Source organism: Catharus ustulatus, chromosome 3 (assembly GCF_009819885.2).
Source record: "Catharus ustulatus isolate bCatUst1 chromosome 3, bCatUst1.pri.v2, whole genome shotgun sequence".
In the NCBI taxonomy this organism is placed as follows: Eukaryota; Metazoa; Chordata; class Aves; order Passeriformes; family Turdidae; genus Catharus; species Catharus ustulatus.
Genome location: NC_046223.1, coordinates 8,728,724 through 8,785,542, shown reverse-complemented (window position 1 = coordinate 8,785,542; position 56,819 = coordinate 8,728,724). Strand labels below are relative to the sequence as shown.

Below are 56,819 nucleotides of genomic sequence, written 5' to 3'. Positions count from 1 at the left end.
ACTATAGTGCATGAACTGAAAATCTATCACACAGGACTTAGCTTGGGCTCCTTACCTTACTCCCTTTTCCCTCTGAACTCAGCTCCTGCTTCTTGTTGCTTATATCTTTGTATTCAGGGATTTTATTCCCTTTCCCTTCCTCTCCAGTGCACATTGTGCTTGGCTTGGTGAAAGGAGAGTTTGTCGGAATGGGAGGCAAGGGCTTCGATGTTAGGAGCGTAGAGGGAGGTGATCGGGAAAGATTCTTGTCCATATTGGATTCAGTCATGCCTGCAAAGTGAAGACACAAAATGCAACAGAGGTCGCAATGTAAATCTAAAGCATCTAAAGCTCCATGGTTCAAGGTACAGACTTCCTGGAAGCTTCTCAATAGCTGCACAGGGAAACGTGCTCCTGCCAGCAGCCCCTTGAGGCAGCCCAGGGGCACACCCTGACGTGGGAATACAACTGGAGAGCAGAACTGCCAGCACTGCTCAGCTTGTCACTGCCCATGGGGATCTGCTGGCTGTAGTAGGCCGCAGGCCTTGGCAGGAGTGAGTAGGCCCAAGCCTTGGCAGAAGAAAGCGGGATTTTGGAGAAGGAATGTAAAAGATACGAAGGCACTTGGCACAGAGTGCTTAGCCTGCAGTTTCTATGGGGATTTGAGGGAAATATTGTATCTACCCGGCTAGCTTCAAGAGGGCCTAGATTGAGCAATGTTATCTAGTTACAAAGAAGCAATATAGCTTAGTTACATGAATATTATTGGTGTTCTATTTTTAGTAACAGTAGAAAAAGCATATAAACTTTGCTTTGGGGATCAATAAATGTCTTCATGGCTCCTTGCAAATCATCAAGACCCCGTCCCTTCTTTTCCACCGCCGTCACCCTGACCCCTTGCACAGAGCTCCCAGGGAACACCCTGGCCTCTGGGCTGTCCTGGGACAGCAGGGAGCCCAGAGCCCTGTGCTCTCCAGCAATGGCTCAGCTGCACATGCAGCCTCCTGCTCCTCTCCCTGCCCCACACCTCAGCAGCCCTACAGCTCCATGGGGAACTGCCAGCAGCACAGCTCATAGCAGGGGGCACCTGCATGGCAGAGCTGTTCCCTGTCAATGTGCACAGGCTCTCCAGGCTGCCACAAGACCCTTTCACCCTCCAGAGAGCGGCCCAGCTCCCACCTTCCCTCTGTGTGAGGCTGAGCCCTGCTCACAAGGGAACAAGGGACTTAGGTGATCTCCCACCTTTATCGTCAACACACCCAGTGGATGAGGCAGCCAAGGGAGTTTTAAATTATAAAGAAGATCGCTTTCTTTCCCTTGATCATTAAACTAACATCACTACACTTTCTTTGTACTGTATGGAGTAGGCAAGCCAGGAGAGAGAGATTCTACTCTTTTGCTTTTGTGTTGTTCAGTTCCCATCCAATACTTTGGGAACTCTTTCCTTCCAAATAGTTGGTAAACCACAGTGGTCTCCAGAATTTGACAATTACACCTAGGAAGCAATTGCTTTCCAATGCTACTTGTCATGGCTAGTTTTGTTTCTGTAACTCCTACTTTGTTGGGTTTAGTTGGTTGCTTTTATTTCCCTTCACAACCAAGGAAATGCTATCACATGGACAATGGCACACCATGTTAGAAGGAAATGAAACTTTGTGCTGCCCATTACGTGTCCCCAGTATTCAAGGAGCCCAAATCTGCAGCAAACCAATTGGCCATGCTATTGCAAACTACCACTTTTGCTCTGCTTCATTCTTCCTTTGGTTTACTCCCTGCTTTTACTTTTCTACACAGACATCCAAACCCAAAATAAACACCACCGGCCTCAAAATATTCCTGATCTTGGCTAATACCTAAAATACAAAATGTCCTTAATGGAAATAGCAGAGGGCAAGTCATTTGACATACTCTCCCAGTAACCTGTTAAAATACAGAGAACTAATCAATCTCTCCATGGCTTGACACCGTATAAAATCGGAGGGCAGTCAAGCAGTGGCAGAGGAATAATTATCTTAAAACTGGGTTCTTTCCTCCTGTAGAATGTTCCAGTCAAAAACAGAGACAGGAAAGGTCTAATGGGATAGAACATTTCTAGTCCAGAATGACTCTCGCAAAAACGCCACCTTCCTGACTGAACAATATTTCTCCCTAACTGCATTGAGAATTCCACCTGCATATCAGCAATTAAGGAGTCAAGCAAAATGGCCTGCACCCAGGATTTTGCTAAACAAACCCTGAGCCATGAGACCACTGGATCTGATCCCTTTCTCTGCATCAGGAAAAGTATTTCTTTAAATTTAATCTCTCCTATCTGTTCATACCCAGGGATGGAAACGGAACAACAGCAGACTTTCACTGAGGCTTTCAACTTGAAAGCACTGGCTGACACACATGCACCAGAGACCACATTTTGTCTGACACAATTCTACTTGTCAGGGATCAGGCAAGGCAGGGATGGGGGGACAAGGCAGAAGGCATCTCCTCCCCCAGCCTCAGCCTGCAGCACTGACAAAGACACACAGAGAGCCAGGGAAGAGATTTGTCATTGTGATCCTGCCATAGGTGGCTTTGGGCTGTGCTGTCAGAGGATGACAAACTCAGACCCTGCACAGGCTGCATCCATTTGGAAGTCTCTTTCTCCCTTACTGGAAAATTGAGAAGGACTTTCTGTCACAGGAGATTTCCCTATTTCTCCCTGTGCAAAACCAGACAATATCCATAAATCTTGTTCAGATCTCAAAGTGTTCCGCTCAGACACTCTCCCAAGGAAAGGTTTTCTCTCTCAAGGGCAGGAGGAAGGAGTGGGAACATTTCTCAATTCATGCTCAAAAACTTCTTTTTCTCTAATAATTGCAACACTAGAAAGACTATATGGGCATAAAAGGCTTGTGCAGGAGGGAGAGGAATGTTTCCTTTTCCTGTGCTGCATTTCCAAGGTCCCAAGGTCCCACTCCAATTCCTGCCACTCAACACTTCTCACTGGAGGAATTTTCACTGCACCACCAGAACACACTCCCAGAGACTGTGCTCTGGGAGAGTCCACTGAGCCCATCAAGACATTGCAATAAATTTACAGAAATTTTAGAAAGAATAGTTTTTAACCAAGCTTTCAAAATGTCTCCTCTGAGTCAAGATTCCAATGGTAATTTCAGGACAGACATGCCCTGTACCTACCTGCAGGTTCACAGTTCTCTCTGCGACTCCTTCTTGATCTTGGCCTTGAAAAAATGAATGAAAAAAACCATATCAGGAGCACGAAAGAGAAGGGAGGGAAGAAGTGCAGCATGAAAGGAGGCAAACTTTCCTATCTTGATCGATCTGATGAAGGACGAAATGCAACACATCAACCCAACAAGAGGCAAAGCTCATTAATTGTTCTTGAACTCTTCCCAAGCACCTCTCCATCTTTGATTTTAAACCCCACTGGATTTTACATCTATACCTCAAAACTTATCTGAGATCTCCTTTGACAGTGGAGGATCAGGCACAGAGAAGTTACACCTGAAATTTACTTTGGGATCTCTTTCCTTCTAAACGGTTGGCAACCCACAGTGGTCTCCAGGATTTGACAACTACACCCAGGAAGTAATTGTTTTCCAAACCTAGTTTTGCTTCTCTAACACCCACTCTTTTATGGGTTGGGTTTTGTTACTTGTTTATATTTCTCCTTATGACAAAGGAAGTGCTGGCACATGAACAACAGTACCCCACAGTAAAACCAATAGAAGCAGCACCGGAATTTGCAGACACCTCTTCAGCTACCAGTATTTGTCCAAACAAGTTCTTGTGGGTGCTGAAGTAGGAACTCAAGGATCAGAGTATTCAAAGATCTGCAGAACTCAGACCTATGCAATACAGTTCCCAAATGACACCACAAACATTACTGAGAGAATCAACAGCCAAAACCCAGCAGAGGAACCATCTTTAGGTGCATTTAAGCCCTGCCTCCTCTTCCCCACCACAACCTCTGCTCTTGGGACATACGGTGTGGAGACTGACATTGAGCTGGATCATCAGAGATGGTAAAAATAATGAATACACAGAGGTGTGCCTAAATACACGGGAGAGCCGATTGTGCAAAAGAACCTCAAGAGACAACAGAACACACAGTGGAGCAGCAGACACCTTGGCTTACCACATCTCCTCGAAGTCTTCATCATCCAGCTGCACAGCATCGAGGAGAGACCGTGTAGCACGGTCAACACTGGTAGTTCTTCCCTTCCATATAGGGGGGATTAATGGCAGTCCCAATGACTTCTTCCTCATATTTCCCCGGCAAGAAGGCAGCAGGGAAGCCTGTAAAAATTAGAACACAGTGCTCAGATTAAGCATTGAGCCTTGCCCCCATTCATGGCTCAAGACATTTATCCATGCTTTTAACTGTGACCTGGTAGGAAAATAAAAGTTGTTTCTAACAGAAGGTGGAGCTTGGCCTAGGATGGGGAAAGGTGGCCGAGGAAAGGGAAGTGGTTAAGGAGAGACCATGTCCCAGATTTGCAATCTCTTCCCTAATATTAATGATTTTGGGATTGTGGCTACATTCCCAACTGGAATCCATGTGTTTACCGTCAATATGTTCAGGAGCACCACTGCCTCCACTGGCCTTTTGGATGGTGTGGGAATGGGTTTAGATCACTGCTCTCTCCCTGCCCATTAGGCACTAAACAGCTGCTGATGATCTCCTGCCAAGTCCCCACAAACCCATTCCGCAGGATGTCTAAATCTGCTTTTCTCAAGCCCTCATTTCTTCTGCTGCCGTCTTTCCCTCTTACAGTTCCCCAGCAGTTTTCAGCCCAGAAGCTGTTGAGCTCTCAGGACGCTCGGTGCTCTCCAGCTCCCACACCTCCATCATCTCAGGATCACTGGCATTTAGGAAGTTCAGCAGAACTCCCTGCCCTGCTGCTCTCTGGAAGCTCTCTGCCTGCCCAAGTTGCTCCAGGGCCCCCATGCCATGGCCAGGATGGGGAGTGGTGGCAGTGGGATAGATGCACACCCTTCCTTAGTATCCCAGCATTTCTGGCACAGCTCAAGGGCCAAATGAGGGCCTGTCCAAACTCCAGGGAAAGGATCAGATCCTGTCAGGGATACATTGGGCCCTTTGTCAGCAAGGTTGAAATCAAGTACACAAGCCTTTGATGGGACATTCTGTGTACCAAAGCTGTTGTTCATCTGCCTCCTCCTGCACCCCACGGCACACCCAAAACAACTGCAGTTGCTGGCCCAGCTGCAAAGGCAATCGTGTGGCTGGGCTCTGGGCTGCTCTCCCCATGGCCACCTCCCATCCCTTCCCTCTGGACAAAGCCATGCCAGAGCACACAGCTGCCCACAAGCTGAGGAGCTCTAGAAATAGCATCAGAGGCAACTGTGTAGAAGGCCATGGCTGTACAACTCAAGAACTGAGACAATCTGGACCTAACCTTGCAGGACTGCCTGTTCCAGCAAACACTTTTTTCCTTCCCAACCAAAGCTGACAGAAAACACCACTAAGACATAGACATGGTTCACTGATACCTGTAGGTTACTAAATGTAGAAGGATTGCTTGACCAGATTGGACAACTTTAGCTGCTCTGACTGCTTCTTGGGGCTTTCAGACCCATAAGACAGAGCAGGAACCACGACAGTGCCCAGAAACTATTCAAACACCTCCCCTGCTCTTCATACGCTCAGAGGATGTGAAGTCTGCACTACACACCCAGTGCAAACACAGCCTGAAGTGCAGTGTCCAGCTGAGCTCTTCCTTGGCTCAGCTGCTTCCCAGGCTTCACACTACAGGAAAAGCTCTCAGACTTCTTCTTACTGATCCCTTAAATTTTAGCTTTCACATTTCTCAGATTCTCTTCTGACTTGGTTTACAACTCTAAACTTCATATTACATGTTGGTAGGTTCCCTTCACAGGGAAGATAGACAAATCAATTCTTTTCCAGCTTGAGAATTGAGGACAACGGCTACCCTAAAAGCATAAACAGTGGCAATATCAAGGGATTGGACCAGGAGGGTGGAACTTCATGACCAGAAGTTGTAATATGATAATTTACCCCCAAAATGTAAATGGATGTAAACTTTTAAAGATGTAAAATCCCATGACCGGCATCTATTTTGGATCCATCCTGGGTGTCGCCCTGGTCAGGCTCTTGTAATGCCCAAGGTGTATCCTCTAAAGGCCTATTAATAAATGCCTACTGGATTCTTTCAACTCTGTCTAGTCTCTATTCCAGACCAGCCTCTCTAGGAATCACTATAGTGCGTGAACTGAAAATCTATCACACAGGACTTAGCTTGGTCTCCTTACCTTACTCCCTTTTCCCTCTGAACTCAGCTCCTGATTCTTTTTGGTGATATCTTTGTATTCAGGGATTTTATTCCCTTTCCCTTCCTTCCCACTGCACATCGTGCTTGGCTTGGTGAAAGGAGAGCTCGTCGGAATGGGAGGCAAGGGCTTCGATGTTACGAGCAGAAAGGGAGGTGACCTGGAAAGATTTTTGTCCATATTGGATTCAGTCATGCCTGCAAAGTGAAGATACAAAATGTAACAGAGGCCGCAATGTAAATCTAAAGCATCTAAAGCTCCACGTTTCATGGGACAGACTTCCTGGAAGTTTCTCAATAGCTGCACAAGGAAACGTGCTCCTGCCAGCAGCCCCTTGAGGCAGCCCAGGGGCACACCCTGATGTGGGAATACAACTGGAGAGCAGAACTGCCAGCACTGCTCAGCTTGTCACTGCCCATGGGGATCTGCTGGCTGTAGTAGGCCGCCGGCCTTGGCAGGAGTGAGTAGGCCCAAGCCTTGGCAGAAGAAAGCGGGATTTTGGAGAAGGAATGTAAAAGACATGAAGGCACTTGGCACAGAGCGCTTAGCCTGCAGTTTCTATGGGGATTTGAGGGAAATATTGTATCTACCTGGCTAGCTTAAAGAGGGCCTAGATTGAGCAACGTTATCTAGTTACAATAAAGCAATATAGCTTAGTTACATGAATATTATTGGTGTTCTATTTTTAGTAACAAGAGAAAAAGCATATAAACTTTGCTTTGGGGATCAATAAATGTCTTCATGGTTCCTTGCAAATCATCAAGACCCCGTCCCTTCTTTTCCACCGCCGTCACCCTGCCCCTTGCACAGAGCTCCCAGGGAACAGCCTGGCCTCTGGGTTGTCCTGGGACAGCAGGGAGCCCAGAGCCCTGTGCTCTCCAGCAATGGCTCAGCTGCACATGCAGCCTCCTGCTCCTCTCCCTGCCCCACAGCTCAGCAGCCCTACAGCTCCATGGGGCACTGGCAGCAGCACAGCTCATGGCAGGGGCACCTGCAGGGCAGAGCTGTTCCCAGCCAATGTGCACAGGCTCTCCAGGCTGCCATAAGACCCTTCCTATCCCTCCAGAGAGCGGCCCAGCTCCCACCTTCCCTCTGTGTGAGGCTGAGCCCTGCTCACAAGGGAACAAGGGACTTTGGTGATCTCCCACCTTTATCGTCAACACATCCAGTGGATGAGGCAGCCAAGGGAGATTTGAATTATAAAGAAGATCGCTTTCTTTCTATTTTTCATTACACTAACATCACCACACTTTCTTTGAACTGTATGGAGTAGGCAAGCCAGCAGAGAGAGCTTCTGCTCTTTTGCTTTTGTGATGCTCAGTGCCCATCCAATACTTTGGGAACCCTTTCCTTCCAAATAGTTGGTGAAACACAGTGGTCTCCAGAATTTGACAATTACACCTAGGAAGCAATTGCTTTCCAACGCTACTTGTCATGGCTAGTTTTGTTTCTGTAACTCCTACTTTGTTGGGTTTAGTTGGTTGCTTTTATTTCTCTTCACAACCAAGGAGGTGCTGACACATGCACAATGGTACACCATGTTAGAAGGAAATGAAACTTTGTGCTGCCCATTACATGTCCCCATTATTCAAGGAGCCCAAATCTGCAGCGAACCAATTGGCCATGCTATTGCAAACTACCACTTTTGCTCTGCTTCATTCTTCCTTTGGTTTACTCCCTGCTTTTACTTTTCTACACAGACATCCAAACCCAAAATAAACACCACCGGCCTCAAAATATTCCTGATCTTGGCTAATACCTAAAATACAAAATGTCCTTAATGGAAATAGCAGAGGTCATGTCATTTTGACATACTCTCCCAGTAACCTGTTAAAATACAGAGAACTAATCAATCTCTCCATGGCTTGACACCGTATAAAATCGGAGGGCAGCCAAGCAGTGGCAGAGGAATAATTATCTTAAAACTGGGTTCTTTCCTCCTGTAGAATGTTCCAGTCAAAAATAAAACAGAGACAGGAAAGGTCTAATGGGATAGAACATTTCTAGTCCAGAATGACTCTCGCAAAAATGCCACCTTCCTGACTGAACAATATTTCTCCCTAACTGCATTGAGAATTCCACCTGCATATCAGCAATTAAGGAGTCAAGCAAAACGGCCTGCACCCAGGATTTTGCTAAACAAACCCTGAGCCATGAGACCACTGGATCTGATCCCTTTCTCTGCATCAGGAAAAGTATTTCTTTAAATTTATTCTCGCCTATAAGTACATGCCCAGGGATGGAAACGGAACAACAGCAGACTTTCACTGAGGCTTTCAACTTGAAAGCACTGGCTGACACACATGCACCAGAGACCACATTTTGTCTGACACAATTCTACTTGTCAGGGATCAGGAAAGGCAGGGATGGGGGGACAAGGCAGAAGGCATCTCCTCCCCCAGCCTCAGCCTGCAGCACTGACAAAGACACACAGAGAGCCAGGGAAGAGATTTGTCATTGTGATCCTGCCATAGGTGGCTTTGGGCTGTGCTGTCAGAGGATGACTAACTCAGACCCTGCACAGGCTGCATCCATTTGGAAGTCTCTTTCTCCCTTACTGGAAAATTGAGAAGGACTTTCTGTCACAGGAGATTTCCCTATTTCTCCCTGTGCAAAACCAGACAATATCCATAAATCTTGTTCAGATCTCAAAGTGTTCCGCTCAGACACTCTCCCAAGGAAAGGTTTTCTCTCTCAAGGGCAGGAGGAAGGAGTGGGAACATTTCTCAATTCATGCTCAAAAACTTCTTTTTCTCTAATAATTACAACACTAGAAAGACTGTACGGACATAAAAGGCTTGTGCAGGAGGGAGAGGAATGTTTCCTTTTCCTGTGCTGCATTTCCAAGGTCCCAAGGTCCCACTCCAGTTCCTGCCACTCAACACTTCTCACTGGAGGAATTTTCACTGCACCACCAGAACACACTCCCAGAGACTGTGCTCTGGGAGAGTCCACTGAGCCCATCAAGACATTGCAACAAATTTACAGAAACTTTAGAAAGAATAGTTTTTAACCAAGCTTTCAAAATGTCTCCTCTGAGTCAAGATTCCAATGGTAATTTCAGGACAGACATGCCCTGTACCTACCTGCAGGTTCACAGTTCTCTCTGCGACTGCTGCTGGATCTTGGCCTAGAGAAAATGAATGGAAAAAAAAAACATATGAGGAGAACGAAAGAGGAGGGAGGCAAGAAGTGCAGCATGAAAGGAGGCAAACTTCCCTATCTTGATCGATCTGATGAAGGACAAAATGCAACACATCAAACCAACAAGAGGCAAAGCTCATTAATTGTTCTTGAACTCTTCCCAAGCACCTCTCCATCTTTGATTTCAAGCCCTGACCTACATATTAAACATTGACTGGATTTTACATCTATACCTCAAAACTTATCTAGGATCTCCTTTGACAGTGGAGGATCAGGCACAGAGAAGTTACACCTGACATTTACTTTGGGATCTCTTTCCTTCTAAACGGTTGGCAACCCACAGTGGTCCCCAGGATTTGACAATTACACCCAGGAAGTAATTGTTTTCCAAACCTAGTTTTGCTTCTCTAACACCCACTCTTTTTTGGGTTGGGTTTTGTTGCTTGTTTATATTTCTCCTTATGACAAAGGAAGTGCTGGCACATGAACAATGGTACCCCACATTAAAATCAATAGAAGCAGCACCACAATTCGCAGACACCTTTTCAGCTGCCAGTATTTGTCCAAACAAGTTCTTGTGGGTGCTGAAGCCGGAACTCAAGGATCAGAGTATTCAAAGATCTGCAGGATTCAGACCTATGCAATACAGTTCCCAAATGACACCACAAACATTACTGAGAGAATCAACAGCCAAAACCCAGCAGAGGAGCTGTCTTTAGGTGCATTTAAGCCCTGCTTCCTCTTCCCCACCACCTCTGCTCTTGGGACATACAGTGTGGAGACTGACATTGAGCTGGATCATCAGAGATGGTAAAAATGATGAATACACAGAGGTGTGCCTAAATACACAGGAGTGCCGATTGTGCAAAAGAACCTCAAGAGACAACAGAACACACAGTGGAGCAGCAGACACCTTGGCTTACCACATCTCCTCGAATTCTTCATCATTCTCCTGCACAGTGCCCAGCACTGACCCTGCAGCACGGCCAACACTGGTAGTTCTTGCTGTGCGTATAGGGGGAATCAAAGGCAGTCCCAAAGACCCCTTCTTCATATTCCCCCGGCAAGAAGGCAGCAGGGAAGCCTGTAAAAATTAGAACACAGTGCTCAGATTAAGCATTGAGCCTTGCCCCCATTCATGGTTCAAGACATTTAGCCATGCTTTTAACTGTGACCTGGCAGGAAAAGAAAAGTTGTTTTAAATGGAAGGTGAAGCTTGGCTTAGGACGGGGAAAGGTGGCCTGGGAAAGGGAACTGGTTAAGGAGAGACCATGTCCCAGATTTGCAACCTCTTCCCTTATGCTAATGATTTTGGGATTGTGGCTACATTCCCAGCTGGAATCCATGTGTTTGCCCTCAGTATGTTCAGGAGCACCACTGCCTCCACTGGCCTTTTGGATGGTGTGGGAATGGGTTTAGATCACTGTTCTCTCCCTGCCCATTAGACACTAAACAGCTGCTGCTGATCTCCTGCCAAGTCCCCACAAACCCATTCCGCAGGATGTCTAAACCTGCATTTCTCTAGCCCCTCACAACTTCGGCTGCTGCCTTTCCCTCTTACAGTTCCCCAGCAGCTTTCAGCCTAGAAGCTGCTGAGCTCTCAGGATGCTCGGTGCTCTACAGCTCCCACACCTCCATCATCTCAGGCTCACAAGCATTTAGGAAGTTCAGCAGAACTCCCTGCCCTGCTGCTCTCTGGAAGCTCTCTGCCTGCCCAAGTTGCTCCAGGGCCCCCACGCCATGACCAGGAAGGGGAGTGGTGGCAGTGGGGGTAGATGCACACCCTTCCTTAGTATCCCAGCATTTCTGGCACAGCTCAAGAGCCAAATGATGACCTGTTCAAACTCCAGGGAAAGGATCAGATCCTGTCAGGGATAAATTGGGCCCTTTGTCAGCAAGGCTGAAATCAAGTACACAAGCCTTTGATGGGACATTCTGTGTACCAAAGCTGTTGTTCATCTGCCTCCTCCTGCACCCCACGGCACACCCAAAACAACTGCAGTTGCTGGCCCAGCTGCAAAGGCAATCGTGTGGCTGGGCTCTGGGCTGCTCTCCCCATGGCCACCTCCCATCCCTTCCCTCTGGACAAAGCCATGCCAGAGCACACAGCTGCCCACAAGCTGAGCAACTCTAGAAATAGCATCACAGACAACTGTGCAGAAGGCCATGGCTGTACAACTCAAGAACTGAGACAACCTGGACCTTGCAGGACTGCCTGTTCCAACCAGACAAAGTTGACAGAAAACACCACCAAGACATAGACATGGTTCACTGATACCCATAGGTTAATAAATGTAGAAGGATTGCTTGACCAGATTGGACAACTTTAGCTGCTCTGACTGCTTCTTGAGTTTTTCTCATCCATAAGGGAGAGGAGGAGACACACTCGAGTCCAGAAACCATTCAAAGACCTCTCCTCCTATTTATTCAGACTTAGGGCGTGAAATCTGCACTACAAACCCATTGCAAAGACAACCTGAAGTGCAGTGTCCAGCTGAGCTCTTCCTTGGTTCAGCTGCTTCCCTGGCTCACACCACAGAAAAGATCTCACAGATGTTCCTATAGCACATAAACTAAAAATCTACCGCACACGACATAGCTTGGTCTTCTTACCTTAATCCCTTTTCCCTCTAATATCAGCTCCATGGTGTTTTTTCCGTCTTCCTCAGAGGTGTTGCCATTTTTCCTCTTCTCCTGCTCTCCACTGCACATCTTGTATGGCTTGGTGGGAGCAGAGTTCTTCTGGATGGGAGGCAATGGTTTGGAGGGAAGGAGCATTGAGGGATTTGCCTGGGAAAACCTCTTGATAAGAGGGTATCCAGTCAGGCCTGCAAAGCAATGACACAGAATATAACATAAAATAATGCAAACCTAAAGCACCTGAAGCTCCCCATTCAGTGGGACACGTTCCCTTAAAACTTCTCAATAGTTCCACAGAGAAACATGCTCCTGCCAGCAGCCCCTTGAGGCAGCCCAGGGGCACACCCTGACCCCCTTGCACAGAGCTCCCAGGGAACACCCTGGCCTCTGGGCTGTCCTGGGACAGCAGGGAGCCCAGAGCCCTGTGCTCTCCAGCAATGGCTCAGCTGCACATGCAGCCTCCTGCTCCTCTCCCTGCCCCACAGCTCAGCAGCCCCACAGCTCCACGGGGCACTGGCAGCAGCACAGCTCATGGCAGGGGCACCTGCAGGGCAGAGCTGTTCCCTGCCAATGTGCACAGGCTCTCCAGGCTGCCATAAGACCCTTCCACCCTCCAGAGAGTGACCCAGCTCCCACCTTCCCTCTGTGTGTGCCTGAGCCCTGCTCACATGGGAACAAGGCACTTTGGTGAACTCCCACCTTTATCATCAACACATCTAATGGGTGAGGCACTAGAGCAATTTTTGAATTTTTGGTTTTATTTTCTTTGGTTTTATTTTCATGGAACTAGCCTGTATTTACGTCCTCTGAACACTATTGAGTTATCAAGTCAGAAGGGAAAGGTGGAATTCTACAATGATAAAAGGGGGAAAGGATTCTTTCTTGACATTGGCCTTTTGTGAATACCCAGCAAAGACCCACACAGCTGTGACTGCTATTTCTGCAAACCACCAAAAGTGCTGTCAGCAAGCAGGCAGGCCATGCTGGTGTTTTTATAGCATTGGAATATCATCCTCAGTGTTGGAATCAATCAGCAAGCAGAGCAAGAACAGGAAATTTATCTGTAGTGAGACCCAACAAGAAAGAAACAGGACTTGCATCTCAAGACCATGTCCAATATGTGGTCAGCTGTGGCCACAGTCCCTGTCCTGGTTGACAGTATGAGTGATTTGGCCAGTGTCAAAAAGAACAAAGTAAAATACTGAGAGAATGTTGTGACACCATGGGTGTCCTTGCAGGATCCCCTGTAGCTGTCACCCACCAACTCTGACACAGAGCCAGCACTGACCACTATGGACCAATTTTCCCTGAAAGCTGGTGGGATTTTTTTGCATTTGGCTCAGGTCTTTCAGCTCCTTTCTGTGCTCACCTTTCCCCGCTGTGATCTTTCCTTTTCTAGTAGAATCCATGTTTGAACCCCTGCTTCTGTCTCGCAGAAGTATCTGGGGTTCAATTATGGAACTCTGTTGCAGTAGACAGCGATAGGAGCTTGGTCCCCAGCCCTAGAACAAGGTGGGTGACTCCAATCGCCAGCAGTCGGCACAGACAGGCAGAGCCAGCCGCGTCTCCTGCTGCTGTGTCCGTGTCACCCACAACCTTCACAGCCCCAGCACGGGGCTGCCCCTTTGTGACGCGCCACCCGTGGTTCTCTCGTTTCCATGGCCACAGAACCCCACCCCAACTCCATCCCTTTCCCTTCCCTTCCCAAGGGCAGCCAGCCTTGGGCCTGGGCAGGCCAGGCCTGAGGGTTTGATGCTGCCTAGGAAGTAGCTGCTTTCCAAAGCTACTTTTCAAGGCCTTTATTTCTGTAATTCCCACTCAGTTCTGGGCTCCAGTTTGTTGGTTGGGGATTTTGCTTATTTCTCTTCACAACAAATAAAGTGGTGGGACACAAACAATGGCAGCAGGCACTGGAAGTAAAAGAGGCTTTGAACTCCCCAAAAGATGACCCCTGAATTCACTTGGCCGATATCTGTAGGGAAAAATTAATCACCCAAATGTTCCATGTTTGCTCTGCTTCATTGCTTCAGGGGTTTATTCCCAGATTTCTTTATTGTAGGCACACCCAAAGCCAACATAAACACAATTTGCCTCAAAATATTTCTGGTCTTGGCAGTTCCTGACAATTCCTAATTTTCTCAATGGAAATAGCATGGGGCAGGTCCTTCTGAAATAATCTCCAACATAAGGGTTAAAACTAATCATGCTTGATTTGGCAGAACTGAGCATGAGCTACAGGACCAGTGGGTCTGATCCCTTTTCCTGCATCAGCAAAATTATTTCTTCATGTTACATCTCTCCTATGTATTCAAAGAAACTTTTAACACTGCATTAGATGCCCCCAGTATTCAGTGGCCCAATATGATCAGTGTATCTGTAGGGTGTAAATTGACCATGCAAAGATTCTCCTTCCTTCTGGCAGGAGTTTATTCCTGCTTTCTTTCCTGCAGACACACCCATACCCAATACTGCAACACTTGCCTCAAAAGGATTCTCATTTTGACTGTCCCTGAAAATTCAGAACCATATGCAGAGTGTTTCCCTGTTCCCAGGCACAGGCTCCAGGGCTAGGCTCTCACTTGCATGGAATGAAGAAGAGTTGTTGCACTTGCCAGCGGCTCCAGGAGTTTGTGATCAGTGCTTTGAATGCAGCTTTTGTCCACACTCTGCCTCCCTGAGCTGAGCAGCATTCCTGGGCATGGACACCCCTGCTGCAGCCAACATCCTCCCAGCACAGCTACAGGAACGAGATTGCAGCAAGTCCTGGCTGAAGGAGTCTCCAGTCTGCTGCAGCCTTTCACCTGCACTGGAATCATCTTGCGCTGCCATGGGGGAGCAAAGGGGTGACGGGCTCTTTGCAGATGAGGGTCTCCTCAATGTGCTGCAGCTGCTCCCTGGGCCTGACTGAGCTGCTGGTGCCTTCCCCCACAGCTGTATCACGAGCCTGCCTGGAAAAATGACACTGCCAGTGCAAGTGACGACTAGTGACCAGGTACCAACTGGATTTAAATCCATTGAGTTCCACCACTCCCTGGGCCTGCCCATCCTGACAGCTTTTCCCCGAGGAAGAGTGCATGAAGTACGTCCGTATTTTCCTCATTTTTGTTCTGTTTCCCCCCACATCTGATAAAAGACAGAGATTGTCCTTAACCCTGCTTTTGTTGCTGATGTATTTACAGAAATACTTTTACTCTCTTTTGCAAGTTTCTAGGAAGAAATTCCTTACTGTGAGGCTGATGAGGCACTGGGAACAGGTTACCCACAGAAGCTGTGGATGCCCCAGGACTGGAAGTGTTCAAGGCCAGATTGGATGGGGCCCTGAGCACCCTGGTCTAGTGGAAGGTGTCCCTGCCCACAGCCAGGGCTTTGGAAGTAGACAATCTCTCAGGTCCATTCCAATCTCAATCATTCCAGGATTCTGTGATTTCACTGCAGTAGCCAGATGAAACTTGGGTTTTGTCCCTTCTAATTTTGTCCCTGCATAATCTCACAACAGCCTTAGAGTCCTCCTGCATTGCCTGCCCCTTTCCCCAAAGATGATAAACTCTCCCGTTCCCCTGCGTTCCAGCCAGAGCTCTCTGTGGGACCCATTGGGAGTGGGACCAGTACAGAAAGCAGGGAGTCAGGTATATCTGCCTAGGTCTCATTTCATAGGAATAATACCCAGGAAATATGCCACTGGCAATTCTTGGCTGGCTAAGATCACCTCCTAAATGTAGAGGATCATGCCCCATTGCCTAAGGTATTAAAAATGGTCAAGTGAAAGTTAAATACCAGAAATTAATGCATCCTGCAGCTGCCTCTGCCACTGGCTTACCTGTAACACAAAGCCAGCTTCCACATGCCTCTGGTTTTTCCCTCTCCCAAACAGTTCTACCTCCAAAGTAGCCTGCTACACAGCATCACCAGGAAGGGCATTACTTATGGCACCTCCCTTCATGGTGCCCAAAGGCTTCATTGTACACAGAACCTAATGGAGGCCAGCGAAATGATATGAAAAACACTAAAAATAAAGCTGTGTGGAACCACCCCTTTCTCATTTGCAGCTGGAATGACCATGGCAAAGCAATATTCCTGCAGTCTGGGGGAGCCCTGGATGTGCAGGATTCACCTTCTGCCTTGGAGTGCTGGAGCATGGAAAAAGAGCTGGGGCTGACCTTGGCACAGAGGAGGCCAGCGGCAGTGATTCACTGCTGAGTGCAAAGAGGTGTTTCAAAATGACTTTGTGAAGAGGGAAAGCCAAGACAGCTGCACTTGAACACCTCCAGGCCCTGGTGATGTTTCAGTAGACAGGACCTGAACTCCTTGCCACCCTTCTGCTGGTTTCATCAAAATGAAATGAATCCTCCGGAATTCCCAGCTCCCTAGGATTATTAGCACCCAGAAAATCAAAATAGAGACTCAGCCCTGTGCGTGAATCACAATGCAGATCCTTTTACTACTGATTCCACCTCTCCTCACTTTTCTAAGTTCTTGGTGGCAAGTTCCCTCAGGTAAGACAGCTCACAAGCAGTGCTCCTCTATTTTTCTGCACAATAAATAAAATTGAGATTACTTATCCTATATCTGTGTTCCCCTGTTGTCAAACTGACTGAATTAAGGAATTTCTGTAGCACAAAACTTGCTTCCTCAAATATTACTGTGCGAGGCAAGGAGCTCAGAGAAAAGATTTAATGATAAAAGCACCTTTAGTTATAACTATGAGAATCATCTCAGCCATGCACCGGGCTTTGAGGTGCCTGAACATGCCATAAGCTTAAAAATCTAAATCCACAACCAAGATTAAGAACTCAATGGATTAATGGAATGTGAGAAACCCTGAACAGCCTCCACAGTTCCTTCTGAGCAAACAACACAAACCCAGACGCAAAGTGCAAGGAGACCTTGTGTAGGGGGGACTTGTGCAGCCTCCCCATCCAGGGGGCTTCCCTCCCCTGCCTGGCTGCACGGCTGATGTGCAGAACCCCAGCCTGGGGAATGGAGGTCTGAGCTCCCAGCCAGCTCAGGGGCCTTGGCCCAGGAGCCCCGGCAGAGGCAGCTGAGCAGCGCTGCCCCCAGGGTCACTGCCAGGGACGAGGACAAGGGGAAGGCCCAGCAAGGCTCAGCCTCACACAGAGCTAAGGTGGGACCTGGGCCACTGTCCAGTGGGAACCCTTTAGATGGGTTGATTGTAAAGGTCTGCATTCAGCTCACTCACTTTGTCCCTTTAACCTGATCTGTAACTTCTGATTCCCTATCAACAACTCAGAAGAAGGCAAGGAGTTCATTGAGTGTGCCATGCTCTGTGAAGACTCTGCAACTTCATCTGACTCTACAACAACAACCCGGAGCAAGATGATAAGAGCTTCAGGGCATGCAACCAGCTCTGAGCAGCCTCTACACCTTCCTCTGCATCCATATCAACATTATGGGTGCCCTGAGAATTTCTGAGAGCCACAAGAAAGCAAAGCAGAAGGTGCTGGCAGAAATCATAGCTCTTCTGAATGATGCCATGAATCACGAGATCATCTGTTTCTTCAAAGGAATTAAAACCTGAACTCAAAGGACCCCGGGGTTCATGCCACAGCTGTGAACACTCTAGAACAATCCATTGCTCATTTAGGTAAGGCTGACCCCTGACATGAACTCTCCTCAGCTGTGTCTCTGCCTCTCTGACACAAGAGAACACTGAGTGCCTTGAGAGCTCTTGTTGCCTGTGGAACGCTCCAGCTGCCATCCACCAGAAGCTGTGCAGGTGCAGTCCTTACACACCAGTCCCCCAACAGGCTTCAATGTGCATCAGCATTTCCCAAAAGTGCCAGGAGCCCTTGGCTCTGCGCTGCTTGTCTGGAGAGGAGGTCCTGCACTAGAGCTTTGCTACAATTCAGAGGTAAAGGAGTTTTTGGAATTTGCTTGGACCAAATTTGATTTCCGAAATGAATAGTTTTGCTTTTGCCATGAAGGGACACTGGGCCATGAGAGCTTCTGCAGAGCAGTGCCCTGGAAGGCTCTACAGTATAGGCATTAGCTGCCTATTTTCCACCTTTCTTCTTTCTCTTCTTTTTTCAAAGGAATGGTTATGACTCACCAAGTATCCTGGTTTAGGGGACAGTATTGCCAGAAAAGAAAAAGGCAAGAGATTTTTTCCCAAAAAGGAGAGTGAAATTCCCCTTCCAGTTTACTATAATTTGGAAATTAAGGGGTTCTCAAGGAAAAAGTATGGGTTTAGGAATAACAGTTCTTTACTGATATATCTACAAGACAAACAAGAACAACATCAGCTACGAAAAGATCAGTGACAAACAGAACGAAACTCAGTCTCAGTCGTTTTTCCAGTCAGACGCTCTTCTCCTCCTCACAGTCCCAGTGGAGTGGGGCGGCCTCAACCGCAGCAACTGCAGGAGCAGGCAGGCGGCAGCGGCAGGAGGGTCCCAGGTGGGAGAAGGGTGAAGGAAAAGAAACCTCCGCTCACCGTTTGCGTCCCGGTTCTCAGCGCTGTTCTCAGAGCAGGAAGCTGTAGCAGTGTCGGAGTGCAGGGCCTGGTCTCACCACGGAGAAAAAGAACCTCTCTTCTCCACGTTTGGGCCAGCGAGCGCGAGTGGCCCCTCGCAAGGACAAAGCAACTTACAGGTATTCATCCCCACCCCTCTGTTTTGTCTTGAGTAATTAGAAGCCAGGGAGTTGCCTGGTCAGGTTCCTTTAACATGCTAATGGGAAAAATTTTCTCCACCGAGGGAAAGAATAAAAATTGCCCCAACCCCCAACATTATCCACCCCAAAATTTTTTCCATGCTAACATACTACATTAAATTAGAACCTTTAAATTACATACATACATGCGGTTACAGACACAGTATCATACATAGTTCACCCTAGAACAAGGTCTCCTTGGGGTATGCATCGGGTTTCTCCATCCTTTTGCATCACCCACCAGGTGCAACCTGGTCCTTGAGCAAAAACCACCCCACGGACAGGATTGTCTTTGCTGGAGGCAGAGTTCACCCAAACAGTTTTCCCTAGCATACCTCTCATGTGTACCACTGGAACCTTATCCCCATCTGGTGTTCCCAAGAGCTCAGATTGGGCAGGGCCTGCTCGGTTAGTGGAACCTCGGGTATTCACTAACCACGTGGCCTTTGGTAGATTACTCTCCCAGTTCTTGAAAGTCTCCTCACCAAGTACTTTCAAGGAGGTTTTAAGCAGGCCATTGCACCGTTCGACCTTCCCAGATGCAGGTGCATGGTAGGGGATGTGGTACACCCACTCAATGCCGTGTTCCCTAGCCCAGCTGTTTATGAGGCGGTTCTTGAAATGAGTCCCGTTGTCTGACTCAATTCTCTCAGAGGTGCCATGCCTCCAAAGGACCTGTTTCTCAAGGCCCAGGATGGTGTTCCGAGCAGTGGCATGAGGCACAGGGTAGGTCTCCAACCATCCCGTGGTGGCTTCCACCATGGTCAGCACGTAGCGCTTGCCTTGGCGGGTCTGAGGCAGTGTGATATAGTCAATCTTCCAGGCCTTCCCGTACTTATATTTGGACCAACGCCCACCATACCAGAGGGGCTTCACGCGCTTGGCTTGCTTGATGGCAGTGCACGTATCACAGTCATGGATAACTTGAGAGATACTGTCCATGGTTAGATCCACCCCTCGGTCTCGTGCCCACTTATACGTGGCATCCCTGCCCTGATGACCGGAGGCATCATGGGCCCATTGAGTCAGGAACAACTCTCCCTTGTGTTGCCAATCCAGGTCTATTTGTGACACCTCTATCTTTGAGGCCTGATCTACCTGCTCGTTGTTCCTCATTAGCCCAACTCTTGGGGACATGGGTATCCACATGATGAATTTTCACAGGTAGCTTCTCTACCCGGGTGGCAATGTCTTTCCACTCATCAGCAGCCCAGATTGGTTTTTCCCTACATTGCCAGTTTGCCTTTTTCCACCTTTCCAGCCAATCGCACAGAGCATTGGCTAAGATCCATTAATCAGTGTAAAGGCAGAGTTTTGGCCACTTCTCTCTTTCAGCAATGTCCAGGGTCAGCTGAACAGCTTTGAGTTCACCAAGTTTACTTGATCCACCTTCTCCTTCAGTAGCTTGTGCAACCTGTCGTGTGGGGCTCCATATGGCTGCTTTCCACTTCCGGTTCATCCCCACGATGCGGCAGGAGCCGTTGGTGAAAAGAGCGTAGCATGTTTCATTTGCTGGCGGTTGGTTATACGGTGGGGCTTCTTCAGCTCGGCTCACTTATTCTTGCTCCTCGTCATTGGTGAGACCAAAATTTTCACTTTCTGGCCAGTTCGTAATTATCTCCAAAATCCCAGGGCGATTTGGGTTTCCGATGCGGGCGTGTTGTGTGATGAGGGCAATCCACTTGCTCCATGTGACATCGGTGGCGTGGTGGGTAGAGGGAACCTTTCCTTTGAACATCCACCCCAGCACTGGTAATCGGGGTGCCAGGAGGAGTTGTGCTTCTGTCCCAATCACCTCTGAGGCAGCTTGGACTCCCTCATAGGCAGCCAAGATCTCCTTCTCTGTGGGAGTGTAGTTGGCTTCAGACCCTCTGTAGCTCCGGCTCCAGAATCCCAGAGGTCGGCCTCGAGTTTCCCCAGGCACCTTCTGCCAAAGGCTCCAGGACAGGCCATGGTTCTTGGCTGCAGAATAAAGCACGTTCTTCACCTCTGGTCCCGTCCTGACTGGGCCAAGGGCCACTGCATGAGCGATCTCCTGCTTGATCTGGGCAAAGGCTTGCTGCTGCTCAGCACCCCAGTGGAAATCGTTCTTCTTACGGGTGACCAGGTAGAGAGGGCTCACAATCTGACTGTACTCGGGAATGTGCATTCTCCAAAAGCCTATGGCACCTAGGAAAGCTTGTGTTTCCTTCTTGCTGGTTGGTGGAGACATTGCGGTGATCTTATTGATGACCTCAGTGGGGATCTGGCGCCGTCCATCTTGCCACTTTACTCCCAGGAACTGGATCTCTCGGGCAGGTCCTTTGACTTTGCTCTTTTTAATGGCAAAGCCGGCTCTCAGCAGAATCTGTATGATTTTCTCTCCTTTCTCAAATACCTCCACTGCTGTGTTCCCCCATACAACGATGTCATCTATGTATTGCAAGTGTTCTGGAGCCTCACCCTTTTCCAGTGCAGCCTGGATCAATCCATGACAGATGGTGGGGCTGTGTTTCCACCCCTGGGGCAGACGATTCCACGTGTACTGCACGCCCCTCCATGTAAAGGCAAACTGAGGCCTGCACTCTGCTGCCAGGGGAATGGAGAAAAATGCGTTGGCAATGTCAATGGTGGCATACCACCTTGCTGCCTTGGACTCCAACTCGTACTGGAGCTCCAGCATGTCCGGTACGGCAGCGCTCAGTGGTGGAGTCACTTTGTTCAATGCACGATAGTCCACAGTCAATCTCCATTCTCCATCAGACTTGCACACGGGCCAGATGGGGCTGTTGAAGGGTGAGTGGGTTTTGCTGACCACCCCTTGGCTCTCCAGCTCATGGATCATCTTATGGATGGGGATCACAGCATCTTGATTCATCCGGTACTGCCGGCGGTGCACTGTTGAGGTGGCAATTGGCACTCGCTGCTCTTCCACCTTCAGGAGTCCCACTGCAGATGGGTTTTCTGACAGTCCAGGCAAGGTATTCAACTGCTTACTGCCCTCTACCGCTACAGCAGCTATTCCAAAAGCCTACCTGAATCCCTTTGGGTCTTTATAACAGCCACTCTGGAGAAAGTCTATGCCTAGAATGTGCGAAGCCTCTGGGCCAGTTACAATCGGATGTTTCTGCCACCCCTCCCCTGTCAGGCTCACCTCAGCTTCCAGCAAAGACAATTCCTGTGATCCCCCCGTCACCCCAACAATGGAAACACGCTCTTCCCCCACATGTTCTGATGGTATTAGGGTGCACTGTGAACCAGTATCAACTAATACCCTGTATTCTTGTGGTTCTGATGTGCCAGGCCATCGGACCCACACCATCCAATAGACTCTGTTATCCCATGCCTCTCCCTGGCTAGAGGAAGGGCCCCTCTAGCCCTGGCTATTATTCCTTTCCTGAACATACATAGTGGAGGTTCCTTCAAGTGGGTCTGACAGATCATCCTCCCTTCTGTAATGCCCAGCACCTTGGTCATGGGAGGTTGAGGCTACCTTCACTTTAGTGTAGCTCCCTCGGTTAGCATTTCTCTCCCTGAGTTTATGCACCCGTGCTGCCAAGACAGAAGTGGGTTTCCCATCCCGTTTTCCCATGTCTTCCCCATGGTCAAGCAGGAAAAAAACATAGGTCAGCTCGTGGGGTGTACCCTCTTTCACTAGCTGGAGGACGTTGGGCTGTAACCTTGGGGTATGAGGCTCGCACTGGTGCTGCCTTGATCTTCCTGATCTCCTCCCTCATCTCACTTATGTCACCTCTCATCCCCCTCACCTCCTTCATCTCCTCCCTTATCCCCCTCACCTCCTTCATCTCCTCCCTTATCCCTGCCTGTATGCAATCCTTGACCATGGCAGAAACCTGGGTCTGCACTACGCCATTCATCATACTGTGAAAATCCCTAAGCTTGTTAGCAACAGAGCTCACTGTTTCTCGGTGCTCATCAGCATTAATCATTGCAATGAAGGTGGTGTATTGAGATGGCCCTCGGTTTGCCAGGTTCCACAGCATGTGACCTGTGCACCTGACCTTGTCAGGGTCATTGTCATGCTGTCCATCCCTCCCAAAGAGTACCTCCAGTACCGCCACCTCTCTCAGCTGTTGGATCCCTTCCTCAACAGTTTTCCAATGCATTCTGTTATGGTACTCCTGCATTCTTTCTTTGTTGACAAACCTCTTTCTTACACTCATTAAAAGCCGCTCCCAGAGGGGAAGTGGGCCTGGCTCCCTTATGAATATCTGGTCCACACCTGAGTCCCGGGACAAGGATCCCAAATTTCTTGCTTCTGTACCATTCAAGTGCACACCTGTACCCATGAGGTCCCAGACCCGAAGTAACCAAGTTGTCAAAGCCTCACAGCCCCGTCGTGCAATATCTTCCCACAGATTGCGGAGATTTTCATGAGACAGGGACTCAGTGATGATTTCAACCTCTGGCTCCCCTGTTGGTTGTGAGGGCCCTCCTCTCTGGTCCTCTTTGTCTAGGTGCCTTGTTTTCATTTTAGACTTTCTAGTTTCCACAGGGGCGACTGCTGCTGGCTGTGAATGCCCTTGCAATTCAGCTGGAACCTGGGCGGATGTAACACCTATGGGTTCCACTACAGCATCACTGGATTCTCCCCCTTTATGGCAGGGCTTGTCACCAGCTGGGGAGAGGTACTCCTTTATCAGCTGGCCCATCTCACTCATCTGCTTCACTAGAAGCCCCACCCACTCCGGGTGGTTTCTTTCTGAGGTGGGCTGTGGGGCAGGGTCAGGCTCTGGGGCAGCATCCCTAGTCTCTGGGGCAGGGTCAGGCTCTGTGGCAGCATCCCTAGTCTCTGGGGCAGGGTCAATGTCTGCAGCACCATCCCTATTTCCTGGAGTAGGTATCAGGGTTGTTATCCAGCTCAATACCCCGTTATCTCTTAATGTTAAACAGGACAAGACTATCAGCAACACCAGCCACTGTACGATATCATTAGCATTCAGAGGAAATCTGAACCCTTCAAAAATGTGGGGGGTAGACCCAAAAATCTGGGTGAAGGGTTGGGAGAGAATTTCCCCTGATGTTATTCCCTCACAGTAGGTGCCATTATTAAAGTAACCCCAAAAACATGCAGTTAGTGTGTGGTATCCCTGAATCCATGTACCCGCCTTCCAAAGGAAGTTAAAAATCCATGAATTCCTCACCTTATCAACCCATAAAGCAAGTTCGATAACAGTCACAGTAGCCTTAGTTACAGAGCCCATGTTTATGTAAGGGTTTGCAAATGGGAGAGATACATGTATGAACACGTGCAGCCCAAACCAGATTAAACTGGACCACATGTTGCTGGACCACATGTTGCTAGCACACAAAAAGACAATCTCAGGCAACTGAAGAACTGTTATTCCTTAACCTCTGCCCCACATGGGGCGCCAAGATCTGTCCTGGTTTAAAGGGACAGTATTGCCAGGAAAAGAAAAAGGCGAGAGGTATTTTTTTTTCAAAAATGGATAGTGAAAAATCCCCTCCCTCCCAGTTTACTATAATTTGGAAATTCAGGAACTCTCAGGTAAAAGCTATGGGTTTGGAATAACAAAATAAGTTCTTTACTGATATATCTACAAGACAAACAAAAAACAACATCAGCTATGAAAAAAGAAATCAGTGACAGAACAGAACGAAACCCAGTCTCAGTCCCTTTCTCCAGTCACAGATGCCCTCCTCCTCCGCACAGTCCGGATGGAGCAGGGCAGGGCAGCCTCGCAGTCGCGGCTGCTGCAGGGGCAGGGGAGCGAGGCAGCACCGGCCGTCCCAGGTGGGAGAAAAAGTGCAGGAAAGAACTCCGCTCACCGTGGGCATCCCGGTTCTCAGCGCTGTTCTCAGAAGCAGGAAGCTTTAGCAGTCGGAGTGCAGGGGCTGGTTCCACCACAGATAAAAACAACCTCTCTCCCTGAGTTCGGGCCGGCGAGCTGCGAGTGTCCCCCCACCCCCGGAAGGACAAAGCAGCCCTCGACCATCCCTTTGTCTTGCGCACTTAACAGCTAAAGGGGAGCCGCCCTGGCCAGCTTAACATAATAATGGGAAAAATTTCTAAAACTCCTAAAAAATTTCTAAAACTCCCCCAGCCCCCAACTTCCCTGAGGAAGACCCAGAGCCTTCATCAGAAATGAGAGCCCTGAAAGGATGAGAGACCCCAACTACTGGTGAAGCATGCACAACACAACATAGTGACATAGATGTTAGGAATAGAAACTAGGAGGAGCTTTCCAGAAGATTCTGTATTAATATGTATTATCATATAGAATACAAGTGAGATTTTTAGCTTGATTGGTTGGGTACGGAGGGAAGGGCCCTACATGTATCCCCAGTCGGTTTTGCTTATGCTTTATTCAAACCTTGAACCTCAATTATATTAGATTACTCACTGCCAAATTTTGTGCATGCTAAAATATATGTAACTAATATACTTGGATTGTATTCATTTTTATACATTTGTTGCTATTAAAAATTGCTGCTAAATTTAACTTTGTTTGCATTTAATTTTGTTTGATTAATTGGACAAATCTAAACGTCCATTCATAACAATGGAGAGGGTCTCTAGCGCAGAAAGGGAGGCATGGCTGGAGTTTCTTTTCTCTGTGCTCTGGCTGAATTCAGGAAAAAAAAGCTGCAAGAGAGGTTTGCAGCACTGATCCTTAAGGACATCCACTTTCCTGAACAACCAGCTCACCCCAGGACCTTGAGACCTCTATTCCATGACCCCTCCCAATGGTGCTGTGAGTTTGTAATTCCTGGGAATGCAGAGAAAAGTAAAATCACGTGCCCAAAATCCAATAGGTATAAAAAGAAATTTGAATCTTCTGCATGCCAGGCACAGGATGAACACTAAAAAGCACCGGGTTCTACTCTCTCAGCTCCAACATACCCAAAAGCCAAAGTAAGCTGTCAGCTTAGACACCAGCAGTCAAGGCAGATTCACAATAGTTGCAGAGAAATAGAAGCAAGAGTAAGAATGATGTGCCACAGCAGATTTTATTGCCACTGTTTGTAGGCTGGTAATTTTTCCACAGCCATGATAATTTCCACTGCAGAAGATGGTTATGTCCCCAAATCCTTCCATGCCAGACAAAACAGGGCTGGGCTCACCGCCATGGAAAACATGCTTCACCTCTAGAGTCCACCAGAAGACAATTCCCTGTCCAGAACTCTCTGTTTTCAAAGTGGAAAAGGATCATCTGTTCCTGTGCAATTTAAAACCAGAAACCTGTTGCTGAAATCAGTTTCTGTGGCTTTAATTGGTTACAGAGACAGCCCTTAAATATAATTATGTTAAACCAGAAAACAGTCACTATTTTTATCAGTAAATTATGAGTAAATAGACCAGGGCAGTTGCAGCATCAAGAGGCAAAAGTGAGGACATGGACACCTGCTTTTCTGTCTAGACCTTTCTGTGACTTGCCAGAGGGTTGCAATCCATATAAACTAATGATAATTAAATATTCCCACTCATTATTCTGTTTGCATCACACAGGAAAAAGTGCAAAGCAGCAGGATCTCAGGATTTATACAAGATGTGCATCTTATTGGCATCCAAATGTTCTTCAACTGCCATTTTTTGCAGAGGCAGTTTTCTGGCATTAACTTATTTCTTCTGAGCTACTGTTTAGAGAAAAGGAACAAAGCCAAGCAGCAACTTGGATCACAGTTCATCCTGATCTCTAACCCCTTTCCCTTCCTTTGAAATTTCAGAGAACTGAGAAAGTCCCAGGCCCTGTAGAGGATAGAAGGTTCAACACCTACAATGGAAAGCCAACCCAAGGGACACCTTCCACCAGATCAGGTTGCTCAGAGCCCCATCCAACTTGGCCTTCAACATTTTCAGGGATGGAGCATCCACAGCTGTCTGTCAGCACCACAGCTGGCACAGTTGTGAATTTATTGATGATCTGCAGCTTCCTGGTCAGCCTGGAATCTTGCTGGCAGCCATGGTCCCTAAGCCCATAAAAGCTGAGACAACAGGGATGCAAGTGAGGGAGAATACCCATCTCTCATTTTCCCTGAGCAGAGGAATTGGATGACAAATGCCCCAATGCACCAAAGTACATTGCTCCTCACACAGACAGTGTTTGTGAGACAGTTCAGATGAATTAAACCATGGGTCTGTGACTGGGACAACACACAGGGAAATTTCAGGTCAAAAAGACAAGGAAATTCTATGTCCATAATACAAGAAATGCTTTCTTTATTAAAAGCAAAGTGTGTAATCTTGTTCAAAAGTACTTTTTCTTCCTCCACACTGTTATTTCAGACTGCATGGAGATTACTTGTTTAAACAAGTGAGTGTACTTTTTCTGTCAAAAACATTAACTCTTGTCTGCTTCCCACTTGAAAATTACTTAAAGAAGCAGGTTGGGTTTTTTTTTTCTATTACAGTGGAAATAAAGTAGGGTCTATCTCCCAAAATAATAACATCCTGTCAACTCTATCAAGCCTTCAAATCTCCTAATCTTCAAATTCCCAGAAAGTTCGCAGGGTGTCATCTTATGTAAAAATGCATTTCAGCCAGAAGGATGTGATATTTAACAAAGCATGGTATTCCTTACTGTACTGTTCAGTCCCTAGAGACACTTGAAATAATTTTTTTAAAAAGCAAATGCAGCTGGTATCCTAGGAGGAACTCTGGGATCTAAGACAACACACCTGTTTTGAGAACATATCATACTTCAAGAAGCTTGCTTCCATTGTGGTACCAGAATCTCTGCCGGCCAAAAAACTCCCCATGCCCTTCCCAGTCCTACAGATCACCTACCCATTTCCCTCCTGCTTTTCCTGCCTCCAGTTAGGTGCACAAATTGTCTTTCCACTACCTAATCATCCTGGAAAGTGTTGCTCCAATTAAACTCAGCAATAAGTAGCCCTACAAATTCTTCTGTACAGGTCAAATATAAGGAGTGCTTCAACTGAATGTGGTCATTATAAAATGAATCAAGAAATAAAACACTGACTACATTAATTGCAATTCTGAAAGCATAGGAAAGACAAAGGCTGTTCTTCCCTGCTATTCTGAGGTTGCTGGTCTTGAGTGCTGCTATCACTTTCCACAAGATATCTAAGAGGCACTTTTTTAGTGGACGGTGCAGTTTGTGGGTACCGACATGGCACTTAATTCTTTGGTAATCAGCTTGGCAGCAATGCACTGAGGACATGTAGGAAGTCCAGTCGTGGACTTTGTGGCTGCTTTTTGCAGCTGTAAGTGCTGGTGCTGGGTTACCTAGGTGAGACATGAAGGGCCACAGGCTCTCTGACCATCTCTGAGAAGTCCCAGGAGACATGGTGGTAGGAACAAATCCATATGAGGAAAGCCAAAGGACATATTAGAATAATGGATGAAGTCAAGGGAGAATTAACAGATTAGCCATGTCCTTCTCATGTCACTAATAATGCATATGAAACATCTACTAGAATACCCAGAATTGCTGAAAAGGCACCACAGTTGCAGCTTGGACTCATATATCCAAGCTGAAGGAAAAATTGAAGAAGTGTTTTCCAGGGCTTCTTTTAAAACAGCAAGAAGTACTGCATAAAAAAACATTTCCCTGTACAAGAACATTAAAAATATGAACATTAACATCTGCATCTTGCTTCACCTCATGTTAAATTTCAGCATAGCTCATGGAAACCTCCAACAGCTGCTCCACAACAGCCCTGAGCACAAGGAAGAGGAGTTCACTGATGGTGGAAAACTGCAGACTGCTCCTAGCCCCATGCCATCTCAAAAAATGTTGTGGAATGGAAAATCTTGTTCCCCTAGAAGGAAACAGGTTTTTTAAAAACACCAAGAGAGAACTATGCTGTTTGCCTGATTGAGACCTTCCACATTTCCAAAGGAGAGAAATTCCAGAGCCGCCTGTTATGAGGAACTCTTCTCCTTGTATTTCTGGTAAGCATCCAGTATCTCCTTGACAACACTTGGATCATCAAGTGTGGTGACATCTCCCATGTTGCTTGATTGTTCAGTGACTACTTTCCTCAGCAGCCTTCTCATGATCTTCCCTGATCGGGTTTTGGGGAGGCGCTTTACCACCTGCAAAGAAGGGAAGGATGCACCTTTAATAGAACTTGAGTCCTGCTGGAAACCATAAGGAAATCTGGCTGGACTATCCTAAGCCTGGCACACTATTTCATGGCCACAGCTCCTTTGAGGCTCCTGGGAAATAGATCATGGAGCACACTACATTATGTCCAAGGAAAGGAGTGTTACTAGCTATACATTTTATTCTTACTTCAAGTGGGCTTTGTTCCACATTGCCATGTCCAGACTGAGTGCCGCATGACACACAGCTCTTTTAGGCATCAGGTCCTGAATATGCTGTCAACTATTAAAATATAATTACACATGGCAACAGGCACCAATGGTGACAAATCTCAATGCATTACCAGAACAGATAGACATATATTTTCAGCTTTACAGGGTAGGAATATAAAGCAACACAATTCTGCACAACAGCTGCAGGGTCTCCTACTCTAGGGATATATCCTGTCGGTTGATATTTCTCTCTGCCTGGTATCTGTCAGCCTACACATCTTCCTTCATAACCAGAACAATCTTAAATGCGTTGGCTATGCCTCCTGGGAAGGACTTACAGCAAATTCAAAGGCTTTAGCATAAATGTGAGCCTGATTAAGAGTTTTCAGACACTGAGCAGAGACACCAATAGGTTTCACATTTTGATACATTATCATGCCAGTAGGCTACAAAATTCTATAGCATTAACTGACATGCAAGGAAAGAGTTAGAGGATTTGTCTGCCAGACTATACCAAAACACAGGGAAATGGAAGCATCCTCTTGCACACCTGCAGGTTCTGGATGCTTGTCCAATCCACTGAGGATATCCTGGGCTGTTCCAAGTTGAAGGAGCCACTCTTGCCTGCTCCTTTTGTATTCTGTTGCCTGTGCCTTGGTGTCCACCTTACATGCATGTGGCTAAAGCAGAGCCCCTCAAAGAAGCATCTGGTCACTGCCTCCAAGAAGAGAGAAGCTAAAGGGCAACTTTGTGAACTCTCCCCTAACATGCAAGAGGGGCTGCTGAAAGGTGAGACAGAGCTTGGAGCTCATCAGTGCTTCCAGGGCCAGGCCTGTTGTGCAACAGAAACAGTCAGTGCTTCAAGGTCTGATGCTGATTATCACTGCAAGCTAGCTGGGCAGTGTCCCTGTCCCTCAGTGCCTCTCTCACATGCAGACAGACCACTGCACCTGCCCTCCACTCCCTGGATCCCTCCAGCCAGTTCTGTTTTCCTGTCTTTTTATGCTGCCAGAGCAGGACAACAGCAGCACTGCAGGAAGGATGGTGAGGGCTGCTTGATGTGACCATTTCCTGTTGCAGGCACCAGTTTCAGTCTCCCACTTACCAGAATGTGGTCAGGCACAGCATACTTTGCTATCTTGGAAGCCACTATGGTTTTGAGTTCTTCTTTGATATGGTCTACATGAGGTGTCTGCTCCTTTAGCACTATGAAAGCAAAGGCACCTGGAAAACAAATCAGCAGAAGCTACAAACCTCATATTAGATACTGTCTAAAAAGACCAAGGATGCTCATTTGAACACCAAAGAAGGTTTCAAATCATTCCTATGCACAGTCTAAGGACTGAAAAGAAAACCATTGATCTTTTTTACAAAAGCAAGTCAGACTACAGCCCTCAAATGATGGCCTAGCCTTTTCTTAGCATCAGGGACTGATCTCAGTGACAATGACAAGTCAACATAAACTACTGAAGTGTTATTGGGATCAAAAGTTGGCCAATGTAAATCAGCTATTTGCATTCTGTTCAAAGGACATTTCTAAGCACAATCCTATAAAAGGATTTTATACCATATACATGAACACTATGTATGGAAATGATGTCATGTCAGGACACTGCTTTTCACATACCTTCTCCTTTGATCTTATGTGGATACCCAACCACAGCTGTCTCAGGGACTTCAGGGTGATCAGCCTTCACAAAAAGTCAAGCAAAAATATACAAATCAGAACTGCTTCAAGCCTTACAGATTTTGTGCAACAACTTGTCATATATTGCTCTCCCCATGACAGATCCTGCTGAAAACTCAACAGGAAAGCTAGATGTCAGCTTTCTACTGCAGGGTCAGCTGGTGCCCATGCCCATGGCCACATCTCAGGGAGCAGCTCTGTACTGGCCCTGCTTTTATACACAAAAATAAGTACTCCTACATCCACTGCTAAGCCCACTGCACACCAAGTTGAATTTGCAACAGCTGGAAACCCTCTTTCTCTTTCTTTATGCATGACCGTGGTCCCAAATGGTGACTGGCCACTGCCAAATCACAAGCAAAATCAGTCTTGAAGTGCTCAGTGCTACAGAGAATTGTGGCCAGCAGAGGGAAAAGTGAAGTTGCCAACATGACAGTCCACACTGGACTTGTGTTTGTAAGTGCCCAAAGCCCACCAGAAAGCAGAAAGAATCAGATTTGTTCAAACCCAAATGCATTTTTGTTATTATTTTGCTACGCAACAATGATTACTTCTGTTGCACTGCAGAGTTTAATTTATATTCTTCTGCAGTAAGAAGTGCACAGGCCAGAAGAAACCACATATCTGCATCCCACACCAAAGAATGGATTACGTTGTCTTAAATTAGATTAAAATATGAAAGCAAACATCATAGAGCAATCTAGGCACAAAAATATTGCTTTTACACATGCACACATACATAGATTGTGAGAGGAACTGGATCCTATAGCTATGATCAGAAACTTGCATAGACAAAATAATCACTCACAGAGGATAAAGTAGGATCCTGTGTTCCATGTGAACACAGCTTAGGTTCATCAGATGTTATATTTAAGCGCCATTTGCACCCAAGGCACATAATATAGAAATAAATATACAAGTCAAGCTTTAAATATAAATACTCCGAGGACTTTTTGTTTTAAATTCCCAGAGATAATATTGTTTTCTCTCAAAATGACAGGCTAGCTTTGCAGCTGACATAAATCAAGGTTGCTTTATGTTTAACACTGCTGAATTCTCAGCATACTCAGTTAGTTCAGATAAGCAGGAATCACAGAGGGGTCAGGTGTTAGCAGAGGGGAAGGAAGAAGTAGGAGAGACACTTATGGAGTAACCACCAGCATCCAAAACGCCAATTGCAACAGTTCAACATCACAGAGAGGAAACAGCTCCGACAGCTCAATTGCAGGGACTGCCCACAGTGTGGCTCCCCTCACTTGCTCATTTTTGTTCTCCTCGATAAGGGAGCTGTTTCCTCTTGCACCTTGGCTAGTCATCGTGCAGGGGTTTGAAGGCAAGAGACAAAGCTGCTTTGCAAGGATCAGCCTACCCCACAGATATGCTCTGTCAAGGAACCTCTACCTGCCTGGAACTTACCATTGCATCTTCTATTTCTGCCGTCCCCAGCCTGTGTCCACTTATGTTAATGATATCATCCATGCGCCCTGTTATCTGGTAATAGCCTTTCTGGCTCCTGTACGCACCATCCCCTGTGAAGTAGTAACCTGCAGCAAAGACACAGGGCTGATCAGCAGCAGCAAATGTGCTGGTTTTGGGCTCTGGCGCAGGACAGACCGTGCTGTAGGATGGTGTGTAGGGCAGGGTGGATCAGGCAGCTTGCAGGCTTCGCAAGCTCACAGCTGTGTGACCTGCCTCACACCACTTCTCACTTCCCTCTGCCACCCCTGGCCCGCCTCTGCTCTACCTGAGCTGTGCTGGCTCCTCATAAGCACCTGAAGAGCACCAAGACGGTGAAGCTCAGGTCTCTGTCAAGATGGACAAATCACTGCAGGCAAACAGCAGCAAACAGTGGCTGAAGTTCCTATAGCAAAACCAAGCCCAGACAACACAACCCAGCAATGCTCAGCTGGATTTACAGAACCAGAAGGGGCTCTCTGACCTCTCTAGGCTTTGCATGCCTACATCTGCACAGCAGCTGCATGCTCAGGCCTCTTGGTGCACGCAGTACTAAGACAAAACCACTTAAATGCCATTTGCCATCATGCCACAGGCTACTGGTCAAGCTCAGAACTGCTGCTGGCTACACCTCAGCACACATGGAAAACTACATGTGTTCAGCTGAAAGGGAGCAGCTCTTTTACATGTTGTATATGGGAACACTGCCAGGTTTTTTTTTAAATCACTTACACTAGGATGGATGAAAAGCCATTTTCCCCTCCCAGCTAACAAAGATTCACATCCCAGATAACAGTCACTCTCCAGTATGTGAGTGTGGGAGAAACACTGCTACCAGATTAGCTAAAAACTGCAAACCACCCCATGATAAGCATGGAGGGTCTAAAACATTTGATGGGAATTGGAAATGGCCCAGGGTTTCCTGGAAACTCCAGTGTCACTGAGGAACATCCGATAACACAGATTGTGTTGGCTCTTCACCAAGGCCATGTCTGCATCTGAATTGTTCCAGTGGCACATCTGAGAAGAGGTAGGCAGCTACTGCTGTGAAATCTGAAGATGGTTCTTGCCAGGACCCATTATTGCCCTATTCATGGACTTTTAGTCATGTTTTCTGCCCTTCCAGATCAATTAAACAGCTATCAACTAAATATCAACAAGACATCTGATGCAAATGTAGTGAGTAATAAAGGACTATGGGGTCATTCAACTTCTTGTACTAGTCATTACCCAGCCAATTTTGTACAATTTTTGGGATTGCCTGTCTAATTCTTGCCTACCCTGTAGCTTTCAGATCTCTTTCAGTTTCTTCCTCTGAGTGAAGACAGTTGTCTTGTCCAATATCCATAAAAAAATGGTTCCTGACACTTCTAGTTACTTACCAGACAACTTGACCACATTTTAAAAAAGAAGGTTGTAACAGAGGGTTAAGATTCAGTGATGCAGGAGGTACCTCCCATCCAATATGCTTTTTCCCAAGTGAGATACAAAGCTCCAGAGAAAAGGCACTTGGACTTCAAAGCTTGGTCTAGAAAACACATCCCTTTTGACAGCTATAAAGGTCAACACTACCTAAAACCATCAGGGCATGCTTGCAACCTGTGACACAACCTCCAAGCCACCATGGTACAGAAACAGTAGAAACTACTGCTGAAAATATTCAGTGTGCTTACACTGCAGTGAAGCTGCCTTCCCTTGGCACTTTCCTTACCTGGGTAGGCTTTGAAATAGGCATCAATAAAGCGCTGGTGATCTCCATGGATTGTTCTTGCCATGCCAGGCCATGGCTGGGCAATGCAGAGGGCACCAAACACATCATTGCCCTCTATAACCTCTCCCTGCAGGTTCAACCACAGGAAGGATGAACAGGTGAACAAAAGAGGAACAGTAAAGAGCTTCTGTGTCACTGATCCTGCAAGAGTCACTCACTTCAGACTGCCAGTGGAGGGACACAAGTGGAGAAAATAAATGCAAACAACTCTTCTAAACACTTGCAATGCCCTGTTGGCAAATCTGTATGGACAACTGAGATATGCAGATATGTTCTCTCTCCCTCTCTCTCTCTCTCTCTCTCTCCATCCCCCCTCTCCATATATACCTCCATACTTATATATAGATATAAATATATATATATAGATATATAGATATAGATATATATAGATATAGATAGATACAGATATATAGATATATAGATACATATAGCCCATCTATTCTACTATTTTTTCAGGAGAAACAAGCATCCTTCTGGATGTTGTTCTTTGCTGTGATTAAAGCAGAAACACATACCAGTTTCTCATTTGGGCACCCAGCACATCCCCAACTCACATTCTCATCCATGAGCACAGGCACAATCCCAAAGAAAGGTCTCATAGCCATAGCTGGAATGATCTCAGCTTTCTCCTCTGAGGGTCGTGGGGCAATGCAGATGCCACCAGTTTCTGGAAGAAAAATTAAAAACAAAATATATGTAGTCCATCCACTGCTGAGTGAAAGAAAATTCCTGCTCTTCTTAGGTCAAGAAGAAAACAGTGAAGCCACTCTGCAAGAAAAAACCACTGGGAATGACTTCTGCAGGACCAAGAAGCACAGACATCTGAAAGCAGCACAAGCCTGGTATGGGCAGTACTCAGCAGCCCCACTTCCTACCCAGAAGTGATTTTACAGGGAAAGCATAAGCATGTCTGAGGATTTATCTCCCTCTAGTGTTTCTACAGCTGTCTAAGGTTAGCAGGAAAAGCACTTCAGGAGTCTGAATTACTGTTATTACAGAGTATGAGATTAAGCCACCCTTTACAGGCAGGTTGAGCTTATCTTCTAGTCAAAATTGAACCTTTTAATCATCCTTTTTTCATTCCTGATGGGATGAACATTAAATCAGACTCCAACCTTAATGAGGTCTTTTCTATTCTAAATCTAATTCAGAAACACAAGAGAGAAACAAAAACAAATGAGAATAAGGCTTTTAAAAATACAGCTCTATAAATAAAGGTATGTTCTGCCACAGGGAGAGTACATTCCTCTACTAGCTTTGCTGAGCTTGTGAAAATTGAAACCAGGGGTTGGAACAGCTGAATCTGACCCTAAATTTACATCCAGCTATGAAGAAGGGTCTCTGATGGCCTTAAGCTTTAGATTTGTAGCAAATGGTTTCACATGTGGTGTACACATAGAAGTATTTCCCATTTCATTGATGGGCATGCATTCACTTCATGTTTCTGTCAATTTTGAAAAGAAGAGTTTGAATTGTTCCAGGAAGAAGCACCCCCAGACACCTGCTGATCTCTGTTTGCACAGACAAAACCTGCATCAGAACAGGGACCCTGACTAAAAGAAGGTTGCTCTTGCTAAGCCAGAGTTTATCCTACATACATCACTGAGAGCTGTGTTTCAACATGGTGTTTGCCACATCCTACACATCCTGCAGCCAGCCACACACAAAGCAGTAGTCTCACTCCTGAGGGAGCTGCATAGTAGCAAGGGGGCCTTAAAATTCATTCACATGATGAAGACCTATTATGAATTGGTTTAGAAGTAGCAATTTTAGTCATGACAGATGGCATCAAGCAAAACTTCTAGGCTCCACCCTGCCCTTATGAAGCCCTTCTATTCAGAGGCAGAGCTGGCAGAGAAAAGCTGAGTTTCCACATTACCTGTGCCCACGCTGTCAACACAGTACAAACCCACCCAGATTTTGGGCAAGGACAGCAGAGTCTGAGCAGGGGATGGGTGCTTTGAACCAGGCTCCCCTCTGCCATGGAGAGATCCCATCTGGCAGCAGAGCAGAGCAAGTGCTCTCTGCCACCACAGACAGATTGGAGTGACTGCTTTGGGGGAATCTGTTTCAGAAGCACCAGCCCAGTATAAACCAATGTGAGATGATGCCAACAACAAAAACTTCTGGAACGTATTCAGAGATGTCTTTCAAAACCAGCTTCTGTTCATGGCTGTTCTTTTTTTTCTCAAATCAGTGATAAAAGTGAAAATACCCAGTGTCTCTTCTGTATCGTGAAGAACTACACCTAAAACTCAAATACAGTTTTGATTCTATTACTGTCAATCACAACTTGGAATCTTAACAGCAAGAGTCATAGGAATTTTTAATCAGCACATACCACACTATTAAAATTGCTTTTCATAATTGCTCTCTCACTCATTTGCCTCATCCAAAGACTTTAAAGTGGATTCTTAAATCACCATTTGCTGATGCCTGCCAAGCTTTATTGGCTGGCAACAGGTTACTGCTTGGGAGAGCAGTGTCCCGTGGAGGACACTGCACACAGCAGCACAATTAACCATCTATTCTGAAACTGTATAGGAAAGGTGACACTGCAGGACCACAGCCAGCATCCATCACATTGTCCCTGTGATTTCTTCCCACACTCCTTTTACGTTTAAATGGCATATATAATCTTTCCAAGATTAATTTGGCTTCCTCTTTATTAAGCATCAGCTCTAGAAAAAGATTGATTCCACTTTCTAATAAAATCGATGTCATGAATATTTATCATTATATTATGCTTCCAGGAGCTGGTAACTGTTTACCTGCAAAACTGTGCCTCATTCAAGGTAAGACCTAGTACTCTGCATTAACAGGTTGTCCAATGAGTGTTTTTTTAACCTCTCACCCTACAGTTGTTGCTCTAAAATCCCAGGAGAAATATAGCTTAATACAAGATCTAACAGTCTGCTAGGAGGAAATAGATAACACAGCATTAACATCACATGCACCAGTTAACAAACACACCAAAAAGTGTTAGGGCAAAACTGGATTCTTTCTTCTCAACTACATCAATGTGCAGTAATCATCTGCTTCTCCATGGTGTTTTCTTTCAGAGCAGTGAGGAGGAAAGCACATGATGAAGAAAGACCTAGCCAGTTGTCTTTCCTTCTGCTCAGCATATAGGATCCCAAAAGATTTAAGAAGTCAGTAGTTGAAGTAGATAGCAGTTAACATTGCTGCTCTGAATTCTGAGGTGGTTTTATTTCAAATCTGAAAATTTAAAAAAAAAAAAAGAGCCTGCAAGTCTGGTCTGGATTAAATGGAATTTGGTTGTGTGCCAAAGAAAATTTATCACACTGAGATAGAGAGCCTGCTAGTAGGAATAAGGATGAAATCAGGAGCAGCTTGACTGGAAAGGGAATGAATATGCTGCTCAATGGCAGTTTAAGACTATTTTTCAGCAGAGGCAGAATGCCAGCAGCTGTGCTCTTGTCTCCGTGGCAAACTGGATCTCACAACTTGAGAAGGACATATTGCAAGACACCTCTAGCAACTCCTGAGTGCTGGTGCCCAGGAGAGAGAGGACTGGGTGCTGAGGAAGGAGCCAGGAAGGAGCTGCTGGGCCCCACCAGGTAACACAGCCCCAGTTTGGGTACAGCATGTGGCCTCTCCCTGCTGCAGGCCAGGGAGGTCAGGAGGCAAAGGTCGGCTCTGCTCCAACTGGACTGGAGATAGCCAGCCACTGTGTCCAGCAGCTTGTGCACAGCAAACAAACCTCCATGATGCACACAGCTGGGCCAAGCAAGTTGCCAATACACAAGTGCATCCTTTCTGAGGTATCAAAGCTTCAGGGCCAACACAAGTAGAGTATCAATTCAGTCATGGGAGAAGGTGCTCCCTAGCAGCCCTGCTGGGTGATGGCCACTGTCCTCCAGCCACCTGATGGGTAGCCAGCAAGTCTCCACTCACTCCTTCCCAATCTGCCAGAGCAGTTGCAGTGTTCCCTTTGACTACACACCTTAGTCTTCCATCCTCCCCTCACCACTCCCAGAAAGGAAAACAAAGCACATCCAAGCATAGACTGTGAGTATGTGGTGCTTCCAGTGCCTTTGCATGATAAGACATAACAAGTTAATAAACTGAATATCAATTTTGCAATTCAAGCTGACTGTCGCCAGCTCTGCCCAGAAATTTAATCTCTGTCTCATATTTCTAGCAGCAATTGGCATTTTCCAGCACTCGAAATATCAAAGAACATTTAGAGGAAAACAAAAACCCCAACACCGCTATTGCTTTTACATGTTGTTACATTGCTGTTATGTGCAGAAACTCCCCAGTGACTTTCAAAGGCTGACCCAAATGCAATGAGGGGATTTTGACAGACTTGTTGGATCAAATTGAAATGTGTTTTTGTCCCTCTCCCCACCAGCAGCCTGCCAGTGGTCAGAGTCTCCCAAGGCTGCCTCTTACCTGTTTGCCACCATGTGTCCACGAGGGCACAGCGCCCTTCTCCCACCACCTCATAGAACCACTGCCAAGCTTCCTTGTTGATGGGCTCTCCCACTAGACCAAAACAAGAAGGAAAACAGCCTGAGACCTAGGAGACTGCAGGCAGTTCATTCTCCCTCTTGGTGCACAACAAGCTGAATGCATGACCTCCAAGCAGAATGCTTACAGCACTTTTGCTGGGATGCACAAGGGACTGCCATGCACTTATGTAACTGAGGACTGACTTTTTTCAGAAGGACCCACAGGCAAGCAATGAGTATCACTGGAAGTAACTAATCAATGCAGGTCATGTAATAAGAATCTCTAGAATTGAAAAAAATGTAGGAAAATCCTGCTTGGGTCACTTATGCCAGTAAAATTCAAAGTGATGCCCTTTAACACTAGACAAATCTTTTTAGCCAAGAATGTGATCCTGCAAAATTATCTAGGAAATAGGCAATCATACAAAAGTTCAATGGACCCAAAATGTCATTTTGTTGCTTTTCAGCAGAGAAAATACTTGAAAAGCCAGACACAGAGTTTGCTTTATCATCTTTTCTTTTTTCTAACCACATCCTATGTGTTTACCTGAACTCCTCCAGCATCTTCATTTCACCAGATAGAACCCTTTGTCTTTTTCAGATGAAGATTTCATGCCACTTACCTGAACCCAAAACCCTCAAGGAAGATCTGTCATATTTCTTCACCCACTCCTCTCCATAATTCAGCAGCAGGCGTATCGCTGTAGGAGCTCCATAAAACTGATTAATTTTCAACCTTTGCACCACTTCCCAGTAACGACCTGCAAAATCACAAACTGGCTTTTCACCCTTCCAGCACTGACATACTGCTGCAAACTTTCAGCTGGAAGGTTAACAGCCAAAGCTGGAACTGTTACTACTGTGAGTAAAAAGCAAAAGCAATGACAGCTTTTTTTTTTCCTACCCTGTATTCACAGATGTTCCCGAGTGTTGTATCCAAAGCAATGGAGCTTACCTCTCCTGAGTAGGCAGGTCACACTGGACAGGTCTCTAAACCTCTTCTGCCACATCTAGCCAAACTTTTTCCCACCACTTCCTCACCTGGGTCAGGGTACACTGGAGTGCTTTCAAACAGGACAGAGGTGGCTCCATTGCAGAGTGGTCCATACACAACATAGCTATGTCCTGTGATCCAGCCAATGTCGGCCACACAGCCAAAAACATCGCCTTGCTGGTAGTCAAACACATACTGCAAAGATAAACGTAAGGCCAGTTGATTTCCTGTTGGCAGGTGCTCCAAGGAAAGGTGCTGGACTGGGCATCCAGATGGGAGCAGGAGAGTGGAGGGGCAGATGGAGCCAGGCGTGTGCGACACGGCCACACCAAGACCAGTCCGAGTGAGGAAGCGAGTCAGAGGGACCAATGCCAGGGCTCCCAGGCTCCTGGCACATTTGCAAACATACAGGAATCACAGATGTACCAGCTGCTGCTCAGCTGGAGCAACAAAGCTACAACCAAAGCTCAGAGCCTTGGACACCTTAGGTTGCCTGCTCACGTGGTAGAGCTGATTCTTAGTCACAGGGAAACTGCAGACCACAGAGTCTCAGACCTTTCACCAATATCAACAGATTTCCATGAGAGATCTGGAGGAACTCATAGGTGCCCATAAAACATTCACTGAGAAATATTCTTAGCTGCTCAGTTTCTATATATGAGTACATTGCTTTCTAGATGCTACCCTCTCCTTGCTCATCAAATTCAAGATAAAGATCTTAGAGAACTCATTACATTGTCTTGGATATGGAAAATGCTTCCCACTGTAAATCTAACTCCTCTACCATATGGTGAAGAGGTCCTGACTCATAAGGTGTCAGGTTTATGGATCAGGACTTAAAAAAAAACCAAAAACACACAAGTGTGTGACAAGAGTGTCGCATGTGAGTATGCAAAGACCACAGAGATCACACAAGTCAGCTGATCCCTCTACCTGGAAAAGATAATTCTCACCTTACTTTTCCAAGTGCCTTTCCCTCTCATGCACTCTGCAGGTGGAGAAAATGCACCAGGGTGCAGATCTACCTTCTGGACTGAGAAAGAGATGCCTTGGTGTTTATGCTGTCACTTAGAAAAGCTGACGTAACAAATGCCCTTCATGCAGAGAAATCTGACACTTGAATATTCAAATCTTCTAAAAACTCAACCATGAAAGAAAAAAAAAACAAAACAAAAAAACCAAAACAAAACAAAAAAAACCTTCACATGAACTGTGTGTGATTACAAACGGGGTGATACCTCTAAACCCAGATGGAGATCTTTCACCACAGTCCTCACCTCATTTCACTATTACCTTTCAATATGCAGAGCTCAGACCAGAAGCTTCAAGAAGCACTGCCTTGACTCTTTCCATTTTCATGAGAAAGGAAGTTAAAACATTTTCCCTAGATCACCCAGAAAAGCAGAAGACAGGTGCAACCACAAGAGGAGAAATACAACTTTTGTTCTTCAGACAACAAGTACTATGGAAAGAGGTTGTTTTAATATTCCAGATCCTCTCTGAAATAAAAAAAGCCCAGCATCCCAAAGCAAAATACTACAGTAATATCCACATTACCAATGCCAGTAAGATGCTTTCCAGAATCTCCTCAGCTGCAAATTTTGGGCAGCCAACATTGGCACATTTTAAATGCAAGAGCAATGCTCCCATTTCCTTGCTTTCATAACTCTCTGTTCAGGTTTGCATAGTACCATATTCCTCAGAACAAATCCTGAAGATTAATTACACAGTTCAGATGTTCTCCAGTTTGTTTACAATCAATAAGCCAAGTGGGCAGAGAGCAGAGAATACAGCATTCCTCCCTGTCCCAGGTCTCTCTTGTTAGCACAGATGGAAGGTAAGTGAACCTTTCCCGAAGGAGGCAGCTGAGTTACCTTGTGTGTGAGAGCAGCATACAGCAAGTATCCAGCCTGGGTGTGAACAATTCCTTTGGGTTTCCCAGTGCTGCCTGAGGTGTACAGCATGAAGAGCACATCTTCACTGTCCATGCTCTCCGGAGTGCAGATGGAATCTGCCTTGGTCATCTCCTAAGAAAGAAAAGGTGGTAATGAGAGAAAGGCTTTGGCTATATGGAGCCAACCATCACTTCCTCTGTAAGCATGGCAACAGTATCCAGAGACAAGAGCCACCACTGCTGTTGCCCCTCACAAATGTCCATGGATATATCATAGCTTATATGGGCTCACCTGGTGGAAAGGTTCCAGTGGGTCATAGCATCTGACATTTCCACCAGTACCTCTGCTGGGCAGAGAAGTCAAGGGGAACTAACTGGCCAGATAAAATAACATTTCAGGGGAAAAAAAGAGGTAAGTCATACCTGCTTACATTTCATTTTGCAAGTTGGTGGTAGAAATACAAAATGTGACTGCAAACACTTGACAGCAGTAGCAGGGCTGACTGAGTACTGGTCAGTACTTTCCTTTTCCTCTAAAAAGTGCAGTGCTACAGTTAAACTGTGTGTTCATCTCCCTACCCCGGCCTCAGCAGTGGATGACTGTCCTGTTCATTTGATTCTCAAATTCTAATTTTTCTACCCAGCAGAAGAGTGCTTTACTCTCCTGCCTCTGTCACTCTCTTCATACTCCCCTGTTTGCCAGCTGGGGTGAGATCTCTCCTCACCCCTATAGCCAGAACCACAGGAGGGAAGGATGCAATGCCCTGCTAAATCAGAGCTTCTCTCGAGCTCTATACTGTCCTGATGAATAATGATTCCTGCAAGAGTTATTTGGTGGCTCCTTGGAGGAATGTCTTGGTACTGCCTTTTTATAAGAATACACTGTAAATACACTGTATTTACAAGTGAACATTACCATTGGTAGGTCCAGTTGTTTAAAAGTGTCTGACAAAGCTTAGTAAAATATGAAGAGTTCACAATATGTAATTCTTAGCCTCTGAGTTACAGCACTGCTGCTCATCTCAGGCGTTTCTCATGACATTTCAGCACTGCCAATTCAGGCTGACTTGTCAGTTTCTGAAACAAAGATGGAATCCTCATATGCTCCATTACAACATGAGCTTAAATTTTGCGGTATGCTATTGCACAAGAGCTGAAAAGTACAGCTGCTGTAAAGATCAGTGAGGACAGTTAACAACATTAACTGCTTAATTCTTGTTTTGTTTCAGATCCCAAAATTGACAATGGGATGAGCTCAGCTCTTGGATCACTAAAGTACTTCAGGCTGTTTGCAGACCAAGGAAAATAATCAGAACGTCTTTTGTGGAGTAAGACAACTTCTGAGTAAAACTTGTCTTCTCTCTTTAACTTACTCTAGTACTTCCTCCTATCTCATGTGACCAGCACAGAGACTCTTAAACAACTATTGTGCCAGCAGATTAGCTTTCTCCAGGCATTATTAGCATGAGTCGTTCCTGTTTACTGCTGCCAGCAAACTGATAAAACTACTTCTGCATTAGGCTGGAGTCCCACGTGTGCCAGCTAAACACATAAAAACAACTGCTGTTTACTTCCCCAGGAAGCACAGGCTCTAAATATTCCCAAGCCATCATTGTTCTTCCACCATGGGGCAACCACCACACTGTTCATGGCTGGATGAAGACTCTTGGAGAACTTCATTACTTCAGCACTGCCTTTCAACAGTGTCCAGTCCGAGTGCACATGCAATCCATAACACAGTGCCTGAACACAGTAAAATAATAACAGCCACGATGGGTCTCCATGACCTCTGGGTCTCAGGAAACACTCCTTAAATCTCAGCACTGTTTGCAAGACTTCTGAAATGGAGCAGCATAACCCCTGCCCATGCTGAGATAAACCAGATATAGATTGGGCTGCTTCGACTCACAATCTTAGCAGACTGTAAATACAGGCAGTCCCTTTGAGGATGAAGATCCAAATGCTGCAAGGAGCATAACTCAGGTCCCAAAAGCACTTATGGAGACAAAGACTATCCTAGCCAACACTCAGACCTAAAAGGAGTTATCCAGCAACAACATACCTCTTCGAGGGGAATATCACGGTCACCCATCTGGACTTTGTTATCTGTCCTCTGAGCCACAAACACATGTCTGATGCTTGGACAGTTCTTTACAGCTTCATCCACAGTTGCCTTCAGCTCTATGGTTCGGCCTCCCCTGACTCCCTGGTTGTAGGTGATAACTGCTTTGCATCCAGCTAGAAAGAGAAAGAATTAGCAGACATGCCAGCCTGTCTTCCAGGCTAGTGTGCACACCCAGCTTTCATTACTTTGGAGGTGATGTACAGGACATGTGTGACAAATACTCAGAACTGCTGTCAGTCGAAACCAGTCAGTGCCACTGATGAAAACACTTTAAAACCTGAGACACACAGAGATTAAAGGTAGCTGGGACCTCCATGCGTTATCCAGTCCATCTCCCCCACCTCAAGGCAGGGTCTGCTTCAGCTAAACCACTTCTAACAGCTATCTCTTCAATCTTCCTGAAACACTCCAATGGCATCTACTCTACCCTTTCCCCAGCAGTCCACTCCAATCACAAATGTGAGGAAGTCTTTCCCAATACCCAGCCTAAGTGTCAGTCATGCAGTATAAATCATCCATCCCTGCCTTGCAAAGCTGACATGCAGAACAGCTGCTTCCCAGCTCCCTGTGTGAGGGATAACTAAAACATGTACTTGCTCTCTGCTAACTCCACTAAAAAGAAGAAAAGAACACAACAATTTCTGTAAGACTTATTCCTCACACCAGCCATAAAGAAACTGATGTGACTGCCAGGACATGAGCCACTGGCTACTTCCCTCTTCTGTTGCTATTTTTAGCATCACTTTTTACCTAATCACAATATACAAGTACTTTGGGGCTGAGAACAGCTCTGTCTGTTGGAACAAGGGCTCACAGAGCAGGAGCAGGTTGCCAACATTTCCAGTACTACACATAAATCACAGGATCCCAATTGAGAATGCAGAATTAGTACTGTCCAAGAGCATCAAAGAAACACTGCAATTATACTGCAAAACAACAAATCAGGCCCTATTCCTAAGCTCTGGTTTTCCTTCTAGTTTCACTGCTGTCAAGCAATAACCCAGTGCACACTGAATGCTAAGCAATTTATTAAGTATTCTAAGGCCAGAGGACACTGCATGTGTCACTCAGGGAAAGGTTCCTCACTGCACTCTGCAGGGGAGAGTGAACTGTCCTGCTAGGCAAGAATGAACCAAGAAAACTCTTTCTTCCAAGAAAACACACGGTTAGGATATGCCTTGGAGCACTGAAACAAACAGAGGCATTTGTTCCCCACTTTGCATCTACTCACAGTCCATGATTCTGCCAGCCAAGGACTCGGCGCTGAATCCAGCAAAGACCACGGTGTGAACAGCACCAATCCTGGCACAAGCCAGCATGGCTGCCACTGACAAGGGGGACACAGACATATAGATGGCCACCCTGTCCCCTTTCTGGATTCCATATTTCTTCAGGGTGTTGGCAAGGCGGCAAGTCAGATCCAGAAGTTCCCTGTGGTACAGAAGGAATGTTGTCATGGGACTGCACAACCTGATTGACACAGGGTGAGTAAAGCAAAGATGAACTTGGTCAAGAGTGAGGCTTCATGGTCACCTCTGCATCTCATCTCATCTCATCTCAGCAGCACAGGGCATCTTAAAGAAGGGTGGCCTGGGGCATGCTGGTAGCCAGGCTGCTCCTGCCATTGTGGGGAGGAGAAAAAAGGGCAGAGTGGTACTTGCTGCAGAAGGAGAGGAGAGAGAGCTGCAGGTGCTGTCCAGAGCTGCCAAGCTGTAATGTGGCCACAGCAGCCAGCAAGCCAGGTGCTGTAATGCTGCCTCCATAAATCAGGGTTCATTTCAGTCAATCCTGATCCCTTTTTTACCCACGAGGCTCAGTCAGAAGCTACTGGGAACACAAGTGGGATAAACACAAGATGAAAAGGAAGTGTTGTCCAAAGACAGCACACTGTTGAAGTTGGGCAGCAGCTGGAAGTGCTCCACAGCCAGGAGCTCGTCTTTAAATTGCAAAGGTAAGCAACACATCTGCATTTGCAAGGAAAGAAAGGAGGCATGTGTATGAGGGGCAGATTTTACAAGATTCTCATCAAAGCTGGATCACCTGCAGCCCAACAGCCTTGAAGAACACAAGTACTGCTGCCACTCTTGCACACAGAAACTAAGGAACACCAAGAACAGGAATAAAGCCTCTTTTCACGGGACTCTGCTGTGACATGGTGAGAATAGCAAAAACATTCCTTGAAAGAATTAAAAAGCACTTTGTGGGAAGGGCCTGCACATTCCCTTATTCTGATGCCTGCACAGGGGATATAACATCATTGCAGGTACACCTGGAACCAAGATACTGTCATGGACTGAACAGCTCTGTACGCCTGCTGTGGAGGGCTTTGGGAACAAGGAATACTGTTCCAGGTGAGGAGTGGTCTCATGCCAAGGGAGGAGGTGCAGCACAAGGTGCTGATGAGGGGCAGCAGAGCACTCCTGCTGCCAATCAGACTGGAAGAGTCTGCCAGGAATGACCATTGTCCTTCAGGTTCACAAACCCTCTGAGTACCAAGGCCCAGAGAAGCGAGACGACATCTACTCTCCAGTATGTTCATCATCAACCTGCCACCTGCGAACACTTAGGGGTTCTAAGCTATACCACCAAGGACCCCAAACTTTTAACAAAGAGATTAATTTGGGGGGGTTGCATTCCCTAATAAGCTGTAAAGCATGAATCTTAAGTATTCTCTTCTCCCAGAACTCACCATAGCTACAAAACAGCCCCAATTTTCAATTGGTGCCTAAGCTGAAAAAAAAAAAAAAAAAAAATTAAAAAAAAAAATAGCAGTTCTTTCTGGTTCCTCAAAAATTATTTTGCTACTTTTTTTAAATCCTTGCAAGTTGAAAATAAAAGCTGAAGTGCTCTGCTTTGGAAATATCAAAACTATGGGCTGAGAATAAGTAATTTTTGGAGTGTCCACCCCTTAACTTGTTTTAAACCAAGAGAGAAGACAAGGAAAAGGAGCCTCAAATCCAAGGCACAGCACTTATTATTTATTCTAAGACTATTCCTGTAGCATCAAGTAAATGGTCCATTTCTGAACTCAGAGAGGTGGCCAGACATGTTCAGTGCCTGCTCTCTAGCAGGGATGGAGTAGCTGCATCCCAGACTGAATTCTCCCTAATCCCTTATAATGGAAGATCAGCCTAAACTCTAAAGCACAACATTGAACACCTCTTCCACCCCTCATGTGCATGGAAGTGCATATTCAGATTTATTATTTTGCTTTTACTGAGTTCATGAACTGAGCAACTGTGTGCAATAATGAATTCCCACCCAGCCACTGGTTTGATGCCTTGTCCTAAAAGGCCACATTTTCTGGTCTGGAATTCATCTGATGCTGCATTAAAGAAAAATTTCAATGTGGACAAATAACAAAGAGGCAAATCAAAAGATGTTCAACTGCAGATCACATGAAGGGAAACAAGCCCCAGAGAGATAGCTGTGAGAAAGTAAAATGAAAACTACTTATCTGCAATGGAAAATACTCAAGTGCTTTCTGAGCTGCAGCCTCTTTCTCCTATACAGAAATGCCAGAGTATCTCTGGCTAAGGTGTGTTTTCTGAGCAGCTCCATGATCCCTCTTGTTCTTTTTGCTCATTCAGGACTTGGTGACAACAATGGTAGAAACTCTCACTGTTTTTTATGGTTAACCCCAATTTAACATCTGCATAATGAGCATGTGTAAGTAAGGTGGTAGACAACATGGATCAGTCTTTACCCATGGATCTATTTGACTCTTCTTTGTACACTGAAATGCTGGGATAGAAAGGCCTTGGAGGTCCCTTGGAGCTGCAGCATGTGGGAATGGACACAAAGGCAAGGAAAAGGTGAAGCCAAGAACTCCAACAAAGAAATCCATGAATCCCTGAGCATCAGGTATTTTGGCTCCTGTGGCAGCAAGTAAGGCTTGCTCTCCAGTTCAAGAAAGGGAGTTAACAGAAATACTGTGTCAGGAATCCTTCCCTTGACTCCCTCATTCCTTCAAACACATTTTGTTATCTAACAGGCAGGCAGTTGGTACATGCCAGTGTGTTACACACTGCCAGTCCTCAACCCAGACACATCCTGGGGAGGAATGAGGACTGTGCAGAGTCACTGCACCTAAACAAACTGAGCAGGAGGAAACCACAGCCATCACCACCCTCCCCACCTGCTACTACTGCCAAGCTTGGCATTGTTCCTCCATCACACAAGGTTGGAAGAGCCAAGAGTAACTGAAACCCTCAAACCTGCAGTGACCCATCCCTGACACAGAGGCAATGGTATGGAATGCTGGCCAGGAGGAGTGTTGGTAGCATGGCACATCCACCAGCTGCCTGCATTCCCACGGATTTCAGTGAAGCCACTTAAAGCAGGGCACTGCACTCAGCAGAGGGAGGCAGGAATAACCACCAGAGAGGAACAAAGCCATGGGGCACACAGAGGGTCCTGGAGCATTCAGCTCCCTCTGTGCAAGCAGGGCAGACAGCAGGAGGATCTCAGCAGAGCCACTGCAGGAGAAAGAAATGTGCTGGAAGCAAAAGGAAGTGCCCAGCCCCTCTGACAGAGACAAACAAGAAACCACAGAGTCAATTCATGGCATAACAGTCTGAGGAGCCTCTGCAATAGCAAATTGAAAGAGCTGAGAGCAAATAAGAGAACAAATTGGACAGCAGAACACTGCTCCAGTGGGTAAAGTGTCAAAGCAGAGTGGAGAAATGGGGAAGAAGCAACCAGCTGGACCTAGAAGGGGAGACCATTTGCAAAAGAGAAAGAGCAATAGTCTGTGCATTTAAAACAAAGCAAGCCAGGAGGATGGCAGAGCCATTAATAAACACAAAAGATCAGTAAGAGACATGGACCTGCTGCTGGACTAATGTGGATATCAGTGGTGGCCAACAGGACCTATTTCTTTCTGTATGATTCAGAATTTGAATAAGAAGATTTGAGTGTTAAGGGCTAAAACTAGTAATTAACTTATGTGTCTCTATACAAGCTGTACTTCCATTTTGCCCATATACTAAGGCTTTGAGCCTGTTGCCTTCCAGACTCATCACTTGCTATCCAAGCATCTCCTCAGATACCACAGCATCATTTCTAAGCACAAGACCTACAAGGCTGGCCCTCCAACAGAGCCAACAGATCACTGTTCAGGCCAGTCCTGTTTAATCCAACAGACAGCACTCCTCTCCCTGTCCTTACATCTCTGCTCAGGAACTGACAGACCACATTTCTCACAGATCTCTCCCCTGATACAGTTGTGCCTGTGTTTCCAAGAGCCCATTGCTCAGTGCAGTGTCTGGAACAACATTTGTAAAACCCATCAGCACCACGTGGCCCCTCCCTGACTCATTTCAGGGATGCTTTGCAGAAACAGCCTTCCCATAAGTCTAGTGTTACCTGTTGCCACAGCAAGACAGCATAGAGCTTTCTAAACTAAGGAAGTCAGTTCCTTTTACATCAAAAAAATTGCATCAAGACCTAATCTTTGGGAAGTAGCCTTTTGCAAAATCATTCTAAACTTTTTCTTAATACATTCAATTCCATATACAGGCTTTGCCAGTACCTGGTTCAGAGCCTTAACCGAAGCCATGTTCTCTGTTGTTATGGCACAAAAGCTGGGTTGAGTATTTCTTGCAGCCATCAGTTTATTTCTCAAACCATAGCTTGGATTAGGCTGAAACTGTTTGAAAATTCAGGTCAAGTGTCCAAACTGGTCATTAGAGCACAACTGCCCAGCCTTCCTGCAGACATCCTGAACCCAAGGCAGGTAACCTTTTTCAGGTGACAAAGTGAAAAATCCATGAGCTGTCTTGGATGGGGAAAGCTGAAAGCCTGGGAAAAATTTTCTTGCAACCTCAACTTCAAAGACAGCTTTGGAAAGATGGAAAAGAGTTTTGCTGCCAATGGTAAGTACCATCATGGCTTCCAGCTACAGTCTTCACTGTGATCTCTGATACAATTTCATCAATTTTAGCTCAGGCTGAGGAATCCATTGGCTTTTTAAAGGCATAGCTGTCTTGTTGCTCATGAAGATGTACAACCACTTCTGTCCCACCTACCTAGGACCCTAATTTCTTGTCCTTTAGTTTTCCTCTCTTCCTACTTTGTATTTTGCATTTTAAACTTTTCCTCTGGCAGCAACATTTTCTGCACCAAAGTGATCATCCATCTTTTGAGACCTGCAACCTTTTTGAAAAACAGGTTAGCTAATGCATTCCGCTGCCCACCTCCCACAGCTCCCACTGACAACAGCCATGGGATTTTGCAGATCCACTGGGTCACAGGTGGATAAACTGTAGAGACCATGGTAAACCAGGGAACACCAGAGACAACAACTCCATTTCCAACAAGGGGAGGGCTGACATAACTTTAGCTCTTGTCTTCACCACTTCCTGTCATCGAACTTACAGGCTGCAACCCAACAGCTCCAGCCACCAATTTCACCTGCACAGTGCCTTTAAAAACCCAGGTTCAGCAACGCACTGGGGAATTCTGCTGCAAGGTTTCAAAGGCCCTGAGCCCTGACAATATCCACAGAGCAGGACAAAACACTTCTGGTTTGGTTGGACCCTTCTGACAATAAATTCAGCTGTCAGCTCACAGCACCACAGTGCTGCTAAGCCACTGCCCTACCAGTTTTTGATGGTTTAACCTCTAGAGAGCCAGAGAGAGCCTCTTGACAGGTTGCACAACCTGTCCCCACTTTGCTGACAGCAGCCAAGAAAGCCCAAGAGAGTTGTATTCCCTGTTGTTACAAAGCAGTAAAAAACCAAGTCTCTTGCCTTCCCATTCAAAACCAGAGACAATTTGAAACTCAGCTAAATTTCTACTTGATAGAAATTAAACCCACAGGGAGGAAAAAGCAAGAATGGTCAGTGAACATTTTTTGCTGAAAGAGTTACATCAGCTAGAGAGACAGGACAAAGCACAACTGAGCTTGTAAAGGCAGCCATCATCTCTTGGTGCAAAAACAAAATGTTTCACCTATCGCTTTGGGTATCTTTGCCCACCAGCAGATGTTTGGATTCTTCCTCTAGCACACAGCACTTGAACTCTGCTGCACAAATACAACCACCTTGCTGCCAAGTGTGCACAGGGGTGTGGGCTGACTGATGGCACAGCCCACCAGCTCTCTGCCCACAGTGGAGGCAAATTGAGTATTTATTTCTGCCAAGGATAAACTAGCTGGGACAGCACTTTCCAGTGGAGCTGTGTTTCCTGCCAGTGCATAGATGACATCCCACTGATTAAGGTTTTTCCCTTCCTCAGGGAGGAGAAAGCCTGTTCCAGCCCTTTTCCTGAACAGCCACCTTCTTCCTTTGCAGGCTGTGACGGGAACAAGGCCAGCACTCAGCTGTTTTCTTGTCCCTGAAAACTCCCCAGAGGAGAAGGCAGAGGACCAGGCAAGCAGCTGCATTTTGTCTTGTGTCACCCAGGACTTATCTCTGAGGACAAGCAGCTCACAGCAGCAAGCTTTGCAAAGTAGATAAAGCAAAAAAATGGTGCCTTGCAGTATGTTGCACGTAAGGCCTTGGACAGTTCTCTCCCAGCTGAATCCATGATCTTACTCAAAGCTGGTCCATAAGGTAGTGTCCAAATCAAAGCCTTTGGCTTCCTAGAGTGTCAAGTCCTTACTCTAAGGCTACTATGACATTAACTGGGCATCCAGATCCTAAGGAAAGAGGCATCTTTCTTCTGCCAAGACACGTCCAGCATCCCTCTCATTCCCTCTTTATGCTGAGGCTGATGTGCTACAGAAGGCTCACCAAGGACTGCTTAACCAGCACCCAGCTCCTGGCCCACTTCCTTCTCTGGTATGCTTTCCCTGACAAAATTTCTAGCTCAAATAAGGCACTACTGCAGAAAGTTTTCAACTAAGCTCAAAGGGAAGTAACTGCCAACACACTATGGAAAAAGCTTTGTGTCCCATTTAAAATCTGTAAAAATGCAGCCCAAGGACCAGAGAAAAGGCAAAATACTCATAGAGTATTGCTGTTTTCAACAAAGCTATTCCTGCCTTAATGAGATAAGCAGAGACCAAGTGATCTGTTTTACCACATGGTAGGACCAAAGTCTCTTGAGAAACTCAATCGCAGTCACATCTCACCCAGAGCATCAGGCAGAAACAGAAACATGCCTCTCAAGTACAGGTAAAAGTTTGAAAATAGAGATTGCCAACACGACTTTCACTTGGATGTTCTCCTTTCTGGTACCAGTTATTGTATCTCTGTAAGGCTGCACAAAGAAGGGTTCAGTTTTCAGATACGGGTTACTTGTCTTCATGTCACAGCAATCACAATTCCACAGATTGGAAATATACTTTCTTCCAAATGCATTTTGGCATGGCCAGGAAAAAAACCAGTCCTGTTGTTGTTCAGAAAGGCCATCCCTTATCTCCAGAGATTGCAGATAAGATGTTAGAGCACCTGCAGCAGCTCAGTACATTTCAAATAGCAGCCTGAGGGGAGGTTAGAGCTGCCTTGAATGAGGCTGCACTGTCTGTTGGGCTGCTTCTCTTATCAGGTTGATCTGAGCACAATTGTCACCTCTTTCCTACCCCCAGACATCATGCCTGAGGCATAAAGAGGTAAAAGTGCACAAACCTGGGATTAAAACATACCACACATAAACTCTGGGAGAAATCTTTGGTTCCATCTCCATGTTTACCACCAGAATGGCAAAATGCAAAAGCACTTAGCCAAGCAACCCAGTTCATTAAAAACATATTTTTATCATAACAAGCCTAAACACCCTGTCAAATAATACCAAGATTAAAACCAATGCACTCCTCTCACAGATTTATATCAGATAGTGTTTATTTCTGTTCCATGGAACACTAACCTCTCAAAGTTATTTTTACACCCACTCCTCCCTGCTGACCCCTTTCCTCACTCCAATAAATGTTTCCAGGACATAAATAAATTTTGGAGATGAATCAGACCACCAGAACCTATTCAGACCCAAGGAATCCAAACAAGATCCAGAAAACATTCTGTAAAGGTCTGATGTTAGGACATTCTTCATCTCCTCTGCTTTCTGATCTAGTCAAACAAACATCTTTTTCCCTGAGATTCAGCAGCTCAAACATTTGGCTCCCTAAAACATGCACTGAGGAATGTACAAGTATGGGAAACATTTAAATCTCACTAGAGACAGAGATGCTGTAAAAGGCAGGACTGTCTCCTAAATGAGAGCACATAGCAAGGAGAAGAGAACTATGCTTAAACCTGCCCTATTCTAACAAACCCTGCAATCTATAGCATCAATTACAAGTCAGTGACATCTCAAGATTGCTCTAAACTGCACTGAAGATGGGAAAGAGAAACATGGGGAGTTTAAAATCCCCTCCAGCCTCTCCAGGGCTCACAATCAAGCTGTTGGCCATCAACACCAGATGTCTGCACCAAGACTCCGCTGAAACCAGAAGCTACTCACAGAAATCTTCCTGTACATATCTCCAGCACAGAAAAAGGAAATTGCCAGGTGAAAAAATCCCATTTCCTGTTCCCTCTCACTGCTAGGCATAGCAAGAAGGTGCCATACCTGTATGTGACGTGCACTGCAGTGCCAGGTTCATCTCTCTCCCAAATCAAAGCCACTCTGTTTGGAGACTTTTCAACGTGCTGGTCCAAGCAATTTACTGTAAAAAAACACAGAGGTTTAAACAAATCCTGATCATACAAAAGGTGCTTTGTAAACCTAGCTTGGTCAAGTGCAACAGCAAGCAAGTGCAAGATGAAACATCGTTTTTTAGGTTGCTAGGCACACACTAATGTGTAACAGAGGAACTGAGAGCATTTGCAGCTCTAATAAAGCTATACAACAAATTCTACACTTAATTGGTACAGTGGCCTTAGAGATGGATACCCATGAGAGGCCATGACCAATTCAGCTCAGCTTAGCTCCACTGGCTAAACTTAAGCTAGCCCAAATCCTTCCCCTGCTCCCAGCAGCACAAAGACAAGACACCCCTTTGATGTTTCTGCTCCCCAGAGCAGCATTTCACTACAGAACTTGGACAGTCGTCCCTAGCTGACATATTTAGCACTGCACCATTTGAGTTTTCTAATTAAAGCTATCTGAAACATTTTTATTTCAGGGTATAATAAAGAGCTGAACCTCAGCTAACTGAAAATATCTAAAACTGTAGGATCTATAGCAAACTCAGACTTCAGATATCAACATATCATGAGACCCATGGGAAAGATTAACGTGTCTCAGGCTGTGTATCCCACCTCCTAAAATTTAAAGGTGTAAAATTCCCTTTTAAAGGCGCATCTCTCCTCCTCAGCAACTTGGAGGGCTTAGGGAGAGCACTCAACATGAAGAAATTTATAGAATCCACAAAAGAAACCCGCCTGCATGTCCTGTAGCAGCTGGCCTGATAGTCAGAGAAGACCCTTGTTAAGTATTAATTCCAAGCCTATAAGACACTTACTGCATTGTAATCTTTCAAAGGCAGTTACTTTATTTCAATAGGCAACTAGTCAGGGACACTGCTGTATAACTCAGAGAAAACCTTTCTAAAAATTTCTGGATTTCAGATCATATTTCCTGGAAATATTAATACTGATGGGAAAGGATTTCATTTTTCCAGATAAATTTCTGAAAAAACCGTGTGCTGCAGTTGCTTTGGCTGTTCTGTGATCACACCATCACACCATCACACAGGGTGTGAATGAGCCCCTAAAGGTGGACAGAGAAAGAAATTCCTCAGAATTTAACACATTTCATTAGGAGACCAAGTGCTAGTCTCAAAAATTTGAAAAAGCATTCTTCAGCTGTTTGAAGTCTTTTGTTTTTAATGTAAAACCCTGCAGCAGTACTACAAAAATAAAAGAGACAAAGCCATTTCTTGAGCCATTCTAGTATGATACAAGAGGACAAAAGCTCCAGGGGGGAATGCTTTAAGCAGTTTTACACTGGTTTCCTCTACCTGCATTCATTGTTGTGCTTTGGTCCACTCCCACCTCCAAGCTCCTCGCAGCTACTCCCTCACATAATGTGCCACACTACAGTGGATCACTTATTGCCCAAGCAACTTGTCTTACTCGTGAGCAGCCACGCCAGCCTTCAGAGGGAATTCCTGCTGCAAAAAGCCTTGCCTGTGCCAAGTGGGAGCTTTAGCTCTGAGCTCAGAAAAAACAAGCAGGTGAACCAGAGCCAAATGCTATTATTTCATTCCTGATCTTAGGCTTACAAGAGCCTTTTGCTCATTTTATGAAATAGAATTTAGTGACCTTACCCTTACTACTACACCCTAGTGGTTTCTCCATACATTTTCTTGCTTCCTTGACTGCTCAGAAACAATTCATCTCAGTAAGACAAGCTCCCAAGAATGTGTCTTGGTGGGAAATGCAGTAGTTTGCCAGGTTATGCTCCTGGTCAGGAGTTACAGTGCAAGAAATCAAGAAGCCCTGAACTTCACAGGTCCCCAAAATTCTTCTGCAAGGGCCCCCAAGCAAAGAGCATCAGATGACTCAGCTGCTCATGGTTCAGCAGTGCTGGGAGACGTGCACACAAGATGTTCTGGATCAGGGACCTGAACTGTTGCCATAATTCTGCAGCCAGTGCTCAAATCAAGAGGTGAAAGGACAAAATCAGAGTCTTCTCACAGCAAAACAGCAACTTGGCTGTGGCAAGGTATTGCCTTCATCACACTTGAAAAGAAAACCAGCAACAGCAATTCTGTTTAATTCTGTGCATCTGTTTCAAAGGCTGATTATTTCCTTTCACGTATGCAAAGAAAACTTAAGTGGCATTTTCTGTCTGCTCATGAACCAGACTCAAGCAATATCTGGATATCAAAGATCTCACAGAGGATACAGAAGAAAGTGTTGATCCCACTCTACAGAGGAAAGAAATAGATCCCTGATAGGCTGTGCTCAGACAAGATCTTCCTTTCAACAGGAATTAATGAAAACAAAACTCTTACTAAAATCCTCTAGTTGCTGGGTGCTGGACACAGGGTTGTACACACATTTCCATAAGCTGGGCATCATCCCCTGGGAGGACACACTCCCTTATATTCTCTGGAAGACCTGAGGAGGGTTTCTTCTTCTGGCTGTCAAAAAAAAGTGGCCAGAGATGCTACAGTTACTGCACTACTGAACCAGTGCCCTCTCCGAGGAACGGGAAATGAAGGTCAGAAATGTTCATCCCTGTTAAAAGTGGTACCCTGGATGGGGCTGGGGCTCACTCCCACCGGATGAAGCACAGAACAGCCTTCAAGGCAGATATAGCACGGACAAAACTCAAAGGCAGTCAGGGCAGCCACGGCAGATACCACTCTTGTTTCCTGCTGGTGTGGTGAAACTGGAGGAAAAGACCAAGACCCTCGTTTAAAAGAACACAAAAATCCCTGCAGCTTCTGCCATAAAAAAACATTCTCCACCTGTGGATCATCGTGAGCGACCAGGGGACCGGGCAGCCCCCGGTGCCCGCAGCCGGCAGAGCCCAGGCTGGGCATCCCAGCGCCGGGGCTGCGGCCGATCCCCGCAGGTCGAAGGGCGCCAGCCCGCCTGAGAGGCAGCGCCCGGGCAAGAGGCTCAGCCAGGGTTATCCGGGCTTCGGATTTTCTACAGCATTTCGCAATTCCCGGCTTGTCTCCTCCCAGCGCCGCCCGACCGAAATCCGCGTTTTCACCCCCAAAGATGGGCGCTGGCGGAACTTCGCCCCAGCCCGGCAGCAGCAGCAGCAGCGGGCGGCCCCGCCGGGGGATGCGCGGCCGGGACGCCTTACCCGAGACATTGAGGCGGCCGCCGAGGAACCAGCGGGCGGAACCAGCGGGCGAGCCGGGCTGGCAGGCCGTGTGGAAGGGACTGTCCCAGCGCAGCCACCCCCGCGCCGCGTCCGCCCAGAACCCGGCGGGGTCGCGGGCCGCCCGCTCCTTCCAGGCCCGGTACTCGCCGGGCGGCAGCGCCCCGGGAGCCCCCGCCGGGCTGCGGCAGCTCCGGGCCGGCACCGGGACCCGGCCCGGGGGGCGCGGGAGGCTGAGGGCGCGCAGAGCCCGCGCTCGGGCGGCCGCCAGCGCCATGGGGACACAGCCCTGCCCCGCTGTCCCCGCTGTCCCCGCCCGGCCACCGGGTGAGCGAGAGGGGTCGAACGAGCCAGAGAGAGAGAGAGAGAGAGAAACAGAGAGAAAGAGAAACAGAGAGAGAGAGAGAGAGGTACAGAGACCGCCTGCGGGGAGGGGCTGCCTCGGCGGGGCGGCTCCGGGAGCGTCGCGCCCCGCGCACCCCGCAGCCCTGGGAGCGCCCTGGGGCCAGGGACACCCCGCACCAGGGACACCCTGCACCAGGGACACCCTGCAACAGGGACACCCTGCACACCCGGACACCCCGTACCAGGGACACCCTGCACCAGGGACACCCTGCAACAGGGACACCGTGCACACGCGGACACCCCGCACCACGAACACCCTGCACACCCGGACACCCTGCATACCCGGACACCCTG

At 46.5% G+C, this 56,819-nt stretch overlaps 1 protein-coding gene across 2 annotated transcripts; it reads right to left on the bottom strand.

Moving 5' to 3' along the window:
* Window positions 1-25,694: 25,694 nt before the first annotated feature.
* ACSS1 (acyl-CoA synthetase short chain family member 1) lies at window positions 25,695-56,397 on the bottom strand. 2 transcript variants are annotated; one of them, XM_033056415.1, is made up of 14 exons: window positions 56,103-56,397; window positions 52,905-53,001; window positions 44,623-44,822; window positions 43,329-43,504; window positions 41,247-41,399; window positions 39,420-39,567; window positions 39,002-39,139; window positions 38,320-38,412; window positions 34,455-34,567; window positions 33,841-33,967; window positions 32,091-32,218; window positions 30,615-30,678; window positions 30,093-30,211; window positions 25,695-28,765 (listed from the first exon to the last, which is right to left on the bottom strand). In XM_033056415.1, the coding sequence occupies exons 1-14, from the start codon at window positions 56,395-56,397 to the stop codon at window positions 28,592-28,594; spliced, it is 2,025 nt and encodes a 674-aa protein (XP_032912306.1). In that variant the 3' UTR covers window positions 25,695-28,591. The 2 variants fall into 2 exon arrangements, with proteins under 2 accessions (XP_032912306.1, XP_032912307.1); XM_033056416.1 differs by lacking the exon at window positions 56,103-56,397 and adding an exon at window positions 55,297-55,377.
* Between the last annotated feature and the right edge of the window lie 422 nt (window positions 56,398-56,819).

Coding starts and splice junctions, on each gene's coding strand:
- ACSS1 (XM_033056415.1), bottom strand. CDS start 56,397: ATGGCGCTGGCGGCCGCCCGAGCGCGGGCTCTGCGCGCCCTCAGCCTC. Junction 44,823..52,904: donor GCAGTGCACGTCACATACAG/GTATGGCACCTT, acceptor TCTGTACCACAG/GGAACTTCTGGATCTGACTT. Junction 41,400..43,328: donor GTGATATTCCCCTCGAAGAG/GTATGTTGTTGC, acceptor TTTCTTTCTTAG/GAGATGACCAAGGCAGATTC.